This window comes from Crinia signifera, unplaced genomic scaffold (genome assembly GCF_055691185.1).
Source record: "Crinia signifera unplaced genomic scaffold, ASM5569118v1 HAP2_SCAFFOLD_76, whole genome shotgun sequence".
Classification (NCBI taxonomy): Eukaryota; Metazoa; Chordata; class Amphibia; order Anura; family Myobatrachidae; genus Crinia; species Crinia signifera.
In genome coordinates, this window is record NW_028142664.1 from 730079 (window position 1) to 802167 (window position 72089).

Below are 72089 nucleotides of genomic sequence, written 5' to 3' on the forward strand. Positions count from 1 at the left end.
TTTTTTTTTTACACCCACGGTGCTTTTGTGGGTGTCCTGTGGCCGCTGAGCGCTGATCAGTGACGTACATCACTGATCAGCATTTTTGGCACAGGGTTGATCTAATTTTTTTTTTTTGGATCAAATTTCTGTTGCCTTTGACTCATCAGCAGTTTTTTTTTATTTATTTTTTTGGAGAGTGCTGTGGGTTTTTTTTTTTAAATTGTTTTTACACCCACGGTGCTTTTGTGGGTGTCCTGTGGCCGCTGAGCGCTGATCAGTGACGTACATCACTGAACAGCATTTTTGGCACAGGGTTGATATAATTTTTTTTCAGCAGTTTTTTTTTCTTTATTTTTTTGGAGAGTGCTGTGGGTTTTTTTTTTTTAATTGTTTTTACACCCACGGTGCTTTTGTGGGTGTCCTGTGGCCGCTGAGCGCTGATCAGTGACGTACATCACTGAACAGCATTTTTGGCACAGGGTTGATATAATTTTTTTTCAGCAGTTTTTTTTTATTTATTTTTTTGGAGAGTGCTGTGGTTTTTTTTTTTAAATTGTTTTTACACCCACGGTGCTTTTGTGGGTGTCCTGTGGCCGCTGAGCGCTGATCAGTGACGTACATCACTGAACAGCATTTTTGGCACAGGGTTGATATAATTTTTTTCAGCAGTTTTTTTTTATTTTATTTTTTTGGTGGACCCCTGTAGATGCAGTAGAGATGATGACGTTTTGGGGTCTGGTGTTACATATGGGCATAGTTAAAAAGCCAGAAATTAGGCAATATTGGAGTACAGATGTTTTGTACAGCACCCCACTTCATCGTATGGCCATGACCCGGACTCGTTTTGAGACGATCCTTAAATTTTTGCATTACAACGATAATGCACAGTTGTGGCACCCCGCTCCACCCCTTTTATTCCTGTGCCCCCAGGGAGTTAACATTGCAGCCAATGCTGCCAGAACAGATCCTTTCCCCTGTCAGCAGGGCTGTGAGGGGTTAACAGACTCAGCTAGTGTCCCAGCTCCCCTACACATGTGACAGGAAGCTGGGAGGTCAGAGGGGATCCCAGCAGCAGTGTGTGAGAGAGGACATGTGGAGAGAGGGAAAAAGCTTTGTGAAGAAGAGCTGCAACAACTCCAGTGTCAGAGAGAAAAGGAGAGTTCTGCCTAAAGACAGGGGGAACAAGTGCACTGAGGCATGTGAAAGGAAGTTGAAGGAGGTTGCTGTCCCAAGTATGAGCAGAAGGAAGAGAGAGAGAGAGAGCACACTGCAGCACCCAGCAGAGGGGCCAGACAGCATGCAGCAGTATAGCCAGAGATTCATGTGGCAGAAGCCAGCAACACCCAAGGTACTGATTCAGTCCCCCTGAGACAGCACCTGCACCCTTGTAAGGGGATAGAGCAACCTCATAGACTCCCACTACAAAGGCTAGTACCCTACTGAGCCCTTCAGACAGGACAAGGTCTGCCTAACCACAGTAAAAGGCTATAGAAGCAGGGCAGAGAAGTGCCTGCTAGCTTCACCCAGTCCAGGACAGCTCTATATTGAGGCTATCCCTGCAGCCTGTTTTACAGTTACAAACAGGAGGTTACCCCTGAGCCGGGAATCTGCCTGCCCCTCAGTGAGGATTGTTGTTGTCATTCACCCTTCCCTAGGAATTATAAATAAGTGTGCACACTATCATAGGGACATACACTTATATGTTTGAGGACCTGTCGACGAGGGACCATTGGTTTGAGCCAGAGACTGGCATTCTGTGGCAGTGTATGTTAAATGATTTGTTGTTAGAGTATATTGAGATTTTTGAATCATTTAAATTGATTGCTGAAGTAGAGAGTGATTATTGTTTGATTTTATGCTTTACTATAAATGCCTGTTTATTGAGTATTTGTTACATCATTTGCAACTTATTGAAATATTGCAGCGGCCAGTCAGTGTAGTGGTAAATAAAATTACTGTCGCTGCTAATTGTGGTACTGTTGCTTTTGTGGGTCCTCCTTGTGTTGTGCCATTCCCTGCCACAGGTTCATCCAAGAAGAGGCTGTGAAGATCTGAAGCCGGCAAGTCCAGAGTCCAGGTACTCATCACACCACACCGTGTCAGTGAGCCTGTCACACTTGGCGTCATACCGAACACGATCCGACATGGAAGTGCATAAAGGCAACCCCACCACATATGACCAATCCATCAGTGAAATGTCTGTCGCACTGGATGGAATCATCAAGATGATGACGGAGATGAGGAAAACCCTAGCTGACCAGAGAATAGAACAGGAGGAATATGAGCATAGAAAATGGCGACGCGAATGCGACAGAAGGCGCAGACAGCAGTGGAATCCCCCATTGAGGTCAGAACGACTACCCTCCGACCGAGTCATCGTATGCCCACAGACTGCGAGAAGACACGTGAGAGGAGGTCCACCGGCAGTGTTTCAGAACACAGCAAGAACATCCGGTGTGATACAGTCAAGGGATAGACCGCGAACTGGCCCAAGAAGAATGTCAGGTCGTGTCCTGTGGTTCAACGTACCACGCGGGTATGGCTTCATTCAACGCACAGATACCGGGCGAAGCGTGTATGTGCATTACACCGCCATTCAGCATGCCGACCCTGAACACAACTTCCGGAGCCTGAAAAATGGCGAAGCCGTAGAGTTTGAACTGGTGAACGGGAGGAGAGGCACCAAGGCCGCCAACGTGACCGGCCCGAATGGGATCCAGGTGCACAGCAACAGACACGCTCCAGAGCAACATTGGCGCTACCCGCACCATAAAGAGCCTCCACAGTACCATCAGCAAGGCTACCAGCACAACAGGACAACAAATAGCAAGAGTGACAGATTTACCGCCAACCCTCCTCAACCGGAACAGATGCCCCGCCCACCGGAACCTGACGTCACGAGGCAACGTGAACCGCTGAGAGAAAGCGAGAAACCGTTTGTGCTGAGTGAGGCAGTCCACCAGAACTGGCAAGAAGTGACCAGGCCTCACCTTCCCCCTGAGCCGACGCGGGAGTACGTACCCAGAATGGACAATGCCCACTACCGGGTGGCAAACCTAAGGCAGACAAATGCCAGGGTGATCGACCTGCAGAGAAGCCCTGAGATTGTGGTCCACATGGCTGCGACACAGACAGTGGAGCTATCAGAAGAAGAACAAGCAGAACCAGCTATGCCACCACCCGAACCCAAGGCTGAGATAGAAACGCCGAAGAGAGATGAGAAGGCCGAGACCTGTTCCATCAATGGGAAGCCTGTAACGAACAGAGAATATACAACCATATCAGGAGAAGAATTCGCCTTCAGGGTCCAGCAGGCGATACTGAGATCTAAGAAGCAAGACCGAGAGGCGAGATGTGCTTAGAGCCGATCGCACACCGTGAGAGTGGGCACCATCCATGGACAACAGTGAAGCACCTGGACCACAGAGGGATGGGAGTCCTGTGGCGGAGGGATGGTTGACCCAGGGAGCCCACTTTAGATAGCCAGGTGACAGCAGAAAGGTAGTAATGCATACTTGTTATTGAATGTATAATTGTACCTGTTTTATTTGACCGTTCAAATATTTTGTCATGGACATTGAAAGACTGTACTCAGGATTGAATGCCCCTGGTTGGTTGCCTGGGGACAGGCAAATTTCTAGCATGGAGGTATGTGGCACCCCGCTCCACCCCTTTTATTCCTGTGCCCCCAGGGAGTTAACATTGCAGCCAATGCTGCCAGAACAGATCCTTTCCCCTGTCAGCAGGGCTGTGAGGGGTTAACAGACTCAGCTAGTGTCCCAGCTCCCCTACACATGTGACAGGAAGCTGGGAGGTCAGAGGGGATCCCAGCAGCAGTGTGTGAGAGAGGACATGTGGAGAGAGGGAAAAAGCTTTGTGAAGAAGAGCTGCAACAACTCCAGTGTCAGAGAGAAAAGGAGAGTTCTGCCTAAAGACAGGGGGAACAAGTGCACTGAGGCATGTGAAAGGAAGTTGAAGGAGGTTGCTGTCCCAAGTATGAGCAGAAGGAAGAGAGAGAGAGAGAGCACACTGCAGCACCCAGCAGAGGGGCCAGACAGCATGCAGCAGTATAGCCAGAGATTCATGTGGCAGAAGCCAGCAACACCCAAGGTACTGATTCAGTCCCCCTGAGACAGCACCTGCACCCTTGTAAGGGGATAGAGCAACCTCATAGACTCCCACTACAAAGGCTAGTACCCTACTGAGCCCTTCAGACAGGACAAGGTCTGCCTAACCACAGTAAAAGGCTATAGAAGCAGGGCAGAGAAGTGCCTGCTAGCTTCACCCAGTCCAGGACAGCTCTATATTGAGGCTATCCCTGCAGCCTGTTTTACAGTTACAAACAGGAGGTTACCCCTGAGCCGGGAATCTGCCTGCCCCTCAGTGAGGATTGTTGTTGTCATTCACCCTTCCCTAGGAATTATAAATAAGTGTGCACACTATCATAGGGACATACACTTATATGTTTGAGGACCTGTCGACGAGGGACCATTGGTTTGAGCCAGAGACTGGCATTCTGTGGCAGTGTATGTTAAATGATTTGTTGTTAGAGTATATTGAGATTTTTGAATCATTTAAATTGATTGCTGAAGTAGAGAGTGATTATTGTTTGATTTTATGCTTTACTATAAATGCCTGTTTATTGAGTATTTGTTACATCATTTGCAACTTATTGAAATATTGCAGCGGCCAGTCAGTGTAGTGGTAAATAAAATTACTGTCGCTGCTAATTGTGGTACTGTTGCTTTTGTGGGTCCTCCTTGTGTTGTGCCATTCCCTGCCACAGGTTCATCCAAGAAGAGGCTGTGAAGATCTGAAGCCGGCAAGTCCAGAGTCCAGGTACTCATCACACCACACCGTGTCAGTGAGCCTGTCACACAGTGCCCACCCAGAGATGATCCCACCTTTGACCGGCTATTCAAAGTCAGGCCGGTCATTGATCATTTCAGCGCCAAATGTGCTGAGATGTACATCCCCCAAAAATTCATTTGTGTGGACGAGTCACTTATACATTTTAAAGGAAGGGTTAAATTCCGCCAGTACCTTCCCAATAAGAGGGCAAGGTATGGCATAAAAATGTATAAGCTGTGCGAAAGTACCTCAGGGTACACCCACAGGTTTAGGGTATATGAAGGGAAGGACACAAGAATTGAACCGCCAGAATGCCCCCCCTCCCTCGTAGGTGTTAGTGGAAAGATTGTCTGGGATTTAGTGCACCCCTTCCTGGATAAGGGTTATCACCTCTATGTGGATAACTTTTACACCAGCATCCCCCTGTTTAAGGCCCTTGGTTCAAGAGGTACAGCAGCTTGCGGTACTGTGCGCAAGAACCAAAGAGGCCTCCCAAAAACGCACGTTGCCCAATTACTGAGAAAGGGTGAAAGCAGGGCAATATGCACCGAAAATATGTTGTTGGTCAAATATAAGGACAAGAGGGATGTCCTTATACTGACAACAATTCACGGAGACAGTACCACCTCCGTCCCTGTACGAGGTACCAGTACCCACACCTCAAAACCTATTTGTATCCTAGATTACAATAAGTACATGGGCGGAGTGGATCTTTCAGATCAGGTACTGAAGCCGTACAGTGCCCTGCGGAAAACAAAAATCTGGTATAAGAAGCTGGCCGTGTATATCATCCAGATGGCACTGTATAACGCTTACGTACTATTCCGTTCTACCAGCCAGACGGGGACATTTATGCACTTTCAAGAGGAAGTCATAAAGGGCCTAATATTTGGGAACCAGCAGGCAGAGGGCCCCAGAACTTCTAGTACTGGCCCCAGTACTTCTAGTACTGGCCCCCGTATTGTATCAGGGCAGCATTTTCCTAACAAAATCCCCTCCACTGGAAAAAAGGGCAGGACACAAAAAAGGTGCAAAGTTTGCTATAAAAAGGGAATACGAAAGCAAACTATTTTCCACTGTGAAACTTGCCCCGACAAACCCGGCCTATGTATGACGGAGTGCTTTAAAATATACCACACATCTATGGATTATTAGGTTCATCATTTCACCGTGCTTCGGGGGTCTTGCTAATGCGACATAGCACCCACCATTCATTCCACCAGAATCTGTGCTGCAAAATCCAAATATCACTCCTTCCCTTCTGAGTCCTGCCATGCACCCAAATGGTATTTTTTGGTCACATATGAGGCATTGCCGTACTCGGGAGAAATTGGGGCACAGATTTTGGGGTGCTTTGTCTCCTTCATTCCTTGTGAAAATGAAAAATTTTGAGCCAGAACTGCATTTTTGTGTAAAAAATTTAATTTTTCATTTTCACAGCCCAGTTGTACCACAATTGGTGAAACCCCTGTGGGTTTGAAATGTACACTATACCCCTAGATGAATTCCCTGAGGGGTGTAGTTTGCAAAATGGGGTCACTTGTGGGGGGGTTCCACTGTATTGGTGCTTCAGGGGTCTTGCTAATGCAACATAGCACCCACCATTCATTCCACCAGAATGTGTGCTGCAAAATCCAAATATCACTCCTTCCCTTCTGAGTCCTGCCATGCACCCAAATGGTATTTTTTGGTCACATATGAGGCATTGCCGTATTAGGGAGAAATTGGGACACAGAATATGGGGTGCTTTGTCTCCTTCATTCCTTGTGAAAATGAAAAATTTTGAGCCAGAACTGCATTTTTGTGTAAAAAAAAGTAATTTTTCATTTTCACAGCCCAGTTGTACCACAATTGGTGAAACCCCTGGGGGTTTGAAATGTACACTATACCCCTAGATGAATTCCCTGAGGGGTCTAGTTTGCAAAATGGGGTCACTTGTGTGGGGGTTCCACTGTATTGGTGCTTCGGGGGTCTTGCTAATGCAACATAGCACCCACCATTCATTCCACCAGAATGTGTGCTGCAAAATCCAAATATCACTCCTTCCCTTCTGAGTCCTGCCATGCACCCAAATGGTATTTTTTGGTCACATATGAGGCATTGCCGTACTCGGGAGAAATTGGGGCACAGATTTTGGGGTGCTTTGTCTCCTTCATTCCTTGTGAAAATGAAAAATTTTGAGCCAGAACTGCATTTTTGTGTAAAAAATTTAATTTTTCATTTTCACTGCTCAGTTGTACCACAATTGGTGAAACCCCTGGGGGTTTGAAATGTACACTATACCCCTAGATGAATTCCCTGAGGGGTGTAGTTTGCAAAATGGGGTCACTTGTGGGGGGGTTCCACTGTATTGGTGCATTGGGGATCTTGCTAATGCGACATAGCACCCACCAACATTCCACCAGAATCTGTGCTGCAAAATCCAAATATCACTCCTTCCCTTCTGAGTCCTGCCATGCACCCAAATGGTATTTTTTGGTCACATGTGAGGCATTGCCGTACTCGGGAGAAATTGGGGCACAGATTTTGGGGTGCTTTGTCTCCTTCATTCCTTGTGAAAATGAAAAATTTTGAGCCAGAACTGCATTTTTGTGTAAAAAATTTAATTTTTCATTTTCACTGCCCAGTTGTACCACAATTGGTGAAACCACTGGGGGTTTGAAATGTACACTATACCCCTAGATGAATTCCCTGAGGGGTGTAGTTTGCAAAATGGGGTCACTTGTGGGGGGGTTCCACTGTATTGGTGCTTCGGGGGTCTTGCTAATGCGACATAGCACCCACCAACATTCCACCAGAATCTGTGCTGCAAAATCCAAATATCACTCCTTCCCTTCTGAGTCCTGCCATGCACCCAAATGGTATTTTTTGGTCACATGTGAGGCATTGCCGTACTCGGGAGAAATTGGGGCACAGATTTTGGGGTGCTTTGTCTCCTTCATTCCTTGTGAAAATGAAAAATTTTGAGCCAGAACTGCATTTTTGTGTAAAAAATGTAATATTTCATTTTCACAGCCCAGTTGTACCACAATTGGTGAAACCCCTGGGGGTTTGAAATGTACACTATACCCCTAGATAAATTCCCTGAGGGGTGTAGTTTGCAAAATGGGGTCACTTGTGAGGGGGTTCCTTACTTTTAGCATCTTATGGTGCCTAGAAACCTACATGGTGCCTAAAAAATAATCTCATAAAAAGGAGGCTCCAAAATCAAGTAGGTGCTCCTTCTATTATGAAGCCTGTGGTTTGGTCAACGTGCACACTAGGGCCACATATAGGATATTTATGAAAACAAAAGAATTGGGGGAATCAATTTTTAGTCACATTTCTCTAGTAAAATCTACTGTGTTCCTTAGAAAAATGTATTAAAATTGAAAATCTGCAAAAAAAATGAAATTTTGAAATTTCACCTACACTTTGTTTTAATTCCTGTGAAACACCTAAAGGGTTAACAAACTTCCAAAATGCTGTTTTGAATACTGTGAGGGGTGCAGTTTTTGAAATGGCATCATTTATGGGGGTGTCTCACATACAAGTCCCTCAAAGTCACATCAGAACTGAACTGGTCCCTAAAAAAATCAGTGTTTGAAATTTTCTTGAAAATTTGAGAATTTGCTATTCATATTTTAAGCCTCCTAGTGTCCAAAAAAATTAAAAGGAGGTTGAAATAATGATGGCAACATAAAGTAGACATATGGTCTTTGTTAGTTATTAACTATTTTGAGTGGTATGATTATTTGTCTCACAAGCAGAAAATTTAACATTTTGAAAATTGCAAAATTTTCAATTTTTTTACGACATTTTGGTATTTTTCACAAAAAAACACAGACTGTATCGACCAAAATTTACCACTATCTTAAAGTACAATGTGTCACGAGAAAACAATCTCAAAATCACTGGGATAAGTAAAAGCAATAAAAAGTTATCCCCACATAAAGTGATACATGTCAGATATGAAAAAAAGGGCTCTGTCAGGAAGGCAAAAACAGGCTGCGGCGGTAAGGGGTTAATGAGATATCTTGCATTTATGTTGTATATGCACATCAAACACGTGTGATACACACAAATAATATATCTGTGCATGAAACAAGGTTATAAACATGAAACAAAGTCTGTGTACTATCTCAGGTACTGACTTTGAATGCCAAGCAATCATTTTCATGCACATATTTAGTGCCAATTACATATAATGTCCCCAGTAGGCCCAGTTACATATCATGTCCCCAGTAGTGCCAGTTACATATCATGTCCCCAGTAGCGCCAGTTACATATAATGTCCCCAGTAGCGCCAGTTACAGATCATATCCCAGTAGTGCCAATTACATATCATTTCCCCAGTAGGCCCAGTTACATATAATGTCTCCAGTAGTGCCAGTTACAGATCATATCCCTAGTAGTGCCAGTTACAGATCATGTCGCAGTAGCGCCAGTTACATATCATATCCCTAGTACTGCCAGTTACATATCATGTCCCCAGTAGCGCCAGTTACATATTATGTCCCAGTAGTGCCAGTTACATATCATATCCCTAGTAGTGCCAGTTACATATGTCCCCAGTAGCGCCAGTTACATATCATGTCCCCAGTAGCGCCAGTTACATATCATGTCCCCAGTAGCGCCAGTTACATATCATGTCCCCAGTAGCGCCAGTTACATATCATGTCCCCAGTAGCGCCAGTTACATATCATGTCCCCAGTAGCGCCAGTTACAGATCATATCCCTAGTAGTGCCAGTTACATATCATGTCCCCAGTAGCGCCAGTTACATATTATGCCCCAGTAGTGCCAGTTACATATCATAGCCCTAGTAGTGCCAGTTACATATCATATCCCCAGTAGTGCCAGTTACACATGTCCCCAGTAGCGCCAGTTACATATCATGTCCCCAGTAGTACCAGTTACATATCATGTCCCCAGTAATACCAGTTACATATCATGTCCTCAGTAGTGCCAGTTACATATCATGTCCTCAGTAGTGCCAGTTATAGATCATGTCCCCAGTAGTGCCAGTTACATATCATGTCCCCAGTAGTGCCAGTTACAGATGTCTCCAGTAGTGCTGCTACAGATGTCCCTAGTAGTGCCAGTTACATATCATGTCCTCAGTAGTGCCAGTTACATATCATGTCCCCAGTAGTGCCAGTTACATATCATGTCCCCAGTAGTGCCAGTTACATATCATGTCCCCAGAAGTGCCAGTTACGTATCATGTCCCCCAGTAGTGCCAGTTACGTATCGTGTCCCCAGTAGTGATGGTACAGCTGTCACCAGTAGAGACAGTTACATTATCATGTCCCCAGTAGTGCCAGTTACATATCATGTCCCCAGTAGGGCCAGTTACATATCATGTCCCCAGTAGGGCCAGTTACATATCATGTCCCCAGTAGTGCCAGTTACATATCATGTCCACAGTAGTGCTGGTACAGATGTCCCCAGTAGGTTTTTAGCCCCACACACACAAAAAAATTACTTCTGGAGATTATGGTTTATGGAATAATTTGGAGAACGGATATTTGGATAAGGGATACTCAACCTGTAATTATATTATTACCCAGATCCGTTCCAAAGAAAATCATTGAATACTGTAGTTCTAAAATTCCTGGCATAATACAGAGACCTGGGTATCAGTGACTTACACCAGGAGCATAGTCTGCAGCAGTGGCACCTATGACGCTGCTTTGTCCTCATACAATGGAAGATGTTGTTCCCCTCCTCTAGAAGGGAATGCCGGTCTGTGGTACACGGAGCATCTACCGGAACCTGCAGATCCAAGATGAAGAATTATATTCTAAAACAGCACTGGGCACAGTGGTGGGGGAGGGGATCTATGGGCCTGCAACCAACAGTGGCTTGTTGGCTTAGCTAAGACATGCAGGGGCTGAACAACACACAGGAGGAAACACTAGGGAGATATACAGTAGGTGACATCCACTCTAGTACATACCTCCCAAGTGTCCCGATTTCAGCGGGACAGTCCCGATTTTCGGGTCCTGTCCCGCTGTCCCACCCGTGGCTTGCATTGTCCCACTGTGGGGGGTGGCAGTTGGGAGCCCCCCCAAGCTGATTGAATAGACACTGTGCGCATGCGCACAGCGTCTATTCGCGGCCGAAAATGGGGTCATTTGCATAGGCCCCGCCCCCTTTCCGGTCGTGTCCCTATTCCAGCAGCCAAGAAGTTGGGAGGTATGCTAGTATCCCAGTGTAACCCAGGTCCAGTGACCAGAAAACACAACCTGCACAGCTTGCAGGGTTGTAGCCAGAAAGCACTAATAATGGTCATTGGATCTCTGCCATTTTTTACCTAACGTTTTGTGTGAACAGCTATTACTGGGAGGGAGAGATTACAGCCCCCTTTATGGTCCTGACCACTCCAGTTTTACCCTAGGGAGATACATTACCCCCCCCCCCTGTGCCTGCCGGCAAGCGATGCACCAAATATGTTTTAAGAGACACTCAGGCTTGTCCCCATCTATGCACAGGGGCCACGATAAGAGCACATATGCTCCTTACTGTATGCGTGCTGTGTATGTGTGTTGTGTGTATGTATATATGCTGTGTGTGTATGTATATATGCTGTGTGTGTATGTATATATGCTGTGTGTGTATGTATATATGCTGTGTGTGTATGTATATATGCTGTGTGTGTATGTATATATGCTGTGTGTGTATGTATATATGCTGTGTGTGTATGTATGCTGTGTGTGTGTGTATGTATATATGCTGTGTGTGTATGTATATATGCTGTGTGTATGTATATATGCTGTGTGTGTATGTATATATGCTGTGTATGTGTGTTGTGTGTATGTATATATGGTGTGTGTGTTGTGTGTGTATGTATATATGCTGTGTGTGTATGTATATATGCTGTGTGTGTATGTATATATGCTGTGTGTATGTATATATGCTGTGTGTATGTATATATGCTGTGTGTGTATGTATATATGCTGTGTATGTGTGTTGTGTGTATGTATATATGCTGTGTGTGTATGTATGTATATATGCTGTGTGTATGTATATATGCTGTGTGTGTATGTATATATGCTGTGTATGTGTGTTGTGTGTATGTATATATGCTGTGTGTATGTATATATGCTGTGTGTATGTATATATGCTGTGTGTATGTATATATGCTGTGTATGTGTGTGTGTATGTATATATGATGTTTGTATGTATATATGCTGTGTATGTGTGTTGTGTGTATGTATATATGCTGTGTGTATGTATATATGCTGTGTGTATGTATATATGCTGTGTATGTGTGTGTGTGTGTGTGTGTATGTATATATGCTGTTTGTATGTATATATGCTGTGTATGTGTGTTGTGTGTATGTATATATGTTGTGTGTATGTATATATGCTGTGTGTGTATGTATATATGCTGTGTGTATGGTGTGTGTGTGTGTATGTATATATGCTGTGTGTATGGTGTGTGTGTATGTATATATGCTGTGTGTGTATGTATATATGCTGTGTGTTGTGTGTATGTATATATGCTGTGTGTGTGTGTATGTATATATGCTGTGCGTGTATGTATATATGCTGTGTATGTGTGTGTATGTATATATGCTGTTTGTATGTATATATGCTGTGTATGTGTGTTGTGTGTATGTATATATGTTGTGTGTATGTATATATGCTGTGTGTATGTATATATGCTGTGTGTATGGTGTGTGTGTATGTATATATGCTGTGTGTATGGTGTGTGTGTATGTATATATGCTGTGTGTGTATGTATATATGCTGTGTATGTGTGTTGTGTGTATGTATATATGCTGTGTGTGTGTATGTATATATGCTGTGTGTGTATGTATATATGCTGTGTATGTGTGTTGTGTGTATGTATATATGCTGTGTGTGTGTATGTATATATGCTGTGTGTATGGTGTGTGTGTGTGTGTATGTATATATGCTGTGTGTGTATGTATATATGCTGTGTATGTGTGTATGTATATATGCTGTGTGTATGGTGTGTGTGTTTTTATCCTTAGTGGGTCCCCCCTTATCTTAAGTACCCCAAGCTCCCTGGATACTTAGGGCCGGATTCAGGGTTGATCACAAAAGCAAAATCTTTCTCAAAAGGGTAAAACCATGCTGCGCTGCAGGTGGGGCAGATGTAACATGTGCAGAGAGACCTGGGTAACACCATGCTGCGCTGCAGGTGGGGCAGATGTAACATGTGCAGAGAGACCTGGGTAACACCATGCTGCGCTGCAGGTGGGGCAGATGTAACATGTGCAGAGACCTGGGTAACACCATGCTGCGCTGCAGGTGGGGCAGATGTAACATGTGCAGAGAGACCTGGGTAACACCATGCTGCGCTGCAGGTGGGGCAGATGTAACATGTGCAGAGAGACCTGGGTAACACCATGCTGCGCTGCAGGTGGGGCAGATGTAACATGTGCAGAGAGACCTGGGTAACACCATGCTGTGCTGCAGGTGGGGCAGATGTAACATGTGCAGAGAGAGATTTGGGCGAGTTATTTGTTTCTGTGCAGGGTAAATATTGGATGCTTTATATTTACACTGCACATTAGAATTCAGTTTGAACACACCCCACCCAAATGTATCTCTCTTTGCATGTTACATCTGCCCCACCTGCAGTGCAGCAGGGTTCTTCCCAATTGAGAAAGATTTTGCGTTCTATCCCCAGTGACAACTTGTGTCTGCAGACCCCCCTTTCCCCACTGTAGGTCTCCAGCCTGGCATTTAGGGGAGATCACTAGTTTCCTGTGACTTGGAGATGGCATCTTATCTCGGGTCAGCCCACCGTGTGAACAAGGTAAGTTCCAGATCTGACCCGGGACTTTGGTGGGAAGGGGTAGACGTTATAAGTTACCCTGCACATAAGGCGCATTGTCGGGTGCAGTAAGAGTGGAAGAGATAAATAATAAGCAGCAAAGAGAAGGTTCATGTTTATAACACCCCTTTCACATCGCACCTAATTACCGGGTACAAGCCGCTTTCTTGCCGGTTCTACCCGGTAATTAGGGCGATGTGAAAGGGGTTTCCGGGTCCCGCAATCGGGTTGTAACACGGCAATACGAACTGGTAAAAAAGAAGGGTTCTTACCATTTCATTGCCGTGTTGCTGTGCAGTATGAATGGGTTAAACAGGTCGACCATTTTCCCGTTCACACAATGGAGGAGACAGCGCTTGGAGCAGCGCCAGCTCTCTCTCTGATGACGCGCTGACACTGTTGCAGTGTGAACATGCACATGCAGGGTCGCACTGGGACTGAACCAGTTAAAAGTCCCGGTGCGACCCTGGATTTGCGATTTGAAAGCGGCATTAGAGACAAGTTACATAAGAAGGGATACAATTAGCTAACAGCTAATCCTGATTTTGTTACCCTGACCAACACTGATCGCTGATTGGTCACTTCCACAGGCAGCCTCATTTAAAGGAGGTTTAGAAGGGTTGTGGATTTTAATATCCTTATCTTTTATCTTCCTTGCTTATTGTGTTCTACGGTGGAGTGTGTGGTAGTATACCTGCGCACCCAGTGATTAGCTGCAAAGCACTAGGCACGGTCTGACTTCACCGTCCTGATAAATAGACAGTCATAAAAAGTAGGTTTTTGTGCAGAGCTCTATTGTGTTCTACGGACGGGATGCAGTTAAAATCCCGGCAGTCGGGATCCCAGCGTTCGGAATCCCGACCGCCGAAATCCCGACACTTTCTCCCTCTGTGGGTGTCCACGACACCCCTGGAGGGAGAATAAATTAGCGTGCCGAGCGTAGCGAGGCCCCGGGCCCGCTGCGTGGCGAGCGCAGCGAGCCCGCAAGGGGGGGGGGCGATCCACGTCCCCCCCTTGTCGGGATTTCGGCGGTCGGGATTCCGGCGTCGGGATTTCATACTGCTTCCCTACAGACAGACACTTACCCGGTCATACATGCCCTCCTCTGGCCAGTCTGTCCCATCCCACGAGGTGACACGCACTCTGTCTTCTGTACACAACTCTTGTGGGATGTAGGCCTGTGGGACCCTGCGCGGGATGCAGTTAATATCCCGGTGGTCGGGATCCCGGCGTTTAGAATCCCAACGCCGGAATCCCGGCCGCCGAAATGCCGACACATTCTCCCTCCTGGGGTGTCCACGACACCCCTGGAGGGAGAATAAATTAGTGTGCCGAGCGTAGCGAGGCACCGGGCCCGCTGCGTGGCGAACGCAGCGAGCCCGCAAGGGGGGGGCGATCCACGTCCCCCCCTTGTCGGCATTACGGCTGTCGGGATTCCGGCGTCGGGATCCCGACCGCCGGGATTCAATACTGAATCCCCCTGCGCAGGCGGTTGCAGCGGGAAATAGAGGAGTCGTTGGCTGCAAGGTATGCCTGAGGGGGACTATATAGAGAGTAGGGCAGGGGGAGCAGAGGCGGTCCTGCAGCGATGCATAACCCACAGCAGAGAGAGCCGGCACCGGGAAGGGTGATCCCTGGAGAGGACAAGGGCCTGTGCCGTGCTGTGAGCTGCTGACCTGTAAGGAGCGGAGGCTGCGCAGCTGTGTGACCAGGAATGGCGCCAGGAGAGCCAGGCTCCTCCAAGTCCCCTACTGCTGCCACCTGCCAGAGGGAAGGGAACCGCGCTGGCGCTGCCCCCACTAGCTGCCAACCACAGGAGGAGCCCCAAACCCGGAGAGAACAGAATGATGTGTGCTGCCGAGGTGTCCTACATAGTGCCTGCCCGTGGGGGAGCCGAGAGGGTGAAGACTAGAACCTCGAGGAAGAAGGTGCTGAGGGGGTAAATTACCTGGGAGCACACCCAGCCGGAGGATTCTCCCGGGGTTGCTCCGAAGAAGATAGAGGACGCAGCAAGTGGAGACCAAGGACTGCAGGCACCGCGGAGGACACCCGCTCTCTAGGAAGGACATGCAAAGGACTCCTAGCTGGAGACCTGTAGAAGCCCCCTCAGTGGTGCGGAGCTGCCCTTAGAGTTGCCTGTCCGAAAGTGTGTTTTGAACACTAGGCAACATCAAGGACAAGAGCCGCGCAGAGGACAGGTGACAGCCCAGCAGAGGAGAGGACAGAGGAAGATCTCCAGTCTGATAGGAGCCGGGGGTGGAAGCAAAGGCCGACCCAGAACAGCACGACAGGCGGAGCCATGGACAACCCAGCATCTCCTGCTGCAGGAGCCGATGACACAGGAAACAAGACAGAGATCCTCTGGGAGCAGCCACAGCCATTACACCGCAACTGCGGAGCGCAGCATCCCGGGCGTGCTGTGTAGCGAATCCAGAGGGACTTGTGATGCAGTGGCGGTGAGTACCCCCTAATCCCGGGTGCTTGTGGCCCTCCTTCCTGATATTTCCCCATATATTAATAGGTACGTGTGTCATATTGCAGGTTGTTTTATTAGTGATCTATCTAAAGTGCAAGAATAATGCAGGTATTTCACAATTATATATATATACATATATATATATATATATATATATATATATATATATATATTATATACACAATTACACACTTTGGATGAGATGTTTTTGGCATTTTGGACTGGCTCCCATCGACCAATTGGGTTCTTCCTGAACTTACCCACCTCCTTTTGGCAGACTATGGTTTGATCTTGGTGTCATCCTAGTTTGTGGTATTTTATCCGCAGTAATGAAGGTGGTGATCCCTTATCTATTATTACATTGGCATACGTGTGGGAGGGTGACTATAGCGATACTTAAACTTGAGTGGAATTGAAGGTGTTAATATAGGCATGCAAAGGTCCTAATTTATCAAGGAGTGATAAAACTCACTGTGAATGATAACACATGTTGCGTATGATAAATAGTGCTCCAACCAATCCGCCCCAACCGCCATGTTTTCAGCCTCTGTCATTTGTTTAAAAAATGACTGTTAGGGGCGGATTGGCTGGTGTACCAATTATCATATGCAACAAGTGTTATCAGTCACGACGATTGTTATCACTCGTTGAAAAATGAGTAACTCTGTAGCGCTTTTAGAGGCTCCTACCCCTCGGCCTGCATGAAGAAGGGCTGAGTGTGCGTCCATGTTGCTTTTACTGCAACGTCACCAGGACCCAGTGAACGTGCAGGTCATTTGGTTATGTAGCCAAAATCGGACTGCATGTTCAGCCTATGGGGGTGGTCGATAACGATATTGAGTGTACACAAGCCCTTGTGAGTGATATTATTATTATTTTTTAAATCCTAACGTGTGCATGGGACGTCACATTTATCTAGCACTGTCCATAATGTGACAATATGCAGCTCATTGGTTGCTGAGGCCAAGTTCTCTTTCGCATTACTGGCCAGATCTCCTCCTCTCTGCATTCCACAGCATTGATCTTGCTAACGATGTCCTCAAGCACGGCCGACAGAGGATGTTGCTGACTATGTTTGGGAGTGCGCATAGTCAGCCATGTAGGGGGTAATTCACTCCTGATTGCAAGACTAAAAATGTGGAGGCCGGGCGATTAAGGAATATCTGCGCATGCATATAGATCCTAGTGCTCAGGCCATCCACTGATGAAATACATTGGGGAGTATTCAATGCAATGGCGAGCGCATGGCAGCGAATCCTGTTTTGGATTCGCAGTGCGCTCGCCATGATTTTTTGCTCCCCTTAAATTCGCCGCCAGCCCTGACTATTCAATGCGTCAGGGGCTCATTGCCCCTGACGGCGAATAGTGTCATGAGAGACGAATCCCCCTGCGCAGATGCTCCATGCCTGTCTGGAGTCTGCAGGGGGATGGGAGGGACTGGTGTCGCGGCGGGGGAGCGCGCTGATGCAGGCGGGAGCCTCCGCACAGCCTGGGGACAGGTCCAGCAGCAGCAGAGCCTCCGGCTCAAGCAGTCCCAGCGCTGACATCACCGTGCTGTGGCTGCCGGAGCCAGAGGTCTGCTACTGCTGGAGCCGTCCCTGTCAGCTTGTCCCCCGCATATCTCTCCCCCCTCCTGTCCCCTCACCTCCCTCCCCTCACCTCACCCCCAGCAGAAGGGCTTGCAGGGTGCTGCTGGGGTCGGAGCCGCTGCACTCACTGGTCCCGATCAGTGCAGTGAATATATGAATATTAATGAGCGGCTCCGGCTACCGGCCCCCTGCTGGCGAATGTGTAAAAAAAAAAAAAATATTGTTTAAAAAAAAAATATATATATATTAAAAATATATTCATGTGCTGCAAGTATATGAATAAAAATAGCATGCCCTTTAATAGGAAAAATATTCTGATTTTTTAACACAAAAAAAAATATTAAAAATGCTTTAATTTAAAAGATCACATTACAGTTCACCTAAAAAAGATGAGGAATGCTAAACGGAGAATCATGGCGAAAATCAATGGAGAAAGCAGTTCTCCATTTGAGCATTGAATACACTGTCGGCGAATTCCAATAAAAACCCCATTGAGGGCGGTATTCAATGAGCCTGATTCGCCATGTTTTTATGGCGAATTTGTGCTGTTTGGCGAATTTTTGACAAAAACGGTGAATCACCCTATTCAATGACCACATGGCGAATACATTTGAAGGTTTTTTTCGCCATGATTCACCGAGTAGCAATCGCTATCTTTTTATGGTGAAGTGGAATGTGAACTTCTAAAATAAAGTGTTTTGTTTTTTACATTAGGGGTGACATTCTATGGGATGAGATCTGCTTTTTTTGGCGTTAATTAGACCACAAAATGGCGCTATCGCATTTTTCACTGAAATCGCCAATTTAATGGGATGCGCTAAGGGGCTGAAATCGCATATTATGTGCGTTAAGGTATGCGGACCAACAGTGCGAGATTATTTCGCATTTATATCGCATCCAGATGTTTTCGTATAGAAAAGTATACAAATCGCTTATTTAATGCATGGCGTTTTCGCAAATCGCACTTTTTAGGTGTCTAATTATCGCACTTATTTCAGACCAGGTTCTGTTTGGCGAATTTGCACAGAACTCATTTTGGTCAAGTGCACACATGGTTAATTTCACCACAGGTGCCCTCATTTTCACTCACAAACACCCCTACATAAACCCCAACAGCATTTAGGACACCTGTGAGGGTTTGAAACATGGAGATTTTGCAGAGTGGTTTGGAGTTGATGATTTGTGATGTGGCCCATTTGGAGGAGCTGCGCAGAAGGGAGGAAGCTGCGCGCCAGATCCAGGTAGCCCCCCGACTACTGCATACCCCACGTATGTATCGTGCTAGGCTGTACCTGGACTCCCTCTCGGATCAGCAGGTTGTGGGGATGTTTAGGCTGAACCGCATTAACCTGTTGGACTTATATGAGCAGGTGAGAGAGGATTTGGACCCTTTTGGAGAAGGCAACCATGCAGTGTCTGGCCTGCACAAATTAATGTGTGCCCTCTACTATTTGGCCACAGGCTCCACTCAGTCTGTGACCTCATGGGCCTTGGGGGTATCACAGGCCACTTTCTCTAAGCATTTCACTCAAGTGTTACTTGCTTTAAAGAAGTTGTGGCGGACATACATCAGATTCCCCAGTTCTGAGCAGGAGTGGCAGGACCACAAGTTGGCTTTCTATAGACTCCCTCGCGTGCTGGGAGCTATAGACTGCACACACATTGGGATTAGGGCACCGCACGTGCGGGGACACGTCTACGTCAATAGGCGTGGGCGGCACTCCCTGAACGTGCAGGTTGTATCCAATGCTAATTTGAAAATCCTGAGTGTTGTTGCAGGCTTTCCGGGAAACTGCCATGACGCCTATATTCTGAGACACTCAGCCCTCTGGAACAGATTTACCAACCACCAAATGCCAGAGGGCTGGCTACTAGGTAAGTACCTTTTAACATAATACCCTGTCTGTCCCTAATTGTACCTGCTGCAATGTGTGTGTTTCCTCTTTCACAAGCATATTGCTCTTCTACCATTGTGTCCTGTTTGAAAGCAACACATACCTTACCATATAAGGCAATAACTTCCTATCTGTGTTTTAGGTGACTCAGGATATGGGTGTGTTTCCTGGCTCATGACACCTTTGCGCACCCCAGAGGGCCCTGCACAGCACCGGTATAATGAAGCCCACATTGCAACCCGTAATGTGGTGGAGCGCACATTTGGCGTCTTGAAGAGTCGCTTCCGGTGTTTGGACAGGTCGTCGGGTACACTGCTTTACCACCCTGCCAAAGTAGTCATGATTATCCAGGCTTGCTGCATGCTGCACAACATAGCCCTGTCCCAACCTGCCTATGTGGAGAAGGAGCATGCAGCAGTCGTTGAGGAAGCCCAACCTACCACACCTCCGGTAGTGAGGGGTACGCAGAGGGGGAATCTGGTGCGCACACACATCATCAGCCGATACTTTTCTGGTAAGCACATGTGCCCTGTACTGCAAAATGTACCTGTGCTGTAAGTGTACTCATTAACTAATGTGTGACCAATACCATCTGCTTCCACCAACATTTAGCCTAATACACAGAGCCCAACGGATGCAGATGCTGGTGCTGACATATCCCTTGCTGATATCTAGCTTGTAAGTACTTTTCAGACATGTATGAATGATGTATGCAGTCAAACATGTCTCACTGGTGTTGTGGAACTACACGTGCCAGCATGCCCTGACACACTGTAAGCATTACAGTCCAAACCATGAGTGTCAGAGCCTGCTGGAATATGTAGATGCACAACCTTTGCCAGCCAAGGAGATACCCCACACTACTTTAGTGCAATCCCATTGTCATATACCATTGCAATATTTTAGACTGCACACAATAATTGGTAAAAAATAATACACAAACACAATGGTATGCGGCTAGACATTTTTACTTCTGTCTACTTTGTCAGACGCAATCTGCATTTTTGCAGGTGAAAAATAACAACTCTGGGGGCATGTTACAAGATGATTGGGAATGGGAAAAATAAAGAAAGATATGTAGGAGCTACCTTCTCCCAGCATCAGGCACCCCTACACCACTTCTAGACCCTGTACCAAGCCCACCACGGGTCCTAACACTCCGACGGGGTGGGGAAGTGGGGGAGCCACTTATTGGGGTGCTGGATACACTGCTGAGGGTGGATGCTGCGCCACCTCCCACATTGGCTTCCATCTGCTGTATTTGGGCCTGCATAGCTAGTAAGGCATTAGTCTGCGCTGTGCATGATTGGGTGAGTGCAGCAATACTTTGCGCCAGGCTGCCAATATGCCTATTCTGCTCCCTTACAGCAGCAGTTAGCTCAGCAAGACGGGTGTCAATGCTGTTAGCAATGCGCACATGAGTGCCTACACCTACCCGTACACTACGTGCCATTTTCCGTAACTGAAGGAAGGTGTCACGCATGTACCCCTGGATATTACCTATTTGTAGGCTTTGGGAGGCCATGAATTCTATCTGTTTCTCCTTGAAATTAACCAAGGAGTTAGCTACTTGGGAAGCCGAAGCGGCTGTATGGGGTGTGTTGGTGGGTGGGGGTGGGTTGGGAGACACCCCATTTGGGGGAAGATCACTCTGTGACGAGGTCTGTATTTCTTCCTCGGCCGCAAAGGTGTCGACTGGTTCAAGAATGATGTCCATTTCGTCTAGCACCATCATTGAAGAATCTGTTTGGTTTGACCCTAGTTGTATAGCACCTGTGGATACAGAGAAGAGGTAAGTACTCATGCATATATAGGCCACACTGTCCTCTATACTGTTTTACATAGGGCTTGAGATGCTGGACGCAAATACCTAGGGGTGTTATGTACTTACACATGTACCCCGATACAGCATGTAACATTCACATTAATAATATGTCACATGCGTAGCTCAGATGACATTCATTTCCGTTGCAATGTAGCAACAGAAGTTGAATGTGGTATGAGATATTGTTGAGGTGACATGGGTGTGTGTACTGTATGTGTAATGGTGTGTTTTTGGTTCATTTACCTGCTTCCGCAGATTCTCCAGCAACGGGCCTTCTGGTCTTGGATGCGTGAGCACTTCGGGATTGACAATCTGTAGAAGGAAAGATGGGCAGCCATTATGGACCTTGCAATGGGGAAGCATTTTGTGCAAACAGGCAATGAGATGACAATAGTGGGCAATACCCTTTGGACAAGGACTGATTTATTTTTTTGACACCATTTTGTTTTGGTACCCACTAATTTTTCTGTGACATTAATAATATTAAACTATTGTACACATGACAACTATTGTATAATCTTTGCTATGTAGGCATGGCAGCTAAACAACCAGTACACCTCTGGGTTTTTGTCCACATACATGTTAGGCTGCTAGAAAGAATGTTACAGTGTTAATCAATGTGAGCAGTTGTGGAACTACAAGGCCCAGCATTATCAGCTATTTTAAAGGAGTAGCAGGCAATTTCTTGTGCATGACCTTGCTGGGCTATGTAGTTCCACAGCAGCACTTTACTTAGCATAACAATACAAGTGAACATTATAGTTATAATACATTGGCATGTATGTTCAAGTTTGCATGGGGTCACACTTACCAGCTCTAGATGGCGTTTGTGGCCTATCGGTATCCGCCACGTGCATGCCAGGCAGGACCTCAGGGGGGATGATGCGCTTCAGCTTCACCTCATACGAAGTGTAGCACACAGTGGTGGGGCTTCCTCCTCCAGTCTTGGTGGCCTCCTCCAACTCCATGGCCATTTTACTTTTCAACTGCCTTTTGATGTCGTTGAATCTCTTTTTCACATTGCGGACCAGGCGCTTGTGCTGACTCACAGCGTTCACCGCCTGGGTGATGTCCTTCCACATAGCCCTTTTGCGCTGTGCAGTGGTCTTGTGGTGAGATTTGCCAAGCAAACGGTCAAACACTGGCAGGATAGCCCGGACAAGTGCTGCATTTTCTTCATAGGAAAAACGCACCTTTCTGCCACTTTTGGTGCGGCCAGCTTCAACCTCCTCCTCCTCATTTTCAACACCAGCCATGTAGCCCTCCTCCTCCATGGCAGTGTCTTCCTCCTCCTCACCACCATCTGCCTCCACCTCTGACATGTGGCCCTCCTGCAGCTGGTGTGGGGTATGGTCAAGGTCTTGGCTGTAGGATGGGGATGCCAGCGGATCCTCCACCTCCTCCTGCTGGGGCTGGACGCCCAGGGCCTGGTGTGGGGCTGCCCTTGCTGTGGCCATGCTGCCTGCCACACTGCTGCCTCTCACACTTGTCTGGCTGCTGCCACTGGTCCCTCTGCCACTGGTCCCTCTGCCACTGCTCCCTCTGCCACTGCTCCCTCTGCCACTCCTCACTCTGCCACTGCTCCCTCTGCCACTTCTCACTCTGCCACCAACACCTCTTCCTGAACGCACACTGCCACTGCTCCTCTCCATGCTCCTTACTTCCTATCAAAGAGTGAAATGGCGCCAATGCCCCTTTATATAGGGGGTGTGATGCATAATGGAGGGGACACAGGTGGGCCAATAGGTTGGGGGGTTCTTACTCATGCGGAGACAGTTTTGTATATCGCACTCCGGTTGGTCCAAAAATCGCACATGACCGGCGGAAGAATTTGCACTATTTTGTTACTTAAAAGCGCACCACTTCGCCGCAAATCGCACCTAATCGCACTTTTCAGCCTCCAAAACGCATCACATTAAATATGCGAATTATGACTGAAAAGTGCGATTTGTAAAAGTGCGATCTGCGGCGATGTGGTGCGCTAAAAAAACATGCGCATTTATGTGCAAGCATAGAATGTCACCCTTGGTGTCTAAAAATCAGGAATTTTATTCTGAGGAGGGGCAGGCTATTTTTATTCATGTGCTGGCACCCTCCTCAGGCTCCCTGCGGCAATCGCCGCAGGAGCTCATATTCGCCTGTCAGGGGCAGCGAGCCCCTGACACATTGAATACCGGAGCCCGCTGGCTCCGGAACGTGGCGAATGTGCAGCGAATCCTAAAAAGGATTCGCTGCACCTCGCAGGTATTCATATTGAATACCGCCTTGAAAATCACAGGCGAATTGTGGAGAATCATTTACGGCGAATCGGCAGACATTCGCTGTTCATTTGTGGCGAATTGCCTCCATTGAATATGGCGAATTGTTTTTTGTGACAGAAAATTCGCCGTTAACCCAGCGAATTGCCAGATTCACTGAAAAAAAACCGGCGAATCTGAGGCATTGAATACTGGCCGGGGCCAGTATTCAATGCCTCAGATTCGCCTTTTTTTTTCAGTGAATCTGGCAATTCGCTGGGTTAACGGCGAATTTTCTGTTAGAAAAAACAATTCGCCATATTCAATGGAGGCAATTCGCCACAAATGAACAGCGAATGTCTGCCGATTCGCCGTAAATGATTCTCCACAATTCGCCTGTGATTTTCAATGGGGTTTTTAGTGGAATTCGCCGACAGTGTATTCAATGCTCAAATGGAGAACTGCTTTCTCCATTGATTTTCGCCATGATTCTCCGTTTAGCATTCGTCATCTTTTTTAGGTGAACTGTAATGTGATCTTTTAAAATAAAGGCTTTTTTAATTTTTTTTGGGTGTAAAAAAATCAGTCATTTAATTATTTGAAGAGTCTTGCTATTTCTTTTACTGGACAAGGATCACATAAATATATTTTTAATTTTTTTTTTATTTTTTTTTAACGTACCATACGGTGGGGGGGGGGGCTGCGTCAGGGAGGCTGCAATTCCTCAGACACACTGCGTGGAGACCCCAATTCCTATGTTACTATGTTCATTCATCCAACAATGATTATTACATTCTAGAATAGAGTGACTGTGGTAGGAGCTGGCGGTGGTGACCGTGTGTGACCTGGGGCGTTCCTTCGCCATCTCCCCTGTAGGAATGCCAGGCAGTTAGACGTCGCACATACCCCCTCCTCCTCCTCCGCGACCCTGCACCCAGAGCTGGTGCTAGTGTGCCCCGTCCCGCTGGCACACACACTAGGGTAGTTAGAGAGCTGTCCCCCCCCCTCCTCCTCCTCCTCCTCCGGGCAGGGACAGGGCGGTGCTCAGGTGGTAGGAGTGCTGCTGCCGCTGCTGTTGCCTGGGCGCACCCCGTGCTGTGGCCGTGTCATATATAATAATGCAATTATACCTCTTTCCTTCTTTTCATAAACTCCCTCATGCTCATATGTGAAGGTGACGGCTGCTGGGGCAATGAAGGGGGAGCGGGCGATAGAGAGCTGCGTGTCCCTGCAGGCTGAGTAGATGCCAGTAGTCCCGGCAGGGGGATGTGACGACTGGTGTCCTGGCGGGGGAGCGCTCTGATGTCGCAGGGAGCGCTGCCAGGCTGAGGACGGGGACGGCTCCAGCAGCAGCAGAACTTTGGCTCCGACAGCCACAGCGCGGTGACAGCAGATGTCAGTGCTGGGACTGCTGGAGCGCGCTCCCCCGCTCAATCCCCTGGCCGCAGCAGCAGGGGAGAAAGCCAGGGAGAGAGCCGACTGCCATTCGCCGCAGGGGGTAATTATCGCCGTCAGGGGCTGAGAGCCCCTGACGCGTTGAATACAGGGGACGGGCGGCTGCCGGCGAATCTCCCAGCAGGGAGATTCCAAGGCGAAAGGGCAGCGAATCCTACACAGGATTCGCTGCCACCCACGACCCCCGGCCATTGAATACTGGCCATTGTCTTTTTTTTGTTTTGTTTTTTTATAATCAGTGGCCATAAGCAAGATGATTGACCAGAACCCATTGTTTGGGGGTATGACCCGTCCGTTTTCTGAACGTGTCTGGGAAGGCGTGTGACATCCCCTCTGGCCTCGATTGCAGCACCGAGTAAGTTCTGGGCTTGGCACAGTCTGCACACACTGGGAAAATCATTCAGTGGTGAGTGAGTTGCGAATGGATTTAGCTATTCGCAGGTAGAGTGGCCAATCCCAGGAACAGCGGGATCCCGGGATTTGGCCCCAACATTGGCCAGATTTCTAGATTGGGCTGTGCACCCACTCAAATGCTGCCCGGCTTCTCCCGTCCCTGGCTCTGCGCAGCGTGATGTAGTCAGAGGTCAGGCTGCGCAGGGCCGCAGCGCCCACCCGCCCGGCATTTGTTATATTAAGTGAACCAATCCTGGGATTGAGCATTTTACAATCCCATATCTCCGGATTAGAAAAATGCCCAGGGATTGTCATCCCTAAGCGCAAACCATTCGCAGGCTGGCACGGGGTGGGATTACACTCTGTCGCTATAACTAATAGCAGTATAGTCATAAGGTGCTGCTAAAACTGACCGGAGCGATCAGGTCTGAATAACCCCCATCGGGCGTAGCAACCATTCTAATAACCGGGTCGAATGGCCGAGTTGGTCGACCTGGTTATTTGGTTGGGAGCTTTCACACCGCACCTCAAGCAGGGTCGCTCTAACATCAACCCAGCAATAATTCGGGTTTAAGGTGCGATGCGAAAGGGGTATGGTTTTGTTTGTTTTTGGTGTCAATGCCAGCTGGATATCTGTATATAGGGTAAGTGTTGATACCCAGGTTTGGCACTGTCCTGGGTTACACCCATAACAGACATATAAGAAAGCCCATATCCAGCCGCACGCGCAGTCTCTATCCCTGTGCAAAGTGGGGATTCGGGATGATTTGCGATTCCATCGTAGACTCTGATGTTCTGTGCTCTGTGTCTCGGACTAATCTGATGGCAAGGAATCACAGTGTGAGCTCTGCAGTAAGTCATTAGCCACTATTAATGTCATCGTTTCATTCATAGATGAAAACTGTACCTGCTAGAATTGTTTCCTAACCAGAAGCCGCATAACTGCGATACTTACACATAGAAGAAGACTTCCATCTAGATTATCTGATTTACTGAGAATGGAGAACGGAATGGAGGAGAAGAATCACATCGCTAATAAGATATTGAATATAACCTTGGAGATCAACTGCATGCTGACTGGGGAGGTAAAGTCACATGGACATCACTCTTATCTCTATTACTAACACAGGTACCTGACTGGGGAGGTGAGGGGGTCTGGGAGTGTCTTAGTGACATCACTCTTATCTCTATTACTGACACAGGGACCTGACTGGGGAGGTGAGGGGGTCTGGGAGCATCACAGTGACATCACTCTTATCTCTATTACTAACACAGAGACCTGACTGGGGAGGTGAGGGGGTCTGGGAGTGTCTTAGTGACATCACTCTTATCTCTATTACTGACACAGGGACCTGACTGGGGAGGTGAGGGGGTCTGGGAGCGTCACAGTGACATCACTCTTATCTCCATTACTGACACGGGGGACCTGACTGGCGATGTGAGGGGGTCTGAGAGCGTCACAGTGACATCACTCTCACCTCTATTACTATCAGAGGGACCTGACTGGGGAGGTGAGTGGGTCTGGGAGCGTCACAGTGACATCACTCTAACCTCTATTACTATCAGAGGGACCTGACTGGGGAGGTGAGGGGGTCTGGGAGCATCACAGTGACATCACTTGTATCTCTATTACTAACACAGGGACCTGACTGGGGAGGTGAGTGGGTCTGTGAGCGTCTCAGTGACATCACTCCTATCTCCATTACTGACACAGGAGACCTGACTATGGAGGTGAGGGGGTCTGGGAGCGTCACAGTGACATCACTCTCACCTCTATTACTATCATAGGGACCTGACTGGGGAGGTGAGGGGGTCTGGGAGCATCACAGTGACATCACTCTTATCTCTATCACTAACACAGGGACCTGACTGGGGAGATGAGGGGTTCTGGGAGCGTCACAGTGACATCAGTCTTATCTATCGCTAACACAGGGACCTGACTGGGGAGGTGAGTGAGGGGACGTTATATTTGAACACTGGAGGATGTGACCGCGGAGGTGTCTGCTGGGAATAAGAAGCTACAGTAACACTGAGGGATGTGACCAAAGAGGTGACTGCTGGGAATGGGACATTATACAGTAACACAGGGGGATGTGACCGGAGAGGTGATTGCTGGGAATGGGGCAATATACAGTAACACCGTGGGATGTGACCTGAGAGGTGACTGCTGGGAATGGGGCAATATACAGTAACACCGTGGGATGTGACTGGAGAGGTGACTGCTGGGAATGGGACATTATACAGTAACACTGGTGGATGTGACCGGAGAGGTGACTGCTGGGAATGGGACATTATACTGTAACGCCGGGGATGTGACCGGAGAGGTGACTGCTGGGAATGGGACGTTATACTGTAACACCGGGGGATGTGACCAGAGAGGTGACTGCTGGGAATGGGACATTATACAGTAACACAGGGGGAGGTGACTGGGGAAGTGACTGCTAGGAATGGGATGTTATACAGTAACACCGAGGGATGTGACCAGAGAGGTGATTGCTGGGAATGGGACAATATACAGTAACACCGGGGGATGTGACCGGAGAGGTGACTGCTGGGAATGGGACAATATACAGTAACACAGGGGGATGTGACCTGAGAGGTGATTGCTGGGAATGGGACATTATACAGTAACACTGGTGGGTGTGACCGGAGAGGTGACTGCTGGGAATGGGACATTATACAGTAACACAGGGGGATGTGACCGGAGAGGCGACTGCTGGGAATGGGACATTAAAGAATAACAACAGGTATGTGATCAGAGAGGTGACTGCTGGGAATGGGAGATTATACAGTAACACCAGGGGATGTGACTGGAGAGGTGACTGCTGGGAATGGGACATTTTACAGTAACACCGGGGGATGTGACCAGAGGGGTGCCTGTTGGGAATGGGGCATTATACAGTAACACCGGGGAATGTGACCGGAGAGGTGACTGCTGGGAATGGGACATTATACAGTAACAATGGTGGATGTGACCGGAGAGGTGACTGCTGGGAATGGGACATTATACAGTAACACAGGGGGATGTGACCAGAGAGGTGACTGCTGGGAATGGGACTTTATACAGTAACACTGGGGATGTGACCGGAGAGGTGACTGCTGGGAATGGGACGTTATACTGTAACACCGGGGGATGTGACCGGAGAGGTGACTACTGGGAATGGGACATTATACAGTAACACTGGGGATGTGACCGGAGAGGCGACTGCTGGGAATGGGACATTATACAGTAACACAGGGGGATGTGACCAGAGAGGTGACTCCTGGGAATGGGACGTTAAAGAATAACACCGGGTATGTGACCGAAGAGATGACTGCTGGGAATGGGATATTATACAGTAACACCAGGGGATGTGACTGGAGAGGTGACTGCTGGGTATGGGGATATTATACAGTAACATTGGGGAATGTGACAGGAGAGGTGCCTGCTGGGAATGGGACATTATACCGTAACACCGGGGGATGTGACCAGAGAGGTGCCTGCTGGGAATGGGACATTATACAGTAACACCGGGGAGTGTGACCAGAGAGGTGCCTGCTGGAAATGGGACATTATACAGTAACACCGGGGGATGTGACCGGAGAGGTGACTGCTGGGAATGGGACATTATACAGTAACACAGGGGGATGTGACCAGAGAGGTGACTGCTGGGAATGGGACATTTTACAGTAACACCGGGGGATGTGACCAGAGAGGTGCCTGCTGGGAATGGGACATTATACAGTAACACCGGGGAATGTGACCGGAGAGGTGACTGCTGGGAATGGGACGATATACAGTAACACCCGGGATGTGACCAGTAAGGTGACTGCTTGGATTGGGACGTTGTTCAGTAATAATTACATGTAATTTTCTCTTTCAATGGTCCTGGTGACACAGCTCAACATTGGGATGTAGGAGGGTCCGTAGGAGCCAGGCACCTATCCTAAAGCTTTTGGAGGGTAGGCATTTCCCTTCTGCATCCCAGACTCCTCAGTTCGTGTTAGGTGCCCACTGGAGTGGGTGCTATTCTAAAGGGCTGCCGGAGCAGCCGAAGGATTAGAGTTAGTTAGGGTTTTTATTATTTTATTAACTTTTACACTAGCTAGGTAGGCACAGTGTGAGGATTCTCATTAGTTAATCCTCACACTGCTAGCGCAGCAGGAGCTGACAGAAGCGCGTCCTGTCAGCTCGCTGTGCACAGGGGAGATGCTGTCTGGCCTCCCTGTGCAGCGCTTACAGCTTCTTTTAAGAAGCTGCCTGGGCTCCGGAGCACTCTGAAACCGGCTTCGCGCTAGGTGGGGATCATGGGGGACAGGCGCTCCGTGATGGTGGCGGCCATTTTCTGCGGAGCTTACACACTGAGCTCCTATATAAGAGGACAGCAGTGTGTTACAGGCATGTTCCAAGTGGTCCCCAGCTGAGGGGGAGATACTGGAACTAGGAGATCCTGCAATGGGAGCGGCTGTCTGGGGGTGGTTGGCGCCAAAAGTCACGAACCCCGCAGCAGCAGGGACTTGGTCTCTTCCCTCACTCTGTTTTGGCGCCATTCGGAACGCTTGCAGCGGAGCTAAGCTGGCTGACAGATCCTGGCAGAGTGTTTGGATGTCCTGGGCATCGTTTTCCCCACATCTGAAACCAACAGACAGATAAGTGGCTGGGTGCATTGACTCTGTATAAACGCTTGTACATTGAATGCACTGTGACTGTTACTTTACATCATGTCTGAGCAACAGGCTGTGGTTTTGGGGGAGGGAGCCCTTAATACATTGAGCGCTTGCAGTGTCTGTGCACTGAAATTTGTCCCTGAGAAGATGGCCAAGGGGGGCTTGAGTATCACTTGCGCGACTGTGAGACCCATGGGGAGTGAACCTCAGAGGGTAGAGCAATTGGAACCTGCGTGGGCCAGTGCCCTGGGCAGGTCTGTAAATGCTTTAGTGCAATTGCTGGACAGACAGAGTGATGTCTTGGTAGATTCTCAGAGACCTATGTCATCATCTCAGCAGTCCTCTGGCTCCTTGCCTCTGACCCAGGCAGATCATGGTTTTCTTCAGGTAATGCAGGATACTGCTAAGGGGATTAACAGGTTTAGTGAATTGCTAGACAAGATTGATGTTGATGCTGTGGGGACCCCTAAAAGGTCTTACTCAGTGCCTTTAATTGTTGATGAAGAGGATGGAGCATATACAGACATTCCCTGGGAGCAGGGTGATGATTCTGAGGATTCCTCAGCCGCAGGGGTGGAGGATTTGATTACTGCTGTAAAACAGGCTTTGAATTTGTCTGTGGAAGATAAAACTCCTGCAAAAGGTGTGTTTAAACGGCAGCGTAAGGAAGCTGTTACCTTCCCTGCAGATGAAGGTTTACAGGATTTATTGGAAGGGGCTTGGAAAACGCCCAATAAAAGGCTGCAGATGCCAAAGAGATTTTTAAGTCTATACCCCATGCCTGAGGCTCATGCAGATCTCTGGGAGAAAGTTCCAGTGGTAGATGCTTCTGTGGCACGGTTGTCAAAAGCCACTGTACTACCAGTGCAAGGGGGAGCAGCCTTTAAGGACCCAGTAGACAAGAAGCTGGAGGGTAACCTCAAGGCAATCTTTGAAGGGGTGGGATACACCCTACGTCCTCTGATTGCTTCAGCCTGGGTCTCTAAGGCCATGATTGTGTGGGCCTATGATTTGTGCTCTATTTTACACGCTGACCCTTATGTGTTATTGCTTGCGGAGAAGCTTAAAGCAGCTGCAGAGTATGTGCTGGAGGCTGAGGAGGAAGCTCTCAAAATGGCTGCCAGAGTTTCCACAGTGTCTGTCAATGCCAGGAGAGTGCTCTGGCTTAAGGCTTGGGAGGCAGATAATGAGTCTAAGAAGGCCTTAGAGGCAATAGCTTTTAAAGGAAAGCTGTTATTTGGTTCAGAACTGGAAGAGATTATTAAGCAGGCCACAGGTGGCAAAAGTACTTTCCTGCCAGCCCCTGCAGCCAGGCAGACATCAAGGTTTTCTGCTTTCAGGCCATCCTTTCGGCCCTCCCCTAGAGGAGGTGCATCCTTTCGAGGACAGTCTTTTAGGGGAAAGTTTCAGTCCTCCAGGGGCAAGGCCCCAAAGTCTAACTTTGGTTCCTTTCATAAGAAACCAAACACCAAAGGAGAGGAAAAACCCTCTGCATGACTGCCAGGGATTTTGCCCGGCGGTGGTCAAGGTGGGGGGACGTCTGACACTGTTCAGAGACGCATGGGCACTGTTAGACCGGGATTCTTGGGTGTTAGAAATTATATCCCAGGGTTACAGAATTCCCTTCAAGGGTCTTCCTCCGAGAAGATTCATTCCCACACCACTACCAAAGGAGGCTCGGCTCCGTACGGCTCTCTTGGGAGCGGCTCACTCTCTTTTGAAGAAGGGTGTGGTGGTCCCGGTCCCCAGAGCGGAGTGGAAGAAAGGCTTTTATTACACTCTGTTTTTGGTGCCCAAACCAGACGGGTCTTTCAGACCGATCCTAAACTTAAAGTCATTAAATATCCATTTGTGGGTAGACCATTTCAAAATGGAGTCTCTACGGTCTGTGCTGCTAAGCCTGGACCAGGGAGAATTTTTGGCGTCCATGGATGTCCAGGACGCATACCTTCATGTTCCTATCCACCCAGAACATCAGGCTCTATTGAGGTTTGCGATAGGAGACCTGCATTTGCAATTTCAGGCGTTGCCCTTCGGTCTGGCTACAGCGCCAAGGGTATTTACCAAGATAATGTCAGTAATGGCGGCAGTGCTTCGATTGAGGGATTCCATATTTGGACGACCTGCTGTTCAAAGCAGAGTCAGCAGAAAAGTTGAAGAGTCATTTGGCAGTAGCCATCGGGTTTTTTCAGGCTCACGGCTGGCTTTTAAATTTACAAAAGTCTCAGTTGGTGCCGTCACAGAGACTCCAATTCCTGGGAGTTGTTCTGGATACCCACCTACATCGGGTATTTCTACCAGAGGCAAAGGCCAGGGATCTGGCTGCCTTGGTCCAGGAGATCCTCTGGTCTCAGAGCACATCAGTATGGAGGTGCCTCAAACTGCTGGGGAAGATGGTGGCGTCTTTCGAGACGTTACAGTTCGCCAGGTTCCACTCGCGAATGTTCCAGTGGAACATTCTGACAGCCTGGTCAGGGAATACTCAGACCATGAAGTCAGAACAAATAGTGTTGTCTCCAGAAGCTCGGTCCTCCCTGAAATGGTGGACGGAGGTGGATTCCCTTCAGTGGGGTCGGTCTCTGCAGTCCTGGAGCTGGCTGGTAGTCACCACCGACGCCAGTCTCAGGGGCTGGGGGGCAGTAGTCTTGGACCTGCGTCTGCAGGGCTTGTGGACTTCGGAGGAGTCTGCCTTACCGATCAACATCCTGGAACTGAGGGCTGTGTGGAAGGTGATTTCTCTGGCGGGAGAAAGATTACAGGGGCTCCCTTTAAGGATTCAGACCGACAACGCCACAGCTGTGGCGTATCTGAATCACCAGGGAGGCACACGCAGCAAACTGGCTATGTGGGAGGTGTCCCGGATCTTCTTGTGGGCGGAACAGAATGTTCCAGCGTTATCAGCGATATTCATACCAGGAGTGGAGAATATAGAGGCCGACTTCCTGAGCAGGGAGGAGCTGATGGAAGGAGAATGGAGCATGAACCCACAAGTATTTCATCAAATTACTCTGAAATGGGGAACTCCGGATGTGGACCTGATGGCATCCAGGTTCAACCATCAGGTACCCAGGTTCTATGCCAGGACGAGGGATCCACTGGCAGATGCTATGACCATCCCCTGGGAGGGGAATCTACTTTATGTTTTTCCGCCAGTTCCAATGCAGGCAAGAGTTTTGAAAAAGATACAGGCCCAGGCAATCCCGGTGATTTTAGTGGCCCCAGATTGGCCAAGGAGGTCCTGTACTCGAGGCTTCAGAGATTGTCTGTGGACTCGTGGCGTCTACCTCTGAGGTCAGACCTTCTAAACCAAGGACCGTTCAACCATCTGGATTCAGCTCGGTTAAATTTGACGGCTTGGCTGTTGAAACCGCCATCTTGAAGAACAAAGGGTTCTCAGAGGCTGTGGTTAACACTATGATTAAAACTAGAAAGTCAGTGTCTTCTGCAAATTATTATAGGGTCTGGAAGACCTATATTCGGTGGTGTGAAAGGCAAAAGTCATACACATCGCAATTTAGATTGGCGAAATTGCTGGAGTTTTTGCAGGATGGCCTTTCCTCTGGGTTAAGCCTTCAGTCACTCAAAGTACAGATCTCGGCCTTGTCAATTTATTTCCAAAAAAGGATAGCATTGTTACCGGAAGTACAGACCTTCCTACAGGGGGTTTCTTGATTGAAACCTCCCTACAAGCAACCAGTAGCGCCATGGGATTTAGCTCTGGTTCTGGAGTGCCTTCAAAAGGCGCCTTTTGAGCCGTTAAGGTCGGCTGACCTTAAATTCCTTACATGGAAATTGGTATTTTTGTTGGCGGTGGCGTCAGCAAAAAGAGTATCGGAGTTGGGAGCATTGTCCTGCAAGTCTCCCTTCCTTATATTTCATGATGATAGGGCTGTCCTTCGGACAGTACCCCAATTTTTACCAAAAGTAGTCTCTGCTTTTCATCTAAATCAGGAGGTAGTTCTGCCTGTGTTTTAACCCCCAGAGGGTTCAAGGAAAAGGGACAAATTGAGGAATTTGGATGTTGTGCGCGCCTTGCGCATTTATGTGGACAGAGTAAAGAGTGTCAGGAAATCTGATACTTTGCTAGTTTTGTATGATTTACACAAAATTGGTTGGCCTGCTTCTAAGCAGACCATTGCTAGGTGGTTGCGTTCTGTAATTGCTTTTGCATATACTAAAGTTGGTAGGCCTGTGCCGGCCAGGATTAATGCGCATACCACCAGGTCGGTCGCCACCTCTTGGGCGGTTCAACATGGGGCAACAGCCGAGCAGGTTTGCAGGGCTGCCACTTGGTCATCTGTTCATACTTTTGCCAAATTCTATAGGTTCCATGAGTTCACGTCAGAGGACGCATCATTCGGGCGAGCAGTGATGAGAGCTGCAGACCTGAGCGTACCCACCCAAAGGACCGGCTCTGGAACGTCCCAATGTTGAGCTGTGTCACCAGGACCATTGAAAGAGAAAAAGGGATTTTTGTAAGAACTTACCGTTCGAATCCCTATCTCTGATATGGTCCTGGTGACACAGCGATCCCTCCCTTATGCTCAGTAAGTATGCCAGGTTCATGATGTTTCATGATATATATTGTTAAAAGTTATTTTGAAAATGTGCATATAATATGTGCATGCGTTTGTACTGAGTTTATGTATTCCAGTGGCTTTGAAAGATTGAACTGAGGAGTCTGGGATGCAGAAGGGAGGAGCCTACCCTCCAAAAGCTTTAGGATAGGTGCCTGGCTCCTATCCTATTTTTAAATTGGGAGTTTAATTTGTGCACCTGCACCTTTGACTTTGTATGCAGTTCTACTGAAAGGTCTCCGCAGGGTCGCACCTCTCAATTGGTGTGCACCCCAGGACCCCACCCCTGTATATCTAATGCCGTGTATTTCCATACACATTAGAAGGCCAGAGACCCCTTCTGCGCCTGGTGGTAGCACCCACGCCCACCTGTCCTATATATTGGTTTTAATTAGGTTCCTGACATTTCTTAGACTGCATGCAGAGCAAGGTGAGACCTGCACAAATGTTTAATGGATTATCAGATGGGGGGGTGCATTTCTGGGTTGTGGGCCCCCCTGGACTGGTGTGGCTGTTTGGCCTCAGGAGCAACACAAATTAATTGTGTTGCCCTGGGGTCACTCAGCTGCACCATTTTGGGGTGCCCTGTGCCCTAGATTTGTACCCCGCAAAATGTTAGGGACTTGCCCGACTAATGAGGTCACCTGGTCGCGGTGGGCAAGCCGTTACTTATGGCCATAACTAAGGCCCTTATTCTGATTGAAGCGGTAACGGCCGCATGCGGCCGTTCCGCCGATGTTTTCGGTCTGCGCATGTGCAGAGGCCACTCTGCGCATGTGCAGCCGAAATCGCCGTACACGTATTTTGTCCGCCGCAAAGGGGGTGGATAGGGGCGTGAGGGGCTACGAAGCCTCATTTGCATATGCATACGCCCCGCGTTTCATGGGCGTTCCCATGCAAACGCGGGGCGTACGCATGCTAATGAGGCTATGACGCGTGGGTACAGGGCGGGCATCTGACATCGCCGGATGTCAGCTGCCCGCCCCAATACAAGATTTCACACGGACAAGTGTCCGTGTGGTCTTGTGTTGCGGGACCTGGTGGAGCGTGCGGCCCTGCATTCGATGTTCGGCGACCATCGAATGCAGGGGCTGCTCCCACCATGGAGGAGGCGTATCCCCGTACACATTCATGCGGATCGCCACATGGCCGCATACGGACGGCCGTGGCGATCCGTATGGAAGGCGGGGATTCGCCTGGTGCGGTCAGAGCCGCATATGCGGCTCCGGCCGCACCGATCAGAATAAGGGCCTAAGTGAAGAACCTCTCTAAAAATGCAAAATTTTATTGCAAAAATTTTTAAATTGGGAGTTTAATTTGTGCACCTGCACCTTTGACTTTGTATGCAGTTCTACTGAAAGGTCTCCGCAGGGTCGCACCTCTCAATTGGTGTGCACCCCATGACCCCACCCCTGTACTCCTACGGACCCTCCTACATCCCAATGTTGAGCTGTGTCACCAGGACCATATCAGAGAAAGGGATTTGAACGGTAAGTTCTTACAAAAATCCCTTTTTTAACCTGCAAAGGGTGTCAAGTGTGCCATATAAGTCCAGCTGACCTGTTCAGTGTCCCGTATCAGTCCAGCAGTGGTGCACAGTGTCCCGTATCAGTCCTGCTCCCCTCCCATTTTTTATTAAAATAAAAAATGTGTTGATCTTTTTTTTTTACCTGCAAGGGGTGTCAAGTGTGTCCAGCTGTCCTGTTCAGTGTCACGTATAAGGCCAGCTGTGCTGCCCATTGTCCCGTATCAATCCAGGGGAGCTACCCCCTACTTTTTAATTAATATATATATTTTTTTTTTATACCTGCAAGGGGTGTTAAGTGTCCCATATCAATCCATCTGTGCTGCCCAGCGTCCCATATCAATCCATCTGTGCTGCCCAGTGTCCTGTATAAGTCCAGCTGTGCTGCACAGTATCTCATTAGTCCAGGGGAGCTACCACACATTTTTTAATTAAAATAAAATAGTTAAGGGCTGCTAAGTGTGCCATATCATACCAGAAGTGTTGTATCAGTCCAGGGGTCAGTCAATGTGCTGTATATTTCTTGGGGTCAGCCAAGTGTGTCATATAATTTCTGGGGTGAGCGAAGTGTGTACTATAATTTCTGGGGTGCTGATAAACCTGGGGAGCTGTCATTTTTATTAAAAGAATAAAAGGTACTTGTGTATTATCACGGCGCCCCCGATATGTGATCGCGCGATTTTTCATCGCATCGCATGCCATACACCCGATGCACTGCGATGCGATTTTAGCCCCCTATGCGATGATAATTTGTATAAGGACCCTAATGGGTGCTTACAATGTTAAATGCACCCCCACGCCACCCCCCAGTATAAACGTGAACCCGAAGCATGGCGAGCGGCGGCGGTACGTGTCCTCCGACCTTTTCATTCCCCCACTATCCACGTTGGCGTGGAGTTGATTTTATAAAGTGTGGCGAGCCTGAAGCGCGGCGAGCCCCGCGAGGGGACGCGTATACCTCGCGGGACTCGCTGCGCTCGCCACGCTTCAGTCTCGGTGGCTCGCTGCGCTCGCCACACTCTATAAAATCAACTACTAGCCGATGTGGATAGTGGGGATATGAAAAGGTTGGAGGACGCGTACCGCCGCCCCTCGCGGGCTCGCTGCGCTCGCCACGCTTCGGGTTCACGTTTATACTGGGGGGTGGCGTGGGGTTGCATTTAACATTGTAAGCACCCATTAGGGTGATTATACAAGTTATAATCACATCCCATCGCATTGTATGGCATTGTATGCCATATATACAATGCCATACAATTTTAAAACTGCATGACATTGGGGAACTTTGTGCGATATCACATCGCATACCATCGCATGCCTTATGGTCTGCGATGCGATGGGTGACGTGATACTACACAAGTACCGAATAAAACCCTTTTTCTCTTTCTGTTTTAATTGCAGGATTGCTGTCATGTGTGCCGTATAATTCCCTATGTGCTGCCAAGTGTGCCGTATCAGTTCAGGGGTGCCGCCATCTGTGCTGAATAATTCCTGGGGTGAGCCCAGTCTGCTGTATAATTCCTGGGGTGAGCCCAGTCTGCCGTGTCAGTCCAGGGGTGATGCTAAATGTGCCATATCAGTCCAGAGGTGATGCTACCTGTGCCGTATCAGTCCAGAGGTGATGCTACCTGTGCCGTATCAGTCCAGGGGTGATGCTATCTGTGCCATATCAGTCCAAGGGTGATGCTAAATGTACCATATCAGTCCAGAGGTGATGCTACCTGTGCCGTATCAGTCCAGAGGTGATGCTACCTGTGCCGTATCAGTCCAGGGGTGATGCTACCTGTGCCGTATCAGTCCAGGGGTGATGCTACCTGCGCCGTATCAGTCTAGAGGTGATGCTACCTGTGCCATATCAGTCTAGCAGTGATGCTAAGTGTGTCATGCCAGTCCAGGGGTGATGCTACCTCATACCTCCCAACTTTTGTATGTGCCGGGTCAGGACAGGGTGGGATTTTTCGGGGGCGTGGCCTATCAGGAAGGGGGCGTGTTTTTTGGCCGCTATGGGGGCATGCCCGATAGCTCTATGACTCCCAACCCCCCCCCCCCCCCCCCCCGCCGCGGGACACTGCCAGCGGCGGGAGGGACGTGGGAATGTCCCAAAATATCGAGACGTTCCTGCGATAAGCGGGACAGTTGGGAGGTATGCTACCTGCGCCATATCAGTCCAGGGGTGATGCTACCTGCGCCATATCAGTCCAGGGGTGATGCTACCTGTGCCGTATCAGTCCAGGGGTGATGCTACCTGTGCCGTATCAGTCCAGGGGTGATGCAACCTATGCTGTATCAGTCTAGCAGTGATGCTAAGTGTGTCATGTCAGTCATGGGGTGATGCTAAATGTGCTGTATCAGTCCAGGGGTGATGCTAAGTGTGTCATGTCAGTCCAGGGGTGATGCTACCTGTGCCGTATCAGTCCAGGGGTGATGCTACCTGTGCCTATCAGTCCAGGGGTGATGCTACCTGTGCCGTATCAGTCCAGGGGTGATGCTACCTGTGCCTATCAGTCCAGGGGTGATGCTACCTGTGCCGTATCAGTCCAGGGGTGATGCTACCTGTGCCTATCAGTCCAGGGGTGATGCTACCTGTGCCGTATCAGTCCAGGGGTGATGCTACCTGCGCCATATCAGTCCAGGGGTGATGCTACCTGTGCCGTATCAGTCTAGCAGTGATGCTAAGTGTGTCATGTCAGTCCAGGGGTGATGCTACCTGTGCCGTATCAGTCCAGGGGTGATGCTAAATGTGCTGTATCAGTCCAGGGGTGATGCTAATTGTGCCATATCAGTCCAGCGGTGATGCTACCTGTGCCGTATCAGTCCAGGAGTGATGCTACCTGTGCCGTATCAGTCCAGGGGTGATGCTACCTGTGCCGTATCAGTCCAGGGGTGATGCTACCTGTGCCATATCAGTCCAGGGGTGATGCTAAGTATGCCATATCAGTCCAGGGGTGATGCTACCTGCAGGGGCGGATTGGCCTGCCGGGAAACCGGGCTATTTCACGGTGGGCCGGCCCATAATGGACCTAAAGCGGCCGCTCACCCCCCTGGCTGGGCCGCGGACCGCACGGCCGCGGCCGCAGCAGTTTTCCCTAAATAAATATGGCTGCGGTAAGTAAATGTAAGCAGCCAGCAGTAAAAATGGCCGCGGGAGAGCTGGTGCGCATGTGCGGCCACACGCAGCTGCTCCCGCGGTTCTGTCACTGTGAGTGTGAACTGTTACCTGCTGGCTGCCGTACATCCCCGCTGCTGTCAGGCTCTGTGGCTGCCCGGCAGCCACTACACTGTCATACTGACTGCATTGAGCCAGCAGCGCCGGCAGCACACAGAGCTGAGCTCCCTCCTGGCTCCCAACCCCATTGATGTCATCAATAATGATGACAAAGGATCCTGGAAAGGGGGCGGAGCTACACGCAGTGGAGGGGCGGAGCTACATGCAGTGGAGGGGCGGAGCTTCACGAGTGGAAGGGGGCGGAGCTACACGGGCACAGAGTTGAAAGAATTTGAAAGAAGTACGTCCACAGCCAGCTTTTAAGGTAAATACAGTTGTGGTGCTGGTGTTACACAGCACTACTACTGGTGCGGGCATTATGCAGCACTACTACTGTGGGCAACTGATGAGGGCATTATGCAGTCACTGCATAATGCCCTCACCAGCAGTGGCATAACTATAGAGCTGGGGGGCGCTGTGCATGTGGGGGCGCCGGGGTGCTGCGTTGTTATAGTTAGCACCCTCCCGTCCGCCCATCCACCGCTTGCCGCCCGCCCGCCCATCGCCCGCCAATCCGCCGCCCGCAGCCTTACCTGTCTTCAGTTCTTCTGCTAGTGAGACGGACCACAATAAAATGTCCGCCCCATATAGCAGACAGTTCTCTGAAACTGTCTGCTGTATGGGGGCGGACATTTTGTGTTGGTCCGTCTCCATAGCAGAAGAATGAAGCCAGCAAGGGAGCCGGGACCAGCGGCAGCAAGACAGGTAAGGCTGCGGGTAGGGGATGGGGGAGGGGGGGTGCTGCGGAGGGGGGCGACCCCCATTAATGGCGGGGGGCGCCCAATTCATAGTTACGCCACTGCTCACCAGTTGCCGACAGTAGTGACACTGCATAATGCCCAAACCAGTTGCCGACAGAAGTGACACTGACTGCATAATGCCCACACTGCATTGCAGTGTCACTACTGTCGGCAACTGGTGTGGGCATTATGCAGTGTCACTACTGTCGGCAACTAATGTGGGCGCTATGCAGTGTCACTACAGTCGGCAACTGGTGTGGGCATTATGCAGTGTCACTACTGTCGGCAACTGGTGTGGGCATTATGCAGTGTCACTACTGTCGGCAACTGGTGTGGGCATTATGCAGTGTCACTTCTGTTGGCAACTGGTGTGGACACTATGCAGTGCTACTACTGTTGGCAAATGGTGTAGGCATTACGCAGCGATACTACTGTCAGTAACTGGTTCGGGGGTTACACAGCGATACTACTGTCGGCAAATGGTTAGTGTGTTACGCGGTGCTTGTTTTGTCAGCAACTGGTGAGGGCATTATGCAGTGTCACTACTGTCGGCAACTGGTGTGGGCATTATGCAGTGCAGGGGTGGATTGGCCCACCGGGAAACCGGGCCATTTCCCGGTGGGACGGCACATTTTATTGCATAAGAGGCCACTCAGCCCCCCTCACTAGGCCGCGGCATCTTCGTGCTGGGCCGCGGCACTGTGCCCTGATTGAAGATGGCCGTGGCCAGCCTCGACTTCTCCCAAAGTTAAAATGGCCGCGGGAGGGCTGGTGCGCATGCGCGCGCACACAGCTGCTCCCGTGGTCCGGATGGAGAATGGCTGCGCTGCCCACATGATCCTCCCCAGCAGCAGCAGCGCGCAGGTCTGTTTTGCGCGCTGGGCTGGGGATCCGGGATCTGACGAGCGGCGGCAGTGGTAGAAGCAGGCAGGTCTGAGCAGCAGGTCTGAGGGCGCCCGGCGGCCACAGGAGGCAGGCAGGTAAATGGCACTGGCACTGCCAGAAATAAGAATTTTTGGCCTCAGGGAAGTATGTATGTATGTATGTATGTATGTATGTATGTATGTATATATATATATATATATATATATATATAGACGAAAGTTCAATCACAGGCACTCACAGCTCACAGCGAATTAGCAATAAGGAATAAATAATCCCACACGGGTATGCTTTAAGCCAACGTTTCGGGTCTCTGACCCTTTATCAAGACATAATGAAAATGGAAACAATACTTACATATATAGCAGAATACATGTGACAGAACACCCTGTGACTGATCAAAGAAAACTCCCAGTAAGTGCGCCTTTCCACGGAACTCTGTGACATCATCATGGCGCATCCGCGCTAACCAGTGTTGTCAGAGCAGAAGGCGAGAGAGAGGGAGATAGTGCTACCGCGAACCCTGTGTAAACCAACATAGTAAATGCATTAAAAACAACATCAACACAAGGGATGTAGTGGCAGGGAAGGAGTAAAAGCAGTGTATGATAAACTGTATCAAAAAAGTCTGCGTGCACCATAAGTGGTGACGGGAATCTCGAGTGAGAGATAATGGGCAATTAAGTCGGATATGAGCTAATTGATCAATGATTACTGGCTAATTGCACAGAGAATCATGCGATCCAGGTTAAAGACAAAGGCAATAGTTAACACGTTCAGACTCATATCAGTCGACATGCACATTTTAGTCGACATGCTGAGTGTCAGCATCATCTGATACTTTAAGAATGCGGACGTTTTTAAACAGAGAAACACTATATAGGCAAGAATACAGATAAGATGGCAACATGTTTACAGAAAACAATTCAAAAGTAACTGTTCATTGAGACCCAAGGGTTGAACGGTTTGCAATTTGTAGATCCACTTTGCTTCAAGCCTTAGTAGGGCTTTGTCGCGGTCACCTCCTCTCAGGGATGGTGGAATGCTATCAATCATTTTATATCTTATTGTGGGTAAGGTGTGATTGTGTGATTTAAAGTGCCTCGCTACCGGTTGCTCTGAGCCTTTCCCTTCGAGGGCTGCTCTGATGGAGGTTCTGTGGTTTGCTATTCTTTCCTTGAATTGGGTGATCGTTTTTCCCACATATAATAAGCCACAGGGGCATTTTATATAATAGATGACGTATCTGCTAGAGCATGTTAAGGGGAAACGTATTTTGTACTTCTCACCGGTCCTGGGGTGAGAGAAGCAATCACCTGTTTCTAGATTGGAACAAGTTATACAACCCAGGCATCTGTAGTTGCCGTTCTTTCTAGTGAGAAAATGCTCTTTAGGTTTATCAATAAAATTACTGATATCATTGTGGACAATATGGTCCTTAATGTTTTTACCACGTCTAAACGACGGCAAGAAACTGCTATTGTTTAGGGCTGGAAGGGTTTTGTTTGAGGCGATAATCGGCCAGATTTGTCTAGCTGCTTTCATGAGCGATTGACTATGCGTGGTGTACTTCTGTGTCCACACTATTTTGTCAGCGGAAGTTTTGTCGGAAGTATTATTAAGGATGGAGATTCTATCAAGATCAAGGACTTTATTTTTGGTATTTTTCAGGAGTTTATAAGGGTAACCTCTCTTGAGAAAGTCTGATACCATTAGATCAATTTCAAACTCCGCATCCTCTCTCCTACTACTAATTCTCATAGCTCGAAGAAATTGTGAGTAGGGGAGACCCCATTTTAGAGAAGGGGGATGGTGGCTACTGCTGAGTAGGATAGTATTGCGGTCTGTGGGTTTTTTGTAGAGTGTGGTAGTTAAGTGATTATCACTGTTGAGGGTTACTTTAACGTCAAGGAAATTGACAGAGGTGGAGCTACAGGTATAGGTGAATTTGATTGAGGGATCACTACTATTGGCCAGGTGCATGAGTTTGTGAAAATTTTCTTCACTATCGCCCCAGATGACAAAAATGTCATCTATGTAGCGATAAAACTTGATGATTGACCCTGCGATGTTAGTATCTGTTAAGAAAATGTCCCTCTCTACCTGGTGCATGAAGATATTTGCTAAACTAGGGGCCACACAAGACCCCATAGCAACCCCAAGTAAAACCGATTATCAAATAAGAAATAGTTACGTGATAATGCCAAGTCCAAAAGTCCAATAAAGAACATCGTGTCCGGGCCACTGTACAGATCACTGGCCTCAACAGCCCTTCTTACTGCCGACAAACCTCTCTGGTGCGGGATTGAAGTGTAGAGTGATACGACATCAACCGTGCAAAGCAGACAATTAGCTGGAAGGTCCGTGAGAGTCAATAAGTTGCGAAGGAACGTGTTCGTGTCTTTTAAATAGGTGGATTGATGCTGTACTATGGGCTGGAGAAACAGGTCCAGGAAAGACTGTAGAAGCCAGCTTGTCTGGCTGAAAAACAGCATAAACTCACCTGGCTATTGGCAGGAATCCTTAGCTCACACACTTGATCTGGGCCCAGGGGTTCGGCTTATCTTGATTGACGGGTTGGCTGATTTGAATGACGGTTCAGGATAGGCTGGTTGAGGTCAGAGGTGGAGACTGATGGGGTGATGTTCTTGCTTCCAGAAGATTCTGTCTCTTGCTTCAGGGAACGTTGCCCTCCCGCCCGCCCCAATTATTATCTAGAATTAGTTTTTGAGAAGTCGTTTGCATTTATTCGTTAGTTGTTGTCGGCTTATTTGTCTTGGCGGAAAGAACGGTAGTTAAATTAGAGCTGTATTTGCACTTAGCTGGTGGTTGATGTCGAGATGTGGGCATCACCGATCCAGGTGGGCCCGCATCTGGACCTTAACGATCATCTACTTCGGATAGCGTAAATTCATGCGGACATTTGTAGTTTAGGGCAGGTGGCCCAATTTTTTGATGACTCGGGCAGAGTGGTGAGCTCTGCCTTAGTGATATTTGCGAGGTCAGGGGCAGAAGCAGAAGGTCAACCCCCTGACCTTAAGGGCAATTGGCCCCTTTTGAAAAGTCCGCTTCATAATTGAGCCGTTGTCTTGGACGCCTGGCAGGTGGCCGGTCCTTGGCAATTAAGGGCAGGAGGCCCTTAGATCCGGAGTTTGTTATTTTTATTACTTTGTTATTTTCCAGCAATGTTATGTATTTTGCATGCCGTTCTTTGCCCGCCACCTTAGTTAGAGCAGGGACATAAATTTGAGTTAGATTCAAATAGGCCGCCCCTGCTCAAAATAAATAAGCCGTCCCCTTTAAGCCCATTCAGTTGTACGCGTCTTTATTTCTTAGATAAGTGGAGTGAGTGTGGATGAATGCCTATGTCTGTGTGGAGTTTATTGAGAGATGGTGTAGTAGAGGGAGTCTCTCGCCGAGATAATCGGTCTTCCCGGCGGTTTTTCAGGGTCCTTGTGTACCTTTGGAATGGTATAGAGAAGGGGGACCTTTGGATGTAACAGGGATAAGGCTTCTTTGATTTTCTGCGGGATAATTGCTGATTTCACCGCATCATCCAAGTACCCGTCTAGCTCCGCTTTGAAGATGGATGTGGGATCTTCTCGTAGAGGTTTGTAAATTTGCAGGTCATCAAGCTGGCGGTATATTTCGGCTTTATAATCAATGGTATTCTGTATCACCAACGCACCCCCTTTATCCGTGGTGCGGATGACTATGTCAGTGTAGCCGCTGAGGTTCTTAAGGGCTTGCTTTTCATCAGAAGATAGGTTAAATGTAGTCTGATCCTTCTGTGTGGGGCGATTGGTGATGAGATTCTCCATATGATCTGTGAAAGTCCTAATCGCAAGATTGTTGGACTTAGGGTCAAATTGTGACTGCTTGTATATGGGTAAGGGAACAACCGGCAAGTTCGTGCTGTCCCTAAAAAATTCTCTAAGTCTTAATCTTCTCCCAAATTTAAAGAGATCAATTTTGTCTTCAAAGTCAGGAGTAGTTGTTGGGACGAAGGACAAACCCTTGTTCAGCACATCATTTTCTATAGGGGAGAGTGTTCTGGATGATAAATTCATCACTATGTTCTCTTGGATTTGTTCCTTCTTCTCGAGCCGCGCCCAATGTCCTCCTCTGCGGGTTCTAGGACGTCTGTGGGGCCCCTCCTGGCTCTGGTTAAAACTCCGAGAGGGGGCCTCGGCCCGCCCCGGCCACTGCCTCTGCCTCTTGGTGCCCTGGCACATTCTGAGTCGCTTGAGGTTATGGGACCGCTGGACTCTTCAGTGTCAGGGTGATGTCTGCACCGGAAAGTGCGCCTTTTTTCGGGGGGATGCCCACGGCCGTACGCCCAACTGTACACCTGGAAATCCGCATAGTCTCTATTTACTGTTTCACACTTGGCTTTTTTGAAGGCAATGAGTTCTTTGCGATATTGGTCCACTTGCTCGTTTAAACGAGTTAACCAATACCAAAAATAAAGTCCTTGATCTTGATAGAATCTCCATCCTTAATAATACTTCTGACAAAACTTCCGCTGACAAAATAGTGTGGACACAGAAGTACACCACGCATAGTCAATCGCTCATGAAAGCAGCTAGACAAATCTGGCCGATTATCGCCTCAAACAAAACCCTTCCAGCCCTAAACGATAGCAGTTTCTTGCCGTCGTTTAGACATGGTAAAAACATTAAGGACCATATTGTCCACAATGATATCAGTAATTTTATTGATAAACCTAAAGAGCATTTTCTCACTAGAAAGAACGGCAACTACAGATGCCTGGGTTGTATAACTTGTTCCAATCTAGAAACAGGTGATAGCTTCTCTCACCCCAGGACCGGTGAGAAGTACAAAATACGTTTCCCCTTAACATGCTCTAGCAGATACGTCATCTATTATATAAAATGCCCCTGTGGCTTATTATATGTGGGAAAAACGATCACCCAATTCAAGGAAAGAATAGCAAACCACAGAACCTCCATCAGAGCAGCCCTCGAAGGGAAAGGCTCAGAGCAACCGGTAGCGAGGCACTTTAAATCACACAATCACACCTTACCCACAATAAGATATAAAATGATTGATAGCATTCCACCATCCCTGAGAGGAGGTGACCGCGACAAAGCCCTACTAAGGCTTGAAGCAAAGTGGATCTACAAATTGCAAACCGTTCAACCCTTGGGTCTCAATGAACAGTTACTTTTGAATTGTTTTCTGTAAACATGTTGCCATCTTATCTGTATTCTTGCCTATATAGTGTTTCTCTGTTTAAAAACGTCCACATTCTTAAAGTATCAGATGATGCTGACACTCAGCATGTCGACTAAAATGTGCATGTCGACTGATATGAGTCTGAACGTGTTAACTATTGCCTTTGTCTTTAACCTGGATCGCATGATTCTCTGTGCAATTAGCCAGTAATCATTGATCAATTAGCTCATATCCGACTTAATTGCCCATTATCTCTCACTCGAGATTCCCGTCACCACTTATGGTGCACGCAGACTTTTTTGATACAGTTTATCATACACTGCTTTTACTCCTTCCCTGCCACTACATCCCTTGTGTTGATGTTGTTTTTAATGCATTTACTATGTTGGTTTACACAGGGTTCGCGGTAGCACTATCTCCCTCTCTCTCGCCTTCTGCTCTGACAACACTGGTTAGCGCGGATGCGCCATGATGACGTCACAGAGTTCCGTGGAAAGGCGCACTTACTGGGAGTTTTCTTTGATCAGTCACAGGGTGTTCTGTCACATGTATTCTGCTATATATGTAAGTATTGTTTCCATTTTCATTATGTCTTGATAAAGGGTCAGAGACCCGAAACGTTGGCTTAAAGCATACCCGTGTGGGATTATTTATTCCTTATTGCTAATTCGCTGTGAGCTGTGAGTGCCTGTGATTGAACTTTCGTCTGGATATCCTACCCAGGAATCAGAGCACCGCACATGTTGGTTTACTAAAGTGGAGTGCCGGGCATCCTTGTCCTATATATATATATATATATATATATATATATATATATATATATATATATATATATACACATACACATACATACAGCGGAGGAACGCCGGCACTCAGCTTCATATCCAAAGTAATGGCCCTGTGCCCTCAGTAACTCCCCAACAGCATGGAGGGGGTTAATAGACAAACCGGCAACACCGCGGCACTTGGGACTTAATACGTTGAATAAATACCACACATGGGGCCTTATTCTGATCTGAGCTCAGTACAAATTTGTTCTTAAAATGGGCAAAACCATGTGCACTACAGGTGGGGCAGATGTAACATGTATAGAGAGAGACTTATCACACGTGCCCCAGAGACTTCTGGGGAGGGTGATTAGAGGACCAGAGTTTTGTATAGAGAGAGTTATGCGGGGTACACACCAGGACGACCCGCTCACGATGACACGGGAGGGCACGACCCGCTCACGATGTGCACCGTGAGCGGGTCTGATCCGATGCCGACCCGCACCCGGTTGTATGGTCGTCATTGAGATCCTACCTGCAGCAGGTAGGATCTCAATAATGACCGACCGACCCGCGGGACCGCGCATCGGATCGGAATCGGTCCACACCAGGTCAGAAAAGGGCCCAATCAGCACACAATCTACATCCAATTGGTCGGAATTGGATCTAGATTGTGGGGATCGGGCCCTAGTCGTCCTGGTGTGTACCCAGCATTAGGTTTGTGTGAGTTATTTTGTTTCTGTGCAGGGTAAATACTGGCTGCATTATTTTTACACTGCAATTTAGATTTCAGTTTCAGCACACCCCACCCAAATTTAATTCTCTTTGCACAGGTTACATCTGCTACACCTGCAGTGCACATGGTTTTGCCCCTTTTCCGAACAAATTTGTACTGAGCTCAGATCAGAATAAGGCCCATTGTGATCAACTCGAGACAGACATTATGGGCATTGATGTGTGATCATGGAACACTGCAACAGTGCGGCACTCACTGCATAAGGCCATACCTTTGCCTCACCCCTGGTTATCACCTCATGTGACTTTCAAGTTTTGCTTTTCAGTTTTTAAACATTGCATCAATATTTCATTAATAGGATATATAGGTGACCATGACTTTATCCCTTCCAATGATATTATTCCATGTGACTCCCGTACTGCCGGGATAGACACCGCCGTGTGTCGCTATTTATTTATATATTGTTTTGTATGCCATGACCTTTTCTGTGCCAGACGCCGCTGTGTGTCTTATATGAATCGTTACCTTTGGCCAATGTTGGTATATATGTGACTTATTTGCACGCCAGGAGCTTTTATCTCTCTCTACGCTATCACTCTCTGTGAGCATTGTATTTATGTATTAGACGCCTATTCTGCAGCCTGAGGGGCCGGGGACATAGTCAGAGAGCCTCTAGCCATGCCCCCACAGCGTCAAAAATGGGGTGTGGCCTCATTGGAGTAGGCCACACCCCATAATGCTAGACCACGCCCCCCCCAAAAAATTGGGCGCGTCTGTGGCGCGCAACAGCCCAATTGGCCCCTCCCCCCCCCCCCCCCCCGGGCTGCCTCAAGATATTTCCCGGGCTGGTTTTAATTCCCAATCCGCCCCTGGCTACCTGTGCCATATCAGTCCAGCGGTGATGCTAAATGTGCTGTATCAGTCCAGGGGTGATGCTACCTGTGCCGTATCAGTCCAGGGGTGATGCTACCTGTGCCGTATCAGTCCAGGGGTGATGCTAAGTGTGTCATGTCAGTCCAGTTTTTGTGCCGCCCACTTGTGTCGCTTTGCATAGTCATCCAGCTACCTCGGTGCAAACTTTTGGCATAAAAACATTATTGTGAGGTGTTCAGGATTTATTGTGAGGTGTTCAGGATAGACTGGAAATGGGTGGAAATTAATGATATTGAGGTTAATAATAGCATAGGAATCAAAAAAAACAAATCTGTGATTTTAGTGATTTTTATGGTTTTTGGCAAATAAATACAGATCCAAAACATGAAGGGGTGGCTGCTGCTGCTGCTCTTCTCCTCACTAGTGACTGGGCTGAGCCTCGAGGCTGGGCAGGGCTCCTCCAGTGCACACAGTGTGCAACATGTGACTTCCTGTTAGATCAGGAAGCTAGGGATGGCCATTGCCATCGATGGCAATTCTGCAACAGGCCATCGATAGTGCTAAACTATGCAATGGATGACCATCGATAATTTTACATATCGATGCTCATCCATTGTGTTTGATTGGCCTGTGGGCCAATCAAAACACCGGGGCAGGGCTTCGCGGGTGCCCGGGGCGGAGCTATGCTCTGTGTCCCGGCATTTTGAAAAAAGAAAAAAAAAAGCAAAACATCGTTTTGCTGTTCCATCGATGGAGGGAAACCATCTGGTTCTCCCCCATCGATGGCAAAAGTATTTGACATCGGCCATGAACCATCGATGATTTCGAATCATCGATGGTCGATGGCCATCCCTACAGGAAGCTGGGGCCGGGGACATACGCTGCCTGAAATATCTGACAGGACAGGGCAGCACAGAGGAGAGGAGAGGGAAGCAGCAGGTGAGGGGATCCTGCTGCTGGTGCTGCTGCCTGTCATACAGTATGACAGGCGCAGGCTAAGGCACACAGCATTATTACTAGAGCGCACCTGACCTTCCGCTGCGCCTCTGCTGTATTCCTCCTGTGGTGTCCACTGTCCGGTCCTCGGCCAATTGTGTGGGTGGCGCTACACCCGCGAGTGGGTGGAGCCATGTTCAGCTATCGGCCTCACATGCGGCCGGCCTCCCGGGAAAGTTCCCGGTGACTTAAATGGCCAATCCGCCCCTGTTGGCAGCCACCAGCACTGGTTTTGCCTGTTACCTTGTCCATTAATAATATGAATTGATCCTAGCCCACCAACCCAAGGCACCCCTGCAAGTGTCCTGAGGCACCCCAGGGTGCCTAGGCACACAGTTTGGGAACCACTGGTCTAAGTGATAAAATCATAGCAATTATCGGTGATGAATTCATTGGGGTGTATTCAATGCCGTGGGCGAGTGGTGACAGCGAGCAGGGCAGGGCCGGCTCTACCACTAGGCAGCTTTAGGCAGCTGCCTAGGGCGCTGGAATCCGTGGGGGCGCCACCAAGTCGGAAAATATAAAAATCAAGGATATCTATAAGGATTCATGTTGTACTTAATGCAGATAAGGGCTGTGAAACTTCTAAGACCTCAACCCCATACTTTCTCTTGAGACATACTTCCCTACTTTGCTGCCACCTCCTCCTTGTACTCTGTTGTGGGTGGTACATGATTTAGTTAATTTTTTGATGTGGGGGTTGGGAGGGGTGGGGGGGGGGGGAGAGGTTGAAGTATTGCCTAGGGTGCTGAGAAGCCTTACACCGGCCCTGGAGCAGGGCTGTCTGCTTGTTGTCACCGCTCGCCTGGTCAGTATTCAACTGACCCCCCCCCTGCGCGCATACACTGATGTACTACTAGAAAAACACATTTATCTATTACCATCTGTGTAATTCCTCAGGTACACGCACAGTATGTATACAGCGATATGATCTAACACTAACACCAGTGACAGAAATGACCAACATATAAAAGGTAGATATTGCCGCATTTATACAGCTTCATAATCAGGAAAGAATACTTTTTAATGTCGTCACCATGGATGTGGGCCCCGAAGACTCGCAGCCCAGTGGTCTGGTCTGAATTAGGCCATATGTTACATGCTGTTTTGAAAAAGGACAGGCGCTGATTGGTTGATGCTTTATCACTCTCCATTTTATCACTTTTCAAACTAAAGGTGCGTACACACTGGGAGATATATTGCTCAGTGTCTCCTTTTCATCAACGCCCAGAGATGGTCGCTGATGAAAAGGAACCTCTGCCGGGGGAGCCGCAGAGGTAATCAACTGGTTGCAGCAGCAAACTCCTGCGACCAGCGATTAGAATGGGGCTAGGGTTACCACCTTTTTGTTGAGAGAATCCCGGACAGTGGCCCGCCCCTTGACACACCCACAGCCCGCCCCTTGACCCGCCCTAGCCCCGCCCCTTGACCCACCTTTTCACTTTTTTTTAACCTTTGCTCCAATTCTATTCTTGATTTTGCACACCGTCATGCCACTTTCACATTATGCCACACACAGTAATGCCTATTACACGATATGCAACACACCAATGCTGCCCATTACACATTTTGCCACACACTGCGATGCCCATTACACGTTACGCCACACACCATGATTTCCATTACATGTTACGCCACACATGCCCATTATACATTATGCCAGGGCTTGGCAAATTTTTTTTTAAATGTAGGAACCGGGATGAAAGTGTGGGAGCCAGACAAACTAAAAACAGGAATAGTGCGCGCCAAAAATTTACACCTTAATGCCTATTACACGCATTACACATGATGCCACAGACCATAATGCCCATTACACATTATACCAAACACTGTAATGCCCATTACACGTTATACCAAACACCGTACTGCCCATTATATATATATATATAATACTACATGCCGTAATACCTATTACATATATGTGCTGATTACCTACATGCTCAATGCTACGGTTTTCACTTTTGATGCCAAGGGTTTCAATATTCCATGCTCTCTGCCAGAGGTTACATGATCGGAAAGGGGTTGCATGCTCTGTGCCAGGGGGGTACATATTCTATGCCAGGGGATATGGGTTATATGCTGTCTGCCAGTGGTTATATGCTCTATGCCAGGGATTATATGCCCTATGCCAGGGGTCATTGGACACTGCTGATACCTTGTGGCGCCACATAAATAAAGGAGAATAACTGCGCAAACAAACCAGCCATATAAAATCGTCTGTACATAATGGAATATTTGCTGCCAATGTATAAGGGAACCCTGCATGTACCTTCACCCTGTCATTACCTAGTAGTGCTTTATATGCCAACCCCCTGCCGGGCACACAGACAGGCACTCGAGGAAAGAGTCTAATATGACAGTGGACGGGTAGACATTCAGTTGCTACTTAACTGCTGGGGAACTACAAGTCCCAGGAGAGAGTGCTGGGGTTTGTAGTGTGGAGAAGCAGAGATTGGGAACAATGGGGGGCACTCAGCAGACCAGACAAACAAGGTGGGGTGGCATGAAGGGGACCAGAGGCTGCTTTGTGTCTAACAGCTGGGAGGAACTACAAGTCCTAGGGGGGCTGAGTGCCCCCCATTGTTCCCAGACAGACAAGGTGGGGTGGTAGGGAGGGGACCAGAATGCTGCTTTGTGTCTGGCAGCTGGGAGGAACTACAAGTCCCAGATAGAATGCTGGGGTGTGGAGAAGCACAGATTGGGCAGGGGAGTGCCCCCTGGCAGACAAGGTGGGGTGGCAGGGAGCAGAGCAGGGCTGCTTTGTGTCTGTCAGCTGCTGCAGGGCATGGCACCAGGGCCGGATTTAGGGCTCAAGCCGCCCCTAGGCACAATATTTTTGCCCCCCATATTAGGCGCTTAGAAAATTCCCTGAAATTGTCCCGTGTACCCATTAGCTATTCAGAGGGTGTGACGGTCAGGGATGAGTTGAATAAGAAAGATAAGGTTGTCTGAGGGAGCGACAGTCAGGGATAAGATGAATAGGGAAGATAAGGTCAGAAGGAGCTACGGTCAGAAATGAGATGGAATGGGGAGGAAATAGGGAAGTTTAGGTTGTTTTAGGGATCGGTGGTCAGGAATGAGGTAAAAAGAAAAGATAAAGTTGTCCAAGGAAGTGACAGTCAGGGATAGAATGATAAGGGAATAGACAGTTGAGGGCAGTCACTATGGCAGGCAGATCTCCTACTGTGGGATTACATACCCCTATTGTGCACCTTCAGTTAGACAGCCCTCTATCCCCTCTAATCAGCATGTCTCCATCTCCTCCCGCCTGCACCGCGCACCCCCTCCTTTATTCACGCTCTCCAACCAGTTCACACAGTCCCCCACGTAGATGCTTCCAAAACTCCTCACCTCACGCCAGGATTACAGCGATGCCGCGCAGCCAGTCAGTCACCTGCTGGGATACATCACGGAGCTCACTCAGCATGTCTCCTGCTGCGCTGCTGAATCAGAAGCCCGCCCTGGCTCTGAGTGTGCGCACAGTAATTACTCTGTGCAGTGTGCACCCATCCTGTTCTTACCCTCACAGGACACCGTATCACTCAGGCAGGTGCTGCTGCTGTCTGGTCTGCGACAGGACAGAGCCTCTGTGTATTGGTGCTCACCCACCCGCCGCTGTCAATGTTAACTTAAAAGCTGCCGATTCCCGGACATTGTATAGTCCGGGAACACCACCCCTCCGGACTCCGGACACTGGTCCTCATTACCGGACTGTCCGGAGTAATCCCGGACGGGTGGTAACCCTAAATGGGGCTGAAAACGGGAGCGATTTATAGCAGGGACACACTCCCATCACTGGCAATATGGTCACCAGCGATAATATTTCCAGCGATTATAGCCCATATCGCTACCGTGTGTACACGGCTTTAGTACATCCGCTTAGTACTTGCCCATTACCTCCTTAGCTGCTATATTGCATGCAGAGAACCATGTCACCAGCCTCACCACTGCGTCGCCCAGACTGAAGGGCCATAGGTTAACCCTAGGAGTTGATGTTCCTCAATAGTGACTTGAGATGGCTCCACGGGTGCCTGTCTTCTTTCTTGGATGGCAGCTTCTCCTGTGATGATTGGTGGTTACATAAACTAGATAATCACAGCTGTGTATGCATTTGCATGCCAACCTGATTTATACTCTATGAGAGAGCGAGGGCTGCCTAGGCATGAGTGAATATAAGAGTCTGTGCAGTTTGGGATGGTATGACAAAGATAGAAATCAGAGTGTCACTTACCCATAGAAGTGCAGTGTAGATGGGGTAGCCAATCAGGTGTAGAAGGGGTGGTAGCTTAGGTGGAGGTATATAAGAGGTAGTCAGGCGATCCATCTTCCTCTTGAGTCTGGATTGCAGTCGGGGCAGAGCAGGGTCGGAGCGCAGCTGCAAGAGATTGTAAAACAAAGTTAAGTAATGAACTTCTTATTGTCCCAGCAGCCAGGCGCCGCTCCCTCAGATCACCCCCCCCCCCTTCCTCCTTCCCCCTCCCCGCTGGCTGCCCGAGTCTGCCGGCCACTGTCTGCAACAGCAGCAGCACGAGGTGGCGGCAGACGGGCGCCGCAGCCTCACCACAAGGTTACCGCCATCCTGAGCGGTCATCTCCGCGGCAGGGCTCCCCCTCTTCTCCCCCTACAGCGCCAGCGGCGAGCGCGCTGTACGCGTCACCCCCTGCTCGCCACTGGATTTAACAGGGTACTTCCGGGCGGCGCATGCTCCGAGCGGGGCGCGGGGGTGCACATGGTTGCACATTCCCCCGTCCCCGCGCCTCCTCCCAGCTCGCCCGGCTGCTCTGGGGGGCCTCCCCACGTTTTTCTGCATCAACTGCCCCCCTCCCCAGCCCCCTCGGGTGGGACAAGAATGCATCCGAGCGGTGGCTGGGGGGTCACATGAGTCGCCCAGGAGCTCAGCTCCGGCGGCAGGGCCACAGCCCCCCACACCAGGGGAGGGGGGCCTCATGTCCCAGAAACACAGTGGGGGGGGGCCATGTCGCCCAGGTATGAGGGCGGCCTGTATCCCCTCCAGGGCATGCTGGCCGCAGGTCATGGAGCTCTGGCTCCCCCTGCTGGCCGTTTTTTGCATCACCGCTACCAGGGCCCCATTAGCTGGCACATATGGGTTGCCTCTCCAGGGGCGGGTTCAGGGCAACCCCGCCTCCTGCATCCCCTGTATCCATCCGGACACGTCACCGCCCACAACTCCCCCCTCCGGGGTCAAAGGGTTCACTCTGTTGGGGGGTCTTGTACCCGGCAGGGCGCTGCCAGTGCCTCAGGGCCGGGGGCGCCATGGGCACCGCCGTACGGCGGCACGCCTGCACAGGTAACCCATCTGGGTATTACCCAGGTTCCGGGCACATTTTCCTGCCACGGACCTTCAGACCCAATACCCTCCCGTCGGCGCTTCGGGTACAGCTACCCACCCGCCCCAGTCAGTCGTTTTTCCCTGCGGGGAGTTCTGGGGGGCAGTTTCCCGGCCCTTTCGGCCGGAATTGGGCAGGCCCATGGGCAGCATGTATGGTGTAACGGTTAGCATTACTACCTCGCAGCACTGAGTGGAGTTTGTATATTCCCCCGGGCTTAAGCGAGATTCCCTAGGCATGCCATTCAGCTACCGCCGGCTCCCACTGGGCAGGCGGTTTTCCCCGCCTGTCCCCATCCAGCTCTCAGGCCCCTTCTAATAGAGTTGGTTACGGTGCTACCTCTGCCCCCTCACATTTTCAGGGCGGGGTTGGATTTTTGCACTGGTCATAAGTGAGTCACTAACCACTTGGCATGCTTCTTCCAAGGTCTCATCAGTTGCACGGCGGGCGGCCGCGGACGTGGATCATCATTCTGGAGAGAACAGTACACAGGCATCTGCAGCTGCAGCAGGGACGCCGCATGAGGCCGGGTCTCTGGGTTCTGTCGACCTTTCGGGTGATGGTGAGCATGATGAGTTTGATACCTCTGAATATTCTGCGGGCCATGCCTCCGCCGCTGCGAGGAGTCAGGAACCATTAGACCCCCCGCTGGTTTGCCTAGCTAGCAGCGCGCGCAGTTGCATAGCAAGCAGGGGTGAGGGGAAGCGGGCTAGCAAGACCAATCCGTCGCTGAGTCCCTTCTTTCCTTTGACATGGTCAGCCGCAGCAACACTGTAGGGTCCAGGGGCCTTCATGTAGGCACTAAGGGAAAATAGCCAAAGGGAGTTCGGGGATGTTTTTCACGTTAACTTATTGCGGCAGGGCCAGGAAATCGGCCGGTGCCGGTGAAAACTTGTATCTGAGTTTTCGCCACTGGGTTAAGTGTTTCCATCTGGCTTATTTTGACCCTAGACCCACCAAGCGCAACAGCCTTCGGTGGTACATGTTCCTTGTACACAGGTTTTTCTAGCTTACAAAGTTAAGGCTCGGAGGGATTAGGACGAGAAACTTAGTCTGACCCACGCCGGGTTACGGCCGAGGGCCTTAAGCATGTCAGCATATGGGGGCGGACCATGGGTAAAGGCCACGCTGCTTATAGTCACATCCCGAGAAGCCAGTTCCCCCTGGCAGGAAGGGCACAAGCCTGCCGCAAAAGGCAAAGGCTTTGCCTTCAACGATGCAGAGTGTGATAGAGGCGGAAAATGCCTTTTCGCCACGAATGATGTAATTGGGGGCCAGTCACCCAGCTAAGACCTGTAAAGCCACCCCGCTGGCGACGCCAGCACCAGCTCTAAGTAAGGCACATCTTTATAGTCCTGTTCGAGCTGGAACCCCGTATGCATGCCTGCACTAACAGGGAAGAGGCCCTGTTGTTGTTACAAGGTTTAGTTACGGCTTTGGTCTGCCCATCCCCGACGGCACAACGGTAGTTCCTGGCAGGAATTTGAAATCAGTGGTGTATGCCCCCGAGGTGTGAGACACAGGCGTGAGCCGAGCAGAGGGGTTGGCCCGTGCACGGCTGACCCATGGCCCAGCGCGTGTTACTCGCCTTTTGGGAGTAGTGCCCAAGAAGGCTTCGGGTAAATACCGGTAAGCCAGCACCTGTCTTACCCACACAGGGCATCCACTAACGATGCTATTACTGATAAGTTGCAAGGGCGTTATCAGCTGTTGATAAAGCACCCGGGTTGGGCCACAATTTTTGGCACTACGCACTCAGGGCCAAGCGGGACATGTGGTCCGTTCCTGCCTCCTCCCGTGACACCCTAACTTATGGGTATCAGTGGCCGACGCCAGGACCTACGGGTCACCGTGCGTCATGTCTTGCCTAGGCTCAAGGATTTGCCCTGCAGCCGGCGGCTGTGGCCTAGCCGGCTGACGGAGTCTATAAGTTGCTGGTCCCTATCCAGGGCGGCCGGGCCTAGAGGTAGGCCAATATAGGGCAGGTCCAGTCATAACTGGGGGTCCCTTAGCTTTGAGTACTGGGCCCCCCCCCCCCCAGGGGCGAGGGTTTTGCCTCGATCGGGAAGGGGCTACAGCGGGGACTGAGGTTCCCCATCCATGGTTAGGCTGTCCCAGGATATATGCTATGACCTGGTCGCTGGTCTCCATTTCTTATGGACTTTAAGGGGTGATTCTTTAGACCGCAGAGCCTTCGCCTATAGCCAGGCTTCAGTATTTACGCAGGCCCCGGGGTCCACGGGTTTCGGGGCATATTTTCAGGGCGTATGGCGCGGAGCCCAGGGCCTCAATCATGGATTGGGAATGGTTTCATGGCCATTTGGCTGCTATTCGAGTTCTTTCCCATCGTTATAGCGGTGGGAGGGTGGGCTCATGGATTGGCATGCCAGACGGTAGGTTATAGTGACATAACCTAGGAAGGGTGCACAACACTAACAACCAGGCACCTTTTTTCACCCCTTACACCGCGTTTGCTCGGACATTGGTATTACGCTGCTTGCAGGTCAACATGCATTTTATGGCGCAGCACGTTACAGTGGTGTCGACGGCATAGCCGAGGATCCGTAGCGGTTCTAATTTGCAAAGTTTCGCGAGTTGGTACCGAGCGCTGCGCCCCTTGGGCTCACTTGTCCATGTCCTGCATGGCAGGTCAGGGAGCAGATGTGAGACGATTACCTGGCCATCCCTGGCCCCCTCCACCCGTAGGGCATGTGCAGCCATGCGGCAGGACTGGGCGGCCTTTTTTAGGAGTCCCCGGGGAACAGCGGAAGTCGGTTGATGACCGTTGCTGTTTCGTGCGTGGGCATTATGGCGCGGGCCTGTCAATAGCCGAGATATATTCCGTGCTAAGTTACGCGGAGAAAGGGACCCCACCAAAGCCTTTGCGCTAGCGAGAGCTTTGATTGGCGGGCGTGAGTGCAGACAACGACAGCGGATTCCCGCAAGTCTAGCGAGTGGTGGACGCAGTGGAAATTGTAGCCTATGTTCAGAGCGTAGCGGGGAGCACAGAAGAGACGTCACTCTTTCGGGTGGCGTTCTCTTTTGCGTTCTTAGGGACTTTAGGGTCAGCGAGCTGGTGGCGACCAGCAAGAATGCCACTGATTTAGGTGCGGTTCGAAGACATGGTCTTCCAGGACGGCTCATCCTCCGGAGGTTTTTTAAGGTTTTCCCCTTCACTTGGATTCTAGTGTACTAATTCATGTTGTGCATTATATGTCTAACCCTACGTTGTGCATTATACAGTTTAAGTTTGAATGCTAACCGGTTAGGGTTTTCCTTTTCAGCCCTTCCCCCCCCTTCAACGACTCATGCCACTGTCTGGTTCGTCGGGCATTCATTCATTTTCTAACATCCAATCATCAGTCAGCTGTCAGGGCCCGGGCAGAGCTAGGGGCGAAGGCAGTACATTGGTTCGGTGTCAGGGGTCTCCGGTGGAATGGTCTTTTACCATTATTGTCTGATAAAGAGCGTCGTTGGGGTCGCCCGGATGTTTTTGGTGGTCCACCTAGGGTGTAACGACTTAGGCAGGGAACCAGCATAGGCCTTCTTTTGAGGATCGAGGCTGATTTTAAGACTCTGGTTGGCCTTTGGCCTGGATTGCGGATAATTTGGTCCGACATAGTGCCTCGTTTCAACTGGAGAGGCTGCTGGAACCCTAAGTCCTTAGAAAGGATCTGACGCAAGGTTAACTTTGCGGTCTCCAAGGTGGCCACGTCCATGGGAGGCACAGCGGTTAGACACCCCTCTTTAGCACTGGAGACCCCATCCTTCTACAGAAGTGATGGTGTCCATTTGTCAGAATCAGGTATGGCCGTTATACTTCAGGATTTGTTCAGTTGTTGCAGATAGGGGATTAGGTTTGGGTTGCTCTGGTTGACTTAGTTATTGATAGGTTTGGCGGGCTTGGGTTCTACAGTAATTGTCTTTAAGTGGCAATTTTTGAACCCAGCTGTGGCGGGAGGGCGCTCTCGACCAGCAGTCCAGTTTGAAGTACAGGTGGTCACTGTGAGGTATTGCCACCCTCTGCCAGGAAGGCTGGTGAGTTCTGCCCCCGAGGGGGGACGCAGGACACTTTTAGAACTGTCCTCATTATGCCCTAGGAGGGGCGGCAAGACAGTCACAGCTCAGGCTGGCTTTGAATTCAATGGGGGCGGTTCCCCGCCCTAGTTACAAGTTGGGGCGTTGTAGTCGCCGCCATTGCTAACGTTTATGACTGGCTGGTCTCCAAGCGCTCTCTAGGCCATCCCTTTCAATAGGGTCATACCACAATAAATACCCTTTACCTTTTAAACTTATGCAGTGGTTGTCCGTGTCGTTATTTCAGGTCACGTGTCCGTGTGAGTTATTTCAGGTCTTGTGTCCGTGTGATTTACTGCTAGGGGTAATCAAGGTTTAAGTTGAAAGAAAAGGTTCATCTCAATAATGCATTAGACGCCTTAGAGAGAGCAAGGGCTGCCTAGGCATGAGGGAATATAAGAGTCGGTGCAGTTTGGGATGGTATGACAAAGATAGAAATCAGTGTCACTTACCCATAGAAGTGCAGTGTAGATGGGGTAGCCAATCAGGTGTAGAAGGGGTGGTAGCTTAGGTGGAGGTATATAAGAGGTAGTCAGGCGATCCATCTTCCTCTTGAGTCTGGATTCCCACCCTCCCTCCCTTGTGCTAACCTACCACATGGCCTTTCGGCCGTCACCCAAATTTGGCTCTCATCAATTTTAATATTAATTGGCGGGAGGGCGCTCTCGACCAGCAGTCCAGTTTGAAGTACAGGTGGTCACTGTGAGGTATTGCCACCCTCTGACAGGAAGGCTGGTGAGTTCTGCCCCCGAGGGGGGACGCAGGACACTTTTAGAACTGTCCTCATTATGCCCTAGGAGGGGCGGCAAGACAGTCACAGCGCAGGCTGGCTTTGAATTCAATGGGGGCGGTTCCCCGCCCTAGTTACAAGTTGGGGCGTTGTAGTCGCCGCCATTGCTAACATTTATGACTGGCTGGTCGTCAAGCGCTCTCTAGGCCATCCCTTTCAATAGGGTCATATCACAATAAATACCATTTACCTTTTAAACTTATGCAGTGGTTGTCCGTGTCGTTATTTCAGGTCACGTGTCCGTGTGAGTTATTTCAGATCTTGTGTCCGTGTGATTTACTGCTAGGGGTAATCAAGGTTTAAGTTGAAAGAAAAGGTTCATCTCAATAATGCATTAGACGCCTTAGTGCAAATGCCCCGTTGCCATCCAGTGTCCCCCATGTAGCCACACGAGGAGATGAAGTTCAGTTGTGCACAGCCCATATTGGCCACAGATCCATAGAGATGTATATGTCTGACTTGGACAACATGCGCAGGGTGGTACATATGAGATGCCGCTGCTTCAGGCCTTTTGTGGTTATAGAAAACAAGCCCTTTACTGGATTGCATTTCATTGGGGAATGGCTTTGTGGTGCTTTAACCCTTTGAGTGCCAATGAATTTGTCAAAATAGGTGTGAAAATTGCCAAGCAAACATCATCAGAACGACCGGCAATGTTACCTTATATAGGAAATATATTGGTCTCAAAGGGTTAAAAAAAATAACAACACACATATGCCATTACGCTGACTTGGTAAAATGATGGTAATCTCCATTGTTATAGTGTTGGATGTCAGTACGGTCACTTTGCACGGAGGGGTTTTACACAGACACGATTTATAAACATGTTGGTTTAACTACCTGACATTACTGAAGGAAGAGATGTAAGTAGAGGTGGCCAACACATCCCCTGGCCCAAGCTCTCCAAGCATGTGTCTGCACCAGGTGACGGGTAGCCATACCCATCCAGGGGCACTGACGGGGAGCATGGGCCCCGCTATGGTTACCGGAGTAATGCCCTTGTTTGCACAGGCAGTGGGCACTACAGGTGGGTGGCAGGGAGGGATCACGCCTGCATCAGGGCTGCAGCATCTGCCTCTCTCCCCAGCTCCGCACACAGCACTGAGCAGCATGTCCTGAGCAGAAGAGAGAGGCTGTGCTGTGGCAGCCTTTCATTTCTCCCGACTGACCGGCTCCCTACAACAGGGGAGGGGGAACCTCCAGCAGACCTGGGCCCGGGTAAAATGTACTGGCTCCTCCCTCTCAATGCCACTGCACCCACCTACAGCTGGTCACACCAGAGGCGGATTTAAACCTCACGGTGCCCAAGGCAAGAGACCGGTTTGAGGCCCTCCTCAAACAATCCATAGCACTATAATCTTGCTGCTGATTGCAGGCGCCATAGATAAAGTACCTTGGCGCATGCAGGGTTTACCTATAAATGCTCAGCTGCATGAACATCGGCATTGAGTACAAATCTGAATCAGGCTCTAGGGGCGAGATTCTCTATCACAGAAATGCGGTAAAAACCCCGTTATCGGGGTTTTTACCGTATTTCTGTATTCTCTTAACTCCCTCCACAGTGTCAACGCTGCGGAGGGAATCGCCAGCAAAAGCTGGCGGTTCCCTGCAGAAGCCTATGGGCTTCTTACCGCAGCGGTGTGTGAGGGATCCGTCATGGATCCCTCCCAGCATGCCCTGCGACTGGCGCGTCAGTCTGCGCATGCGCAGACGGACTCCCAGGTCATAGACCCGGAAGTCCAGCAACGGCGCCGCATTGCAAGGGACAGCTCTTACCGCAAGACCTGTCCCTTGCGTTAATGACCGCATATTTGAGAGAATATGCGGTCATTAGAAATGCGATGCCGGGCGAAGAGGGCTGCAGATTTTAGAGAATCCCGCCCCAAGTCTTATGGAAGTAGCTGACTACCTGGGTCACATGTACAGTAACCTGGTTTCCCACATACAGTGGATGACACCATATGTTTTATATCCTATTAAAGGGACTTTGGGAGTGTGCGCTGGTCCATGTGATGCCATGACATCAGGCAGTAGTCATGCAATGCTCCTCTGGGAATGTTTTGGATGGCCAGGATATCCTTATGGGGCCCCTTGGGACGTGCTGGGCCCTAGGCAGGTGCAGTGGTTACTTGTGGTAAATCTGCCTCTGGGCCACACCCATTTGCATGGTATATTTACAAAGGACGCAGGCCCTTACCTGACCGTCCAGGCAGAAAGAGAGGAATCGGATCATTCGTCAGACTGCATATAGGTCTACAAGCATTAGGTCTACACCATTAGGTCGACTTGCATTTAGGTCGACATGGGTTATGTCGACAGGGTCATTAGGTCGACATGGTCATTATGTCGACATGTATAAGGTTGACAGGGTCATTAGGTCGACAGTGAAAAAGTCAACATGTTTTATTTACTTATTTTTTCAAAAAAATGTTTCCATTTTTTCAAGCGTCGACAGAGTCAACATAGCACCGCATCCCCTCGCATGGCTCGCTGCACTCGCCATGCTTCGGGCACACTATTTTATTCTCCCACCACGCCCTAGTGGATGGTAGGGCATGAAATACCGCCTGTCGGCACATGTCGACTCATAAAACAGTCAAATGACCCCATGTCGACCTTTTGCCTGTCGACCTTCCCCATGTCGACCTAATGACCATAACTTGGCCAATCTAGTCTGCCCCTTTTTTAGACATGTTGGAGCCGAGAAAGTCGGCTCCTGATTGGCCGCTAGGCGGCCAATAGAATCATTCGGAGGAGAGGCGGGGAAGATGAATGTTCTCTGCGACTCTCCTCAGTCCGAGCGGGATGATGCGCGACTTGGACTACGGCAGAGAGAAGAAGACGGGATCTTCACCAGAGGACCTGGTGAGTAGGATTTCCTTCCACAGGTCCCCATATGGATTTCTTCGGATCCAGGACCCTGGACTCTTCAGCCCTGGAGACCCGTACCCCGGACCAGACCCGGAACCAAGACCCCGGACTCTGCAGCCATGGACACAGGAACCAAGGCACCAGACCCTGGACCATGGAGCCCCGGACCCCGGGACCTACCAACGTTCTCAAGATAGGTAAGTATCAGCATGTGTGGGCTTTGGCTGTATTAAAGTTTTATTTTTCATGTGTCAGTGTGTATTTGACTATTTTTCATACTGTGGAACTACAAGTACCAGCGGGCCCTTTAATGCCCCGCATGCTGGGACTTGTGGTTCTCCAAGTCCCAGTTTGCGGGGGAGGCTTGCTGGGACTCATAGTTCTACAGTATTAAACAATAGTTTATTCTTTTTTTTTACACTGCAATCAGCTCGATGCCCAGGGCCACCGGGGACAGCACCCGGCTTCAGCCTGGTCAGGTAAGTCCTGGAGGGGGACCCCTTTATTGGGGGGGGGTCCCCACTCCCCCAGGCCAGGCTGACTGGTCAGTTGGGATGAATGTTTTGGCCGCGGGACCTTATATAATAAGTGTACCCCGGCTGTGACATTACCCTGCTGGCTGGTTTGGTCTGAGGCTGGTTCTTAAAATACAGGGGACCCTTACTCATTTTGTCCCCCGTATTTTGGGAACAAGCCCTGGACCTGGAGCTGGTTTTAAAAAAATCGGGGAACCCCTATTTGTCGGGTTTCCTGATTTTTTTATTACCAGCCCCGGCTCTTTCAGCCTGGTGCTGGTTACAGCTGTGGAGGGGACCCCACGCCGTTTTTTTTTTTTTTTAATTCTTATTTTTTTAACACTGAAGGCTGCAAATACGACAGGAAAATAAAGTGTATTTTTCTGCCGTATTTGCCCGTCAATTCACGGCCGTTTTACGCTAATTAGCGGTCGTATTTTCAATACAGACGCCTTTTAAATCAGGAACCACCATTCTTTTGAATGGTGATTTCTGTCGTATTCTATCGATGGTGTATTCATTCGTATTTGTAAATACAAATACGAATGTCCCATCAATACGAAAATTCGTATTTTTGGCATAGTAAATGCCAAAAATACGAATAAGCCCCCCCAAAAAATCGTATTTTCGGATGAAAATACAATTTTTTTCCCACTAATTTTTCTTAGTAAATTTCCCCCTGACATGTCACAGACTGAGTTTGAAAAAATGTCAGGCAGGTGCTGATTGGTTGGTTGTTTAACACTCTCCATTTTATCACTTTTGAAGCTTAGTGCATCTGGCCCAGAGTCTGGACAGTTTGTGTTTATGATCCATTTGCATTTTCTGACGCTAATCACTCTTGCACATGCATTATGCAACATAGGATTAACATCTTCTATCTGACCCCCACGCCAGCCACAAAATAATAATATAACCATAAAATACCATTAATAAAATTATATAACAGAAAGACTCAGACACAGTGATTGCCATTCAGTGGTTATTTATTTATTTATTAGAACTAAATCAATTAGGAAATGTATGGTGCCCATTACCTTCCACCATCTGAAGGGTGTCCCATGTATATACCATATAATCACACAATCATAAGTAACCATAATATAAATAAAGACTCAGAGACATGTATTTGGCAGAATAAAAGGTGGAATTTATTTGAAACACATTAAAAATATTTAAATATGTTTAAACTAAGATTGGTGGCAAAGGGGTCTATTGGGGAAGCAGTGAGAAGAATGGAGGGAGGAGCCAGTAGAGATGTTACCAATAGCAACCAATCACAATTCTCCACTCTTTCCACTGCTTCGTGGATAGCTCCCAAAGCATTAAAATTTAGTAAAATGGATGATCTGCCAAAAAAAAAAAAATGTTTAATTGAATGCCAATTAGCCGAATAATGACAAGCTTCAGGGCCAATCAGAAGCAACATAAAGACACATGAGGGAATAGGGGGTTGGGGGAGAGCAAGGATAACACAAGTAGAACTCGGCAAGAGGTGAAACCAAAATCCTGCTGAGGGACTGAAGAATTTGAAATTGAAAGCCAAATTTTAATGTGCCAAATTAAGTCCGTCAGTTCAGGTAAAAAAGGTAAAATCCCTCAAGACTTCTGCTGACAACAGCAGCAAGTAGCTAATCCCCGAGTAGGGTAGACAGGGGGAGACAAGACAACAAGGACATGACCAGTTAGAATAGTACTTACGTCCTTGGATTGCACCCCTGGATGTTTGGGGGCAATGATGTTCTTGATTTCCTCTAAAGATGACGCTGGGGAAATCTGCTCAGGTCGAAGCATCGGGCGCGGCACAGGGGGCAGATGCTGTTGACGTCCAGCCACTGTGTCAGGCATGAGACGTGGAAAACATGCCTGCAGGATGTGACCGCCACTTCCTCACAAACCCGAAACTGGGAGATGCAGATGGTGCAGGACTCTACAGCGCCGCCTCCTGTAAAGGTGCATCTCCTGTAGGATGGAAGGCGGGCAAGGATGACTGCTGGTCTCCGTGCTACCAAGGATGGTGCTGCCGCTGCTGGTGCTCCTGAGGACGGTGCCGCTGCTGGTTGGGCTGCTGCAGATGGAACGCCTGAAGATGGTCTGCGGCGTCCAGATCGTAGCCAGGAGGTGTTCGGATATGGCCCAGTTCCAAATAACTGGGCCAGTTCCCTCCGGCTCATTGTCGATGGTAAATTGCACCAAAGGTGCACAGAAAAAAAGAAAAAAAGAAAAGAAAACACAGATGTTAATGTGCGCTGATCTCTCTGATCACTGATAATACCTGGAGGAAACGTGCTGTAAAAGCTGGATCTCTCTAGGGGGGTATTTTATTCTTGTGCTCACCTCTGCTCCTGCTCAAGAAATGCCAGTGAGAGGCCAGCACACTGAGGTTTTACACCTGGCATGTGGCATGCGGGCGGCAGTTGGAAATGGCAGTTGGTCTCTCTGTCCCATGCCTCACATCATCTTCCCACTGATATTACACAGTAACACATTTGGGAAATCAGTGAAAAGTGACAGATTAGTGCTCAGGGGTCACCACACCAAGGGCAGGGTTGTTTTTGGGCATGGGGACCCAGTTTTTTTAATCTGTCATTGCCTCTGCCATCTCTCCACTGTTGTGACAGCTACCATTCCTGAGGAGCAAACATATCTATCTATATTTCTACACATATCTACTGTATCTATCTATATATATATATATAATATATATATATATATATATACTCGTTTTTGAAATAAAGCTGCGTCACTCCAGGGGTCTTATCCAACGAAATTTTAGTGTTTCAAATGGTATACATATTACAGATACATGTACAGGGTCGACGTTTCGGTGCCTGCTGACACCTTGCTCACGACCACATGCATCCAAAAAAATACAGACATGAATAACCGCACGGCGGCGGACACAAACATATATACTCACATCAGTCAGCGTGTTCCCTGCGGCAGCCGGTAACGTGCAGCGTTCTCTCCTCCTGACGGCGCAGAGTCCCCTGCTGACGACGTCATCGCTGACTACTGCTGCTAGGCAACGCAGCCGGCTTAGACGCCGCCACCGGCTCCCGCAGTAAACAGTCTGCACGAAAGGACAAAAAATGGAAACATTTAGAAACTGTATTCTAATACAAGGCTAACGCATATTCTGTAGCTTAATAATGGTAATGCAGAATACTAAGTATGCTAATACTTTGCACAGTGGTTGCTATGGCTACAATGTGACGCCTCATGCTGATTGGCGGACACATGCTAGGCATATAATATGATGAATGGGCTGCAAGTTCATATAGCAGCTAGGGGTCAAACTTATAAGAAGACACTCCAGCTAAAGCGTTCATTTAATCCACCAGGTTTGATCGTGCGCAGTTTATAAATCCATGTTGCTTCCAGCTTAAGTAGTTTGCCATCTCTATCTCCGCCTCGGCGCATTGCAGGAACATGGTCTATAATAATAAATTTTAAATCTGCAATGGAATGTTGTGCCTCCAGGAAGTGCCTGGCCACAGGTTGATCGGATTTCTTCTGTAGGATTGCACTGTTAATTGCCGACCTGTGCAATGCCATCCTTTCTCGGATTGTTCTCACCGTTTTTCCTACATAATGTAGGTGACATGGACAGTACAGAAGATATATGACATGTGTCATAGTACATGTCAGTACCTGTTTGATGGGGATGCTTGTTCCATCATGCGGGTGTTTAAATGTCCGGCAGACTACTAGATTTTTGCACGTAGTGCATTTGATGCATCGATAGCACCCCGGTGGCTTCTGTAGAAAATGTGATGGTTGGGAGGCCAATCTATCAAATCCGGTGATATCTGTGTGCATAACCTGATCTTTAATATTTCTTCCCCTTGTGTAGCAAGCCATCGGTTTTATTGAGTGGAAGCAAGGGAGTTCTGTATCAGTTTTAACTATCGGCCATAAGGCTGTAGTGGCCCTCTGCACCACCGGGCTCGACGTGGTGTATTCCTGCTTCCACGGGAGAACAGATTGGTCGGATCTTTTCTTAGGCATTAGCAATTCGGCTCTTGGGATAGCCAATACCTCTTCACGGATCTTTTTCATAGGGCTAACTTCATAGCCCCTCTGTGCGAAGCGTTGTACTATTTGATTAGTACTCTCCTCTGCTGCCTGTTTGGTGCTGGAGATTCTAGATACTCTCATTAGTTGAGACCTGGGGAGCCCTCTTTTGAGGGGTTTAGGATGATGGCTTGACACTGCCAACAACGTATTACGGTCAGTGGGTTTTGTAAAGACCTCTGTTGTAATTGTGGAATTCTGTATTTTGATCAACACGTCCAGGTAATTGATCTGTTCACTTTGAATATTCACCGTATATTTGATTGGTGAATTACTGGCGTTGATCATGGCAATATAGTCAACCAAGGGCGATGTGGGACCTGACCACAACAAGAAGAGGTCATCGATGAATCTTACATACATTAGTATGTGCTTATTGATGTTTATATTATGCAGAAATTTGTTGTTCTCTTCCTGGAACATATACACATTCGCTAGGCTCGGTGCCACCGGGCTGCCCATGGCACACCCGCTGGTTTGCTGGTAAAATTCTCCATTGTATAAGAAGTAGTTTCTTTCCAACGTTAAAGAGAGCAACTCCACGAACAATGATTGTTCTAAGTCACAGATGTTATTTTCTCTCAAGAAAGCTGCAACCGCTGCAATTCCTGCCTGTTGTGGAATAGAGGTATATAGGCTGGTCACGTCCATCGTGACCAGCACTGTATCCTTCGGTAAGGTGTTGAATTCTCCTAGTCTTGTAAGGAAGGCTGTTGTATCCTTGATAAAGGTAGGTTGTAATTGAATATGCGGTTGTAGTATTTGATCTAACAATTTGGATATCGGATAGTATAATGAGTTTATTGCGGAAATAATAGGCCTTCCTGGCGGTTTATTGATGTTTTTGTGGATTTTCGGTACTGTATATATGATGGGTATAACTGGATACTGTTGGGTTAATGCTGATTTTAAAGATTCTTCCATTCTGTTGTTTTGTACTGCTACCTTTAGCAGATTATCCAATTCCGCTTTGTACCGGGTGGTGGGGTCCATATGGAGTTTGACATATGTATTCTGATCTGCCAGTTGGTTCTCTAACTCCAGTTTGTAATCCGCCAGATTCTGGACCACTATGGCGCCACCTTTGTCCGCTGGTCGTATTAGAATGTGTCGATATCCTGCTAGTTGTCGCAGAGCCTCCTGCTCAGCTCTTGACAAGTTATGGTGGATGTCAAGAGCTGAGCAGGAGGCTCTGCGACAACTAGCAGGATATCGACACATTCTAAAACACTAAAATTTCGTTGGATAAGACCCCTGGAGTGACGCAGCTTTATTTAAAAAACGAGTGTGTATTCCTCTGAAGGCACCCGGGGCACATTGAAACGGAGTAAGTGGAGTGCCGAATCTCCCAAACTTCTATATATATATATATATATATATATATTTATTAGGGATGGCCATCGTTGCCATCGATGGCAATTCTGCAACTGGCCATCGATAGTGCTAAACTATGCAATGGATGACCATCGATATTTTTACATTTTGATGGTCATCCATTATGTTTGATTGATTGGCCTGTGGGTGTCGGAGCTATGCATCGTGTCCAGGCGCTTTGACAAAAAACAGCAAAACATTGTTTTGCTGTTCCATTGATGGAGGGAAACCATCTGGTTCTCCCCCATCGATGGCAAAAGTATTCGACATCGGCCATGAACCATCGATGATTTCGAATCATCGATGGGCGATGGCCATCCCTAATATATATATATATATATATATATATATATATCCAGCACTCGTCTGGGTCATATAGTGGAATGCTCCGGTGCCTACTTTGGATGTCAGACTCCCAAATAAAGTTCGAATTGAAGAGGCACTCGTCAGACTTCGTAAGATGCAATCAAAAGATTTTTATTCTTACATGTTTCGGGACAGATACTCCCGTCGTCGTTCCCTGACGACGGGAGTATCTGTCCCGAAACATGTAGGAATAAAAATCTTTTGATTGCATCTTACGAAGTCTGACGAGTGCCTCTTCAATTCGAACTTTATATATATATATATATATATATACAAAAGAAGTAAGGAGAAATAGCGCACCAATGAGCAATAAATTCAATATTTTTACTTGAAAAAATAAAAGCTCACATACATGAAGGTTAGGGGTTAACAGCTTGCCAGCACAGGGTATCAGCATCCACACGCTGTCAGTTTGGCGGAGGTACCGGGACCAGTCCTGCAATACAGGTCGCTAGGCCAGCCCTCTGACGAAGTCGATGACGAAACGCGTTGGGGCGTGGCCTAGCGACGTCAATTGAACGAAGGAGTACGCTTGTGAATCGGCTCCAGAAACCACTAGGTGCTGGGCACCATTTTCTCATGCTGATTTGTCTGCGGTACCCTATACCGCCACCCTTGGTACGTGATCTTATCCCCACTCTGTGTGCTTTTATTGTTCACCAATAAAATTGTCAACTTTTACCCGCACTATGGAGTGCCTGTTCTTATTCTACCAATAGATATATATATATATATATATATATATATATATATATATATATATATACACACAAATACATACATACATCTTTGCGGCCACAGCTTATGCTACGGAACTTACATATCGTAGCGCCCGCACCACCCTGGGTCCACGCCACCCTCCTGTGTCCACGCCACCATCCATTACCTTTAGTAAAGTTGTGGCGAGCGAAGAGAGCCTGCAAGGGGACAATGATGCTATTCTGAAAGCGGCTAATGTAACTGGCGTAAGCTGTGGCCGCAAAGATGAGGAATTACCAACAATTCTGTCCTTAAGAATCTTCTGTCTCTGGAGAATGTGGTGAATGACAATGTTTGACGACAATAGTGGTGGTGGGGGGGGGTTCTGATTTCTGTTCAATATATGGCGGTCAATGAGGTTTATGTCTGTGTGCTATGTATGATAGACAATGAAGTCTGTGTATAATATATAGGTGTAATAGGTATTCTGATGTGAAATATATTAGCAATGCAAACTTAGCTTTTATTTTATTTTGTTACTGACACATTTGTATAGGTGCCATCATTGTAATGTTAATGGTGCTTTACTTATACCATACTCTACAGTGAATGCACAAATGCACTGAGATCTCTATGAGCAACAAATGCTGCGAGACAAATGTATCAATCATTTCTTTTGTCATATACAGTAGCCGACATCCTCACCCTGCCAGATGTACTAAGCTTGATAACGTGAAGAGTGATAATGTAACGGCCAATCAGTTTCTAAATGCCATGTTACAGACTGTGTTTGAAAAATGAAAGCTAGGAGCTGGTTGGTTGGAGGTTTATACCTCTCTACTTTATCACTTTTCAAAGCTTAGTACATTTTTTAATGAAGGAGGTGTTCATGAATGATTATGCAAACGCAGGGGGGGAGGGGGGGGGACTTTGGCCCTCCATCTGTTGCTGAACTACACATCCCAGCATGCACTGCTACATGTTTTGCTATTGGCCATGTTAAAACTGCAGCAAAAGCATTCTCGGATTTGTAGTTCAACAACAGCTGGAGGGCCGAAGGTTCCCCATCCCTGCCTTAAATTGTGACAACAATAGTTGGTATATAATATGATCAATATAGCTGCCACCACATCATGCAGTGTTCCAGCTTCTTCTACCACATTTACTGTATGTGTGGATCTGAGCCCTCAAACATCGCACTGGACCAGAGAGCAGCTGCCAGGAGGAAGAGACAGGAGCCTTACCATGAAGTGGGAGATTGTGAAATTAGAAAGTGCAGCACTGGTTCTATTATGTTTGTGTATTTATTTATTTATTTATTATTATATGTTTAACTTTTTCCTGACTACTTATTGTATTTAAAGGTTTGAAAGAGCCTATACTATAGACCATCTGTACTGTTAAATATCAATACAGTATCCAGTGTATGAAAAGACGGTACTTGTTTCCTAGCACGGCGCCCATTGTGACCCATCGCATATCTTAAGTTACGGTACATTACAGAAATAAGGTGGCACGGGCTGCCGCCCTGAAACTAAACAACTAAGCTGCCAACAACTAAGCTACACTGATAGCGCAGCTTAAGACAGTTTGGTAAGCTGCCAATATTCAAGTTAGAGTGACTCGTGCTGCCACCGTGAAACTAAACAAGTACCCCAGTTACATATCATGTCCCCCAGTAGTACCCGTTACAGATGTACCCAGTAGTGCCAGTTACATATCATGTCCCCCAGTAGTGCCAGTTACAGATGTACCCAGTAGTGCCAGTTACATATCATGTCCCCCAGTAGTGCCAGTTACAGATGTACCCAGTAGGTTTTTAGCACACACACACAAAAAAACAACAACTTTACATTCTGGAGATTATGGTTTTTGGAATAATTTGGAGAACGGGTATTTGCATAAGGGATACTGAACCTGTAATTATATTATTACCCAGATCCGTTCCAAAGAAAATCATTGAATACTGTAGTTCTAAAAGTCCTGGCATAATACAGAGACCTGGGTATCAGTGACTTACACCAGGAGCATAGTCTGCAGCGGTGGCACCTATGACGCTGCTTTGTCCTCATACGATGGAAGATGTTTTTCTCCTCCTCTAGAAGGGAATGCCGGTCTGTGGTACACGGAGCATCTACCGGAACCTGCAGATCCAAGATGAAGGATTATATTCTAAAACAACATTGGGCCCAGTGGTGGGGGAGGGGATCTATGGGCCTGCAACCAACAGTGGCTTGTTGGCTTAGCTAAGACATGTAGGGCTGAACA

General features: G+C 48.6%; 2 protein-coding genes across 2 annotated transcripts; one reads left to right on the forward strand and one right to left on the reverse strand.

The window, feature by feature from the left end:
* Window positions 1–2137: 2137 nt before the first annotated feature.
* On the forward strand, window positions 2138–26561 carry LOC146056237 (uncharacterized). The gene is made up of 2 exons (XM_083168367.1): window positions 2138–4092; window positions 26392–26561. Exon 1 carries the CDS (start codon window positions 2178–2180, stop codon window positions 3342–3344), a length of 1167 nt encoding a protein of 388 aa, XP_083024493.1. The 5' UTR covers window positions 2138–2177; the 3' UTR covers window positions 3345–4092; window positions 26392–26561.
* Window positions 18237–23752, reverse strand: LOC146056232 (uncharacterized). The gene is made up of 2 exons (XM_083168365.1): window positions 21656–23752; window positions 18237–21360 (listed from the first exon to the last, which is right to left on the reverse strand). Exon 1 carries the CDS (start codon window positions 23062–23064, stop codon window positions 22198–22200), a length of 867 nt encoding a protein of 288 aa, XP_083024491.1. The 5' UTR covers window positions 23065–23752; the 3' UTR covers window positions 18237–21360; window positions 21656–22197.
* Window positions 26562–72089: the final 45528 nt, after the last annotated feature.

What these genes read in the sequence shown, in the direction of transcription:
- LOC146056237 (XM_083168367.1), top strand. Translation starts at nt 2,178, where the DNA reads ATGTCTGTCGCACTGGATGGAATCATCAAGATGATGACGGAGATGAGG.
- LOC146056232 (XM_083168365.1), bottom strand. Translation starts at nt 23,064, where the DNA reads ATGGAGAGGAGCAGTGGCAGTGTGCGTTCAGGAAGAGGTGTTGGTGGC.